The 72,089-nt window shown below is 34.3% G+C and overlaps 4 protein-coding genes across 4 annotated transcripts; 1 reads left to right on the top strand and 3 right to left on the bottom strand.

Annotated features, from left to right (window-relative positions):
* The first annotated feature begins 4,894 nt into the window (after window positions 1-4,894).
* LOTGIDRAFT_232799 (hypothetical protein) lies at window positions 4,895-11,689 on the top strand. Its single transcript, XM_009057991.1, has 9 exons — window positions 4,895-5,040; window positions 6,689-6,883; window positions 7,192-7,401; window positions 7,549-7,725; window positions 8,458-8,693; window positions 8,996-9,208; window positions 9,896-10,007; window positions 10,836-10,918; window positions 11,476-11,689. The coding sequence occupies exons 1-9, from the start codon at window positions 4,923-4,925 to the stop codon at window positions 11,503-11,505; spliced, it is 1,374 nt and encodes a 457-aa protein (XP_009056239.1). The 5' UTR covers window positions 4,895-4,922; the 3' UTR covers window positions 11,506-11,689.
* Window positions 11,690-38,259: 26,570 nt separating this feature from the next.
* Window positions 38,260-38,562, bottom strand: LOTGIDRAFT_119892 (hypothetical protein; the record flags this gene model as incomplete). The annotated part of the gene is made up of 1 exon (XM_009057990.1): window positions 38,260-38,562. The coding sequence occupies one exon, from the start codon at window positions 38,560-38,562 to the stop codon at window positions 38,260-38,262; it is 303 nt and encodes a 100-aa protein (XP_009056238.1).
* A 396-nt stretch (window positions 38,563-38,958) lies between these two features.
* LOTGIDRAFT_119766 (hypothetical protein) lies at window positions 38,959-39,528 on the bottom strand (the record flags this gene model as incomplete). Its single annotated transcript, XM_009057989.1, has 2 exons — window positions 38,959-39,105; window positions 39,235-39,528. 2 exons carry the CDS (start codon window positions 39,526-39,528, stop codon window positions 38,959-38,961), a joined length of 441 nt encoding a protein of 146 aa, XP_009056237.1.
* A 22,091-nt stretch (window positions 39,529-61,619) lies between these two features.
* On the bottom strand, window positions 61,620-62,441 carry LOTGIDRAFT_162050 (hypothetical protein; the record flags this gene model as incomplete). Its single annotated transcript, XM_009057988.1, has 2 exons — window positions 61,620-61,714; window positions 62,126-62,441. 2 exons carry the CDS (start codon window positions 62,439-62,441, stop codon window positions 61,620-61,622), a joined length of 411 nt encoding a protein of 136 aa, XP_009056236.1.
* Between the last annotated feature and the right edge of the window lie 9,648 nt (window positions 62,442-72,089).

Below are 72,089 nucleotides of genomic sequence, written 5' to 3'. Positions count from 1 at the left end.
AATGTTCTAATTAAACTTGGCATGTTGACTTTAATTAACTTTACAACCCCTACTTACAACAATATAGCTGTGCCATACGAGTCTCGAAGACTATTTAACAAGAAAGAATGTTTTACTAAAAGAGCGTTGTCTAACCATTATATTTTTTGTGCTCAAGAAACAAGTTCTTTTTCGCAGTTTTAGTTTTTTAAACTTTTTTATTTGCCAAGCACCAAATCAGTACAAACCCCAAATGGTATTAGGTGCACAATATTGGAACTAAAGTCACTCGCCAACTATTTAAGCTATTCCGCTGGATTCAATGAAATTGGGCACCAACCAGTATGCTGAGTATCAGCGAGAGACTAAATGGTCATCCCACGTAATATATAGTTAACAAATTGACATCCTTAATTGCATACTTATTATCTACAAAACTATGTTTCTCTTGATCTATCCACTGAAAATTAATCTCAGTTACGCTAGTGGTATAGCAAACGACAAGATCCAAAATAAGGCGTAATCATATTCGCTACTAGTATAGAAAGCACGAATCTTAAAGAATTCAATGGAAAATGAAGATTAGAATGAACTTGACACTATTTAATAACAAATATAAGACTATACGTCTCACTAAAATATTGTGTTATTTCTTGATGAAAGAGATTTAGTGTCTATCCGCCCTCAAATCAAATGTTGACTGACTTGACGACTAATTCAGTACGTCATCAGGTTGCAACATTCTTACCTATTTCATTTTGTGTTCAAAATAAATCGTACAAAGTCTTGTAATATCAATGCAAATTTAAATCTTAAATAAGTGTCATCTGTAATAATTTTACGGGTCTGTGCATTTGGGAGAAGACAATCTAACAGTATGCAGATACACAACAATCTAACCATAGCTAGTACGACTCTCAAACTAAAACATCTTACAACTAAAAGGTTACCTTAAAACCATAGTCTAATGCGATTCTTATAGAAACATCTTGGGATTCAAAATTCAATCTTTCTCAACTCAAACTCGACTCCTGATTCAGCATAAATGTAACTCGTTTCACTTTAAACAAAAGCCTTTTTCCAAAGGCAAATTTGTACAGAAATTGTTTCCATGATCAATACAATTCTTGTATTCTAGATAAAGCAAATTATCTGCGAAACCTGATTTTCGCGAGAGACATTTATACAATTTTCGAAACTTCTTTTGGAATACTGCAAATAAATGGTTTATAACAAGATCCCTTAACTTCGCCCGATTCTATCGGACTGTGATAATGAGTCATATGCAGTATCAGAACACATTGACCACTTCTTATTACCACTAGCTATTTTGTCAATAGATTATAAAAGATAGCTTGTCAGGTAAGGTAAAATACGCCCATTGGCATTATAGTAACTATCACCAGTATGAAATATTCAACCTTCAGTCATACACTTCTGATACTGAATAATATTACCAGGTTTCATCTGGTAGGAATCGTGCCTTTTATTGTTTACGAGCTAAAAATTGAAAGCGTGATCAAGGACAAGGGCAATGATTTAATATATTTCGATTCTTCTGATTTTCAATAGGGTTTAACCTTCGGGTGATAACAAAGACTCACACCAAGTTTCGTGAAAATTCGTCAAGTGCTTACGAGCAATTGCGGATGAGCCGAAAGATGACATGGGTGTCGCCAAAATACGCCCCCAATTCATGTAGGCATTTAAAAAAACCTCCAGTTTTGTCTAAAGCTATCCTTATGTACATCGATGTGTCGTTACATGCATATTGATATCCATGTATATTAATATCCATATTACCTGTGTCTTAATGGCAGTCTGTAAAACATTTGATTCAGATAGGAACCAAGATATGATCCATCCGACAACACAATTCTACATATCTTACTGAACTGAGAATGAGCGTCGGTAATCTAAACAATTTTTTAAAAACATTTTCCACATTATCGGAGATAGCAGCCAAGAACTGACTTTATAACACAACAGCAGGTTCATAAATGGCGTTTGGACAACGATAATGAAGTCGTAACACAGACTAAAAACAATGCGAGAATATGCTCATTATGTAGGCTATGTAATCTACATGAAACCCTTCAAGTTGGTCACTCAGTCAAAATAAGGTCGAGCGCTTGACACCAAAACTGTCCCAAATAACATAACTTTGATTAAAAGTTTTAATTTATTGATCACATGAAAGCTGTTTGCCGCGACCGTTGTTGTTACGCGAATGGACACTTTACAGAAAGCAAAAAGAGGCTAACATTGAAATGAATACAATGACTTCCAAGCGATCCGTTTGTTGATATTCGTTGCTGGAATTGCGAATGCTTGGGAAATGTTAAATCCAGCAACTCGTGGCATAATATCATATCACATATGCACTTGTTATACTATAGATCCCATATTTATCCCCGCTTAATGTTTGTGAAGTAGATGCAAAATACGACCTTTCAAATCAGAAAGAAGCGCATGTAAGTGCGAATATAAGAAATTTTTCGAAAAACCGGAATTTACATTACATCTTATTAGCAAATTAAAACCTATTAATTCATACTGAATTAATCTCGCGCCAATTTTTAAAGTATTATATAAAGATTGAGAAAGGCTTGGTAGGCTCTATTGTGTATGCTGCCATTTCAATGATGCACCTTATCATTAGTATTCTTTACACCTACATACTGACCTTGATCTTTTCACACCGGATATCACTTTATTTGTTTTGTGGTGCGGTCACAAGATGCCTTTGACACTGTTTTCCGTTACAGTATGTGTGTTTTCACAAGCTAAAATCCTTTCATGTTATAATCGTTTAATATCAATTTACATTCAATTTTCGTTTATATAACCATTGCCCAATATGGTGGTAGGTGAGCTTTACCATTTTTTTCCGAAAATACCAAATGTTCAGTAGGTGTTTTTATACTGACGTCACGATGCACGTTTTATGGAGACAAAAGTATTTCTCCCCATTAAACAGGCCAAGAGTTGACAAACACTTGAAATTGGAAGATCTCTTATCTCGGGTAGTTAGGATTTGTCGAAAACATTTCTCTGCTAATCTCTTTCATTGTCACGGACCATCTTAGTGGTGTTAAATGTAACAATACGCGTTGCTTCGCCTGTATAACGACACATATGTGTCCATATCGTTCTGATTTTCTTTTTAAATCATGAGATTTCGAGAGATTTCGTTGTCATTTCTCTTGGCAAAATCTTTTCTATGACCTCAATTCGGTTTTGGAAAGGAAGGGTTTGACATCGTATTTGAATCTGTTGACTTTCCTGGATTTGATATCTGATCTGTAAGCCGATCAAAGAATGCGGAGAGTATTGTATTTTGAGGTATTTCTTTCATTAAATCAAATAAATTCTACTTTCATTCTCACACATTGTATGCTTTTGTATTGGGTTCATTTTTACCGAATAATGAACGGAAAAAGTGAGTTTGTGATAGGAAGGGGAATGCAATGCATCTTTTTAATAGCAGTAAGGTGCACTCCTTACGCTTGTAGGCATACACGCATCAAGTCTGCCCTGAGTTGCTGTCTTCATAATGTGGGTTTTATTTTTTTGGTTATAGTACACTCTTGTCGGTTCGCAAATCTTGCTTTAAAGCCTTGAACTTTAATATCAATATCCTAGAGAAGGTAAGGTGAAATGTGCTCTTGAAGATGAGCTGATACCCCTTCATCGAAAAACGCTTTCGTATGCAGTTTAGTTGTATCCTCTATGATGTATGACTGACGTTTTGGATGGGTGATGATTATTGAGGATTTCAGAGAATTCACAAAATTGGTCATGAATGAAGAAGCTGATGAAACAGTATACGATGTAAAACCTCATATACATCATATACCAATATGCAATACTATCAATAACATCATGTGGATTAAAACACTGATATAGATAATTCGTTATGATTTTTTTTACCATACGAAATACTTCTTTAATTCGTGTTCTGTCAAATTTTTCCCAAAATCGTCATTCCTTGTCACATGCAAACAATACCAACATTGATCAAATTGGACTGAAGAGTGGACAGTGTTGTTCTTAACGATGAATATATCTTCAATCTTTAATCTAAAAGTGTATTAGGAACTCGTCATATATATCATTTTTATTTTAAATATTAGAATAATTTACCTATAATTCATTCCAGCTATCCATAAATATTTCAGAATGTAAATCTGACGTATTAATTTAAATAAATTGTAGTCATTTTCAGAGCGTTTATCGTGTTCATTTGTATACAATGACGTGAGAAAGACACTAACTCGTTATACCAGTCTAAAAGACAGGAGCCTTGGAGCTGGGGGTCTGTGGCTGGTAAGAGACTCCTAGGCGCCAACGGATTTGAGATGGCCGGAGTTGAATTTTTAGCTTCGGAATAAGGCTTTTCACTGGCATAATGGCCAACCCTTCGTGTTTGCGTGGTACGCTTCTCTGAATTACGGGGACACCGAAAGTCCGAATATCTGAAATCGAGATCTATCGACTATGAATTAATTTTTGAATATTTTTGGTTTTTAAGAGTTCTATTGTTTTTTGCTTCTCACTTTGACATAAGAGTCAAAATAGTAGAAAAATACAATATAATTTTAATCTAGTTCTATGTTCACCCGTGAATAATGTTTCATAACCTAGGCACTTGATATCATCTGTTATGCGTGCATTATTCAAAAATATGTCAATGATAATACATCGTGTGTAGAGTGGTTGAAGATTTGAAATGGAGTAGGATGGGTATTAGAAGACAGTCGGCGGTTTTGATTTAGCAAATATACTCAAAGTAAATAAGTGTAAATTGAATTTTAGTCTGATTGGCCAGTTGGATGGGAGAAGATGTTGACTTGCCACTTCAGTTGAGTATAAATTACTGCCTTCTCCAAAAGTATCATTCTCCATGTTTTAATTGCGCTGTAGAATCATACAAAAACATCATGAAGTCGTTGTTAGTTGTTTTATTAGCAGCTTTAGCTGTTTATCAATGCTCTGGTATGGAAATGACATTAAGAACTAAGAAATATGCCGAACACTTACCACCAACAAATTACACAGGTCAGTTGTTTTTCTCATTGTTTTAAATAATTCACCGTGGTGTCTCGCATCTGAGTCTTCGAATAAAATATTAATCAAAGTTACCGCTATCTTAGTGATAACGTAAAATTTTATGGTGCACTGACACTTTCTTTTTCTAAAACCGGACTTCTGATGTCGGTATGGGGATGGGTTTCTAACAACTCTATAAAATATTTCCCCTGTCCCGTCACTGTAAAAAACCGCCATATTGAATATCAGTCTCTTGCCAGCCAACTTCCAATAACTGAGCAATTATTATATTCCATTCATGGCTTTTACAAATTTTCGTTTTATACGCCACATTGAAATGCCTGCCTATCGGTCCCTCAACATTTCTTGTGAACGCAATAAAGACTACAGTTTTCAACTGATTTTAATGAAATTTGTTGTGATCATTTATATTGATTAGATCCTGGTCAAGTTCGAATCTTTCGAATTATTGCCCTTGACTTATGAAAAAAGCGTCAAAATTTGTCTGTGAACACATGCATGTTCACTTGATTAGTTCCTAATAATTTCAATACCATGATTATAGAACAGTTAAATCTGTCAATGGAATAAAATTTTCTTCAGATCTTTCTCTTTGTTTTTAGAAAAGTTCAAACGCTGGTAATAAATAATATTTTTGTCTTTATTCCTATAATCTAGTACGAGTTCTTGCAATGTTTTTTTTTTAATGTTGTCAAAGTTGCCTGCCATCTTGAATCTCATACAAATAGTATCAAAGCGCTGTGTGCCACGGATTGGTCGATTTTGATAAGTGCTTTGGCAAATCGCTCAAATAAATGTGTATTGTAGGCAAATCGTTGTAGACGCTTCGCTTATATAAATGCACACTTTGGTTTGTGTCGAAAGAATTTGCTTAATAAAGACGCCTAAGAACTATAATAAGACATCTGTCATATTTGTATTTTTAGTACTTTGAGATTTATTTAATAATTCCGCCCTATCATATTTATCATATCAAGATTTACATTTACAATGTAATTATTTAGGCTAATTTCACTTGATCTTGTAATCAAGATGATGTGCATACTAAGAGGATATATTCATCATATGACATGGTGTGATAACTAGAAAACAGAATCCATGTATAAAATTACCTGTAGGTATATCACACCATTTAAGTCCACGGATAAAAAAAACTCATTTTTGGTCAAGTTTAAAAGTTTGATTATCATCTTAGAGGTGGTATTCATTCAGGTTTGTGAAGTAACATTTCATAACAATATAACCAGTTTAGCAAAAATTAAAACATAATCCAATAGAAGATTGGAGAGCGACCGTCAGAAGCACCCAACGTAATGCCCCAACTCACTGCATTGGGGAAAAAGGCCGTCTTCCAAAGAATTGACAGTCACGTCTGTCAAAAATGCAGCTGCTGATCAATCTGATTTATATCTAGATGGTGCATTTTTTGTGGCTTACTACACATGGCATATCCTCTTTTCTGCAAAATTGTGATCCACGAGTAACGGCACGATCTAATTGCAAGAATTCTTACATTATAAAGAATTTAAAACTTTGAACCATTTATTAAATTCTCTGGTCTTTTGTTTTAATTTTTTAAATTGCCACCAGTTCCTGCACGAATTAGTAAATCTGATGTGATATGTTTACATTTCAGAATTATGTGAACTGTGTGGGTTTACCCGAACTCCACATAAATATAACTGTCACCTGAGTGTGGTCTGCGATTGGGCAGGTAAAGAAGTTCACATACAACCATGCGTAGATGAAAAACAGATGTGGGGAGCAGGTTGCTCTTTCTGTACCAACTATAGAGGAGCACCTTATACCACACTTTGTAAATTTGACGAATGTAAGTACACTTAGAGCCAGGATTGAGCGCTAAACTTAATTAGATTCCGCTTTTCTACTGTGTTTTGTCGTTTTCGACATTTTTTTTTACAATTTGTCATCGTAGCATTTGGAAGCCACGAGATATTTTTTCCCATGCATCCCATGTCATCTTCATATCTCTTCACCATGAATGTCGTGTCTTAATAACGAATATCTGTGGACGTTATTTCCACGTCCAAGTGTGTCTGGATAAAGAACGGTTGTCTACCTGTTCGCCAAATAATTAATCTACGTTTTAACAGTCTATTTTACCTTACGTTATTACAGTGAACAACCCCTGTTATGGAAATGACAAGCGACCGGTTCCAGATGGATTAACATGCAATGGCTTTCACCAATGTTCTGCAAATGGCAACCACATTGAACATGCAACTTGTGCTGATGGCCAGAAGTTTGATTTTGAACAGAGAGCTTGTGTTGCAGACATCGAAGGACTCTGTAGTGGAACAGTTACTGCTAAACCAAGACGAAAGCAATGTAAGAAAAATTCTGTAGACATGATTTGAATTGTTTAGTCTTATTCAATTGTAAGTACGTAGTCTAAAAGAGATTATACTAAGTGACGTCAAATGGAATATTCAATCTTGAGCGACTTCATTAATTGAATTTATCTATTCCTTACAGATAATGCTACCTGTGATGAAGTTCCCGGCGATATCCACAGTCAATCAATAACAGAGTTTTATGAAGATACCATGGAATACCGTACAACTAATGTCTCATGCCCAGCTTCCATGGTATTTGATAAAAGTTTAATAGGGACACCGTTTTGTTGCAATGAAATGGATAAAGTAGAATACAGTATGTATTTTTGTGAAATGTTTGCCACTTTCTATAACAATATGAATATGGGGTCAATAACAAGTGTATTAGTTTTAAGAAAATGGTCCAAATGTATATGCCTGGAATTTTGAAAAAGTGATGTCCCCGACTTACTGGGATGCTTTATTCCATAATATTCGTTGGTTTCGTTGAATATGAAATATTTACTGTTGACTCTTCGCTGTGAATTAGGTTCTAATGTTCATTGTTTACTTGGTGGAATTTATGTCCCAATGCTTGCGCGATTCGAGTTCTGTGGAATGGGTCAATGTCTATATCTGCATTATAGTGAAAAGTTATATCGGTCATGTTCTATTCAGTGACCAATTCCAGTGCACTTCTTGGCTTAGCGCAGATTCGTAATTCAGAATAACTCACAAATGGACCTACTTTCCTTTGATTTTCAGCGTATGTCAGAGTTTTGGATTAATCCGAAACATCTGCCCCTATTCTAGCCACTGATAGATATTTTGACATATATCAGCTAGAGTAGACCAACTTTCAAAATAGATATCAAAGGCTGGAATAGAGGAAGATGTTTTGGTCTATGTTTTGTATTTGACTGCAGTGCGCTGTGTAATACGATATCACGATTCTTTACTTTGCACAATCGATATGTCCTGGAATAATCAGGAAAAGGTCTGTTTTCATAGACATTTTAGGGTTTAGTAAAATGTGATTAAGATTATAATATTTACAAAATATTTCCAGCTGAATGTGAACCCAACAATTTAGTTCGAGCCTCTTCTAGAGATGAGCCCAGCTCATGGAAACAATCTCTATCTGGACATTTGACCCCATTCAGTAAAATTGAAGGTGACGCCATGATAGTCAACGATCCATCAAACCCATTCAATGGTTGGGCCTATTTTGATGGATCCACCTCATTTGATGCCAAGAAGATGTCGAACAACGAATTGAGATTCTTTTGGAATATGACCTTCGACGTAAGTGAATCAGAAGTCAAAACATTGGAAAATTTAGCTTCCCTTTTATCTCATCCCATCTTTGCAAGTCGAAAAAGTATACAAAATATTATATTATATTAGAAGAAATAGAACCCCATCTTTCACAACCTCGGACTTGAGGAGGGAATTGAATGACTTCTTAATCCAATTTATTAATTGTTGGAGCCGGATAAGGTAGGCGAGTTTGTCTACTCTGTTACCCTTCCAGACAGTTCACAAAACTGTACATTGTAATTTTAGCTGGGACATATCTTATAAAGAAACGAAATGTACAATTTCAGTTCCAATGTGGTAATATGGATGCATCCGGCAGAGTTAATGTTGGAATGCAGAGAAATGGTGTCAATGGTAATCCTAACCCACGGGTAGCTTTAATTGATAATAGTGCTTGTGATATCTACGCCACTTATGGTTGTCATCTTATTTTGGATTCTTTAAGCAGTGGTGCTGTCGAATGTTTCGCCAATAACCACACTGTTAGCACACAGAATTTAGTAAGTATTTTACATTACTTTTTGACCTTAAATGTGCTCACTAAATTGAAATGAAATGAAGTTTTGATCCTACGCTAAAGTGATATCTATCTGGAAATATCAAACTTCCATATCTTCTGCAAATACACAAAATGAGCTTCATAAGTTGAAACATTTTTTATTAGCAGTATTCTGTATCAAAAAGTGCAATTTATTAACGTCTTTAATTGTAAAAACTTCAATGTTGCCACCGTTTTCAACTATAAGGCCTTTTCCATGACAAAAAAATAATTATTGTTCTTCGTTTTTGAGGACAGCTGATCCTCTGGACTGCATTCGAGAGATCGAATACTCCAAATTTCTAATGCGGAAACCGTTTTGTCTAGAATAAAAGCCGTAAATTGCGGACTCAAGTTTTTTTTGTCAATTGCTAGTGGAATGACAATGATAACTCTCCGCATTAATATCTTTCCCAAAGAATATTAAAACTGCTGGTATTTCAACGTCCAACCTGTAGCTGTATTCTGGTTCAATGATGTCTTGTAAATGAAATCAAAATAAAATGGTCTTAGTTTCGGATTTTCAAAACTAATCCCGAAAAATGTTTTCACTATCGACAGGATAATTATATAGGCAACATTTCTTAAAATAATGTAATAAATTGCATCAATTTCACAAATTCTAATGCCAACTGTTCATAATTTGCAGGATTTAAATATCCAATACTCTGTTGATTTCAAACGAGTTGGAAGTGAAGGAATAATGGAAGTTAAGCCAGCAAATGGTGCTGTTATCAGACGACAATTTGTATTCAATGATGGTATGTAAAAGAATGGATGAAAACAACGGACCGAAAAAACCTACGATTACATGTGTACGCAGACTCAAACGCAAACTCAATAAAAAACGGATCAGAGCAAATGCTATCCAAATACAAACTCAACACCTCCGTAAGCGCAACGGATGGCTCAGTAAGCGATTTTTTGCGACTGCGAGAAGAGAATTACCTGTATGACATCATTACTTGCATTTCTCCTTTGTACGTTAATGGTTCTGCGGAATCATCGTATAAGGATGCATGTAATCACGTTTTGAGTATGAGCTTTAATCTACGATTACATGTGTACATGTACTCAAACAAAATCGGGCCACAGCAAATAATATTCAAAACACAAACATAACATCTCCTCCTTTGTTTCCTAGTCCAATACCACACATATAATATTTTAAGTTTGAGCTCGAAGCTACGGCATTTTCAAAATTCCGTAGTAGGGTAGTAGCTCTGTTGCAATTTTCAAAATCAGTTTAGAAAAGTCTCCTTCTTTTCAAACTGCACAAATTCCAATATGACCATTGGTTTCTAATTGACGCATTGACAGGAGGTGGAAAGGCTAATGTCACTGTCCCTGCAAACTAAATGATGTTACCCTTCCCTTTAGGTCCGATTTCATTTCACATTATTACAAGGTTCTGGAGTAAATGTAAACGAATAGACGGACATGGATGTTAACATACGTTTGAGTGTTTATGTTCAATCTGTTTATATATTGAATTTATATTAGAATAGTGAAGTACATCGATCGATCGATCGAGCGAGAGATATCGAGAGAGATGAAAATTGATGATATTTAAATGTTCTATGTTGTAGATGAGATCATTGAAGGACGAGATTGTGATATGACTATTGGTAAAGGAGTTGGTCAAAGAAACTTTATTGGATTCATTGACAATGTAAGAAAAAAAAATGCGTTCTGCTTAAGCTACCCCCCTTTCGTCCACTTTCTTATTCCTTATCATCCTTCGTAAGGAAAAAATTACCTGCAGTGCCTGCGCCAGCCAACCGAGTACAAATATGAGACAGACTGACGCGATTGGGGACAACTGTCAAAACTTAATTCAAAATGCGGCGCAATCCCTCAGAATTTTCGAAATAAGAAATCGGGTTGGCCTATCCTGACAAACATTTTGGGGCAAAAACGTATAAATATAATATTTTTAAATTTGAGAAGAACATAGTAGGCATGCAAATGCACCCCAACTGTCGCCTCCTTGTATTTTCTGTCGAACCCCACCCCCGCCCCCCTTAACATTTTATGGTCCCCACTCGGACTCTTTACCTAATGCCTCATTGATACGTCACTGGTTGTCATAACTTGTAGCCCTGCTGAATAATATTGTATTGGTTATTTGAATTCTTTACATTTTTAATTTTTTATAATATATATTATCAGTCGTTAAAATTAGCTTTCTTAAAGTTAAAGTTTCAATTATATATATGTTTTTTGCAGGTGATGTTCTATAAAAACTGTGAATACTAAAGGAAAAAAAGCATATTTCAAACACTCGATTGTCTCCAACTTCTACCAAATCGATGTGATCATTTATTTTTTATATTTCTTTTTCATTAATTGGCCAAAATAAACAATTTAATACATTTTTGTGTTTTGAATAATGTATTTTATATGTAATAATGAACTTCGATTAATAACAGATGTTAATTCTCTGTCAAGGCCTTAGATTTGTTATCCAGATGCACAGATATATTCATGTTTTCGGTTGTGACATAGACATAAATACCGACGTTGGATAGACCAGTCATCCAATAAGCAAAACCCATACGTCCAGGCTTACACAAGGGCAACGGGACAGAGAATGCGATAGCCAGAACCTTCACCTATATTACCATCAACAAGTTTATAATCTGCTACTAACAGATAGGTCAGACTCGAGATCGGGAAGCCCGGGAGTGACAACATCGACCAACAACTGCTACTTCTTACCAAATTCACCTAAGAGAAAATGGCGGCAATATTTGAGCTACCATCACCAGATAAGCAGTCTTTTCGCGTCCTAACACGACTTATTTACAAGCCTACCGAACTTCCTTTGAATGACATTGACCCTTCTACGTTGTCAACGTAGTTCGCAAAAGAACGGACCGTAAGTCAGTGACTGGGAGAGTGCTGTTTACAGATGTTGAGGAACAATGGCCGAGTTGCAAGGTTTTCTACCAAACACCAGCCACATATCTCATCTGTCGCGTTTAGTCACATTTAACATAATTTCAGTGTACCAACTCCGATATCCTTTGTCGAAACTGTAGCCTGTCGCGTTCAAAAGCTAATTGTAAAAAGTGCAGACGGGACGAAAAACGAAATGAGACATCAATTACAGAATCGACGTCCATTTTTTTAATAGGAATTATGCATTGAGCGCCAAAGCTCAAAAAATCAGTTGGTTTCACTACAGGATAATATGATATAATAACTGGATAAGTCAGTCTTAAAGTTGAGAATCATGCTTTTTGCATGCTTATGATGATTGTCACCCCCAATACTTCGGAAATGATATGATGATTATTTCGAAATTCTCCATATTTTTTTATTGTTGTTTAAAAATGTTATGAAGCCTTAAGGATTCTTTGTCATCATCGTCTGGCTCTATCAATTTAGGACTCCAAGAAACCCATTATCTTATTATATTCGAGAATCAGAAAAAAAAGAACTGGTTAACCAATTCAATTGAAATTTCCAGGTTGTAGACTTAATCGGTCTTACATTCCTTAACCACTATTCTATACAGCTTAAAAAGCCCCCTCTATAATTTATACTAAGTACAAGATTCGGGTTTCTGGGGCTATTAGCTAACACTCACAAATGCTTCTACACTTAAATTACCACAAACCAAACGTCATATCGCTCAATGCCTGTTGATGCCTGGAGATATCTAAATCCTGGTCCCCTACACCCATCTTTAATTCATTTAAATACTCGTTGCATCCGGAACAAAATGGACAAAATCATAGCCGAATTTTACAATTATGATCTTCTCACATACTAACTACATAAGTAAAGGAAATTGTTATAAGCCACTGAAGTGTTTCTGAAGAAAGCAATTAGCCGAAACGTTAACCAACAGGACAATAGTATATACTTTTTATTGTTTTCCCCTTTTATGGGAATTTGTGATATAATTTACACTTCTCTAGTATAAAAATAGCTTTAGCTTATTTTTCTTCCTCATTAATTCCTCAAAAAGCTCATAAATAATATTAAAATACAGTTCTTATTTGGTACAATATATTCTGCAAATTTTCACAAATTTATATATTCTTTGTATAATAGGCCGATTATTTGTATATATTATGTAAATATTAAGAACGTATCTAGAATAAGGTATTTCATGAAATTTCTAAAACAAAAAATAAATTCTTTTTAACCAGTTTCAAAATTCATTTACATATCGTGTAGATTAAAGATGCGTTCTTTTCAATTTGTTGAGAGTTGAACGCGTTTTCAATAACAAGGTTTCACGACAAGTTTCGTCAAAATCTGTCAATAATTGAACCTTTTAAAGCGATTACGAGCTGAAGATTGAACGCGTTTTCAAGACCAAGGGCGATAACTCATACTAAATATTGATATTAATTTTGATAGTAATCATAATTACTAACACTCATACCAAGTTTCATCTAAATCCGTCAAGAATTGCGCCTTCTAGAGTGTTTACGAGAATGTCAAGAACGAGGGCAGTAACTCATACTAAATATTTTTCTGATTTTCAATAGGGTTTATCTTTGGGTGATTACAAACAATCATACCAAGTTTCGTCGAAATCAATCAAGAATCGTGCCTTCTAGAGTGTTTACGAGCAATTGTGGACAGACGGGCGGATGTGGGCGTATAAAAACAACTCCTAAGATTAAGATTGTTTCCAGTATATTTAGATAGTTATACATTACTTAAATATTTGAGTAATGAATATTAACATTGTTTTATGAAATGGATATTTAGATAGTAATACATGACACAACAGAAGAACGCCCTACAATTATTGTCATTAAGCAACTTGCCCAAGATCTCGATAATATATACTTGCACGCCAGGTTTCATAAGATTTAGATGCAAACTGTTACAGTAGCCTCTTTCGTGTCTTGCAGCCACAGTTGAGACCTTTGCTAAGTCAGGACCACGCCAAAACTACTCATCTAGTACCAAATTAATACTAGACCGGTATCTTATCACCAGCACCAAATAGCGTCACAATATTATGTAAAGTCCCATAAGCCCTCTTTACCCCTTTCGACTATCCATCTCAGGAAAGAAGAAAATTGACGCAAGGATGCCAACGCCCAAACCAACTGAATTACTGTCTGCCCAGTCAAGGGATTTAACTTTAGCCTAGGCGTACATACAATAGGTAAAAATATATTGCAGATTACAACACGGTAGCAGAAGGCCATAACTAATAACGAATGAAGTAGGTAAACAACGAAAAATATGGCTAACAAATAACTTTAAAACATGAATTTCTGCACTATTTATTGAGTAAATTTATGCAGAATAAGCACCGGACGAATTCCAAATATAATTAATTAACCATTCCATTTCATGAAATCTAGCAATCTCCTGAAATGACAAAAAAGACATCGATTAAGCATGACAAAAACTTAAAATGAAACAAATGCGATTTCCTAATTAGTTTGAAAGGGAAAATAAAATATTGCACTGATATTCGGACACTGAGGTGTAAGAGCTGTGCGTCCGATCGATAGCGAACAAGTACCGTGAGGTAAAGTTGAAAAGAAGTTTGAAATAGGAATGTGTTCTGTATGTTTTCTGCACATTGTTTTCGTGAACATACTGATTGACTGGCAGTAATGTTATTTTGTGTACAAATTTTGAAATAGTGCTTGATAATCACCAAAAACATATATATACTTGCAGATTTGAATATACTGTGAGTTGAATAGATAACTTTTACAACATAGTAAATATCGTTAAAACAATAATATAAATTTATTTGCAAGATTTAGTTTAGGTGACACATTTTCCCATATGACTAACATTTATCTATAAATAAGATTGCATACACCCACATTAAATTCTGTTAAAATAACTTGCAATCTAAGCGATAATTTCAATATAACAATTGTCGAGATCGAAAAGACACACAGTAATGTATCAACTTCCTGAAAAGGTCATGCTCCCATGGATATGTCACATAATAACAATAACCTGAACGCTAGATAATCAATTTACAATAGTTAATTGCAGATTATCTGAGAGTAAATCAAATGTTAACCATTCAGCTTGAACATTCTATTTACAATTCTTTATCTGACGTAATTGAAGGCAAGGAAAGCGTGACAACCGTGATAGGTCAAAGACGCCGGATGCAGCGTAGTGAGTGCGATAATGGACTGAGAGTAGATTCGGAAATACAAATTGAGTTCAACTGAATGGCTCTGCTATGCTTATACAAATATTCTGATATTTGCTTTAATTTCCAATAATTTAGTTTCTCTGGATTAATTTTAATCAAAGCAAGTGATCTGCTATATATTGCATTAAGTTTTTCAAGGCATAGCTAGGCTCTCAGAGAATCACTTAAAATATGACGATACTTGTTTTGCAATCGTATATTATGGAAATTTATCAAAATATACCCCAAAAAGTGTAAAAAAAAAAAAGCCGAAAGCTCACAGAGGTGTATCCGGTGAAAAATTGATAGTATACCTGTATCACTGTGTGTGAATATTTCACTTAGTGTATTACTGACCCGCAATGCTTACCTCTATTGTGTTTCCTTTTTATTGTTCTCCTTGTTATTATCTCCCCTTTGTAATTACCCTACGAATGCAGTCCAGGCTATTTTTAGAAATCTTCTTTCTCTCTCCCTTTTGGAGTTTTTGCATGCCTATTTTGAGTAATTTTTGTTCTAGATTTGGAATTTGATGTCTTTATCTTGAAGATTTGGTGAGATGATGAGAGACCTAAAGGCGAAAGACTAAAAATAGTCGTTTTGTGAACTGCCAAACTCTAGTGGATGAGTATAACCGGTAGTAGTCACTTTCAATTTTAGTAGCTCAAAATTTTCATGGTCATCATATATTGAATTTTTTAGGAGACATTGAGAATTGGTCAGGCTTTCATTCGACATATTGGAATGCTTTCAACGAGATTTCTGGAAAAAGTTGTAGAAGGTTGAATTTCGTGTTTTAACATGGGAAGAGATGCCAAATGAATTAGTGGAGTGAGTCTTAGTAAATTTTAATAGTACACATATCTGTAAATAAATAAATTACTAATATTCTAACAAAATGCATGTTTGCACCTTAAATGTAAGTAGACGTTTTACACACAAATTCTCGTACAGTTTCGAACTTAACGTACAGTTTAAACGTTATAAAATTAACGTCTGGATGTTTTTAGTTAAAACTTTCAGATACGTTACAGGACATATTCTCTAGATTTTAGTGTGTAGCTTTTCTTCTACACAAACGTACGACAGAAACGTTTAATTTTAATCTAGGTATCTAGTGTTTTCTTATAATTACGAAGTAGCTTGGAACTTCGTCATGTCATGAATGAAATTTCTGCTTCCGTTCACCAACGGGATCAAGGAACGTTAATTTGGTGCTGGGTGTTCACGTCCGACAAGACTCGGATAAGACAAACTAAGAGGTCAAATCAATAAAAAAAAACATATTGAATGCTTTTATTTTATCACCAGTAATCTATTCCTTTGAATACCATAATAAATAAAGGACAATTATTCAATAAACCTATAATAAAGAATTGCATTGTGTTGCCCAGGTGCCCGTCTTGTTCTGCTTTACGATATGTAATTTAATTTTTAGTATTTGACTGAGATTACATAAATTTGTTTTTGGTTGCTTTTTATACGCCCACATGGAAATGTGGACGTATATTGCCGTTGCCCCTGTCCGACGATCTGTCGTTATGTCCTCTTTTCTTGCAAGCGCAATAGAGACTATAGTTTTCATTCGATTTGAATGGAATTTAATGTGATGATTTATATTCAAGAGATCTTGGTCAAGTTCGAATTTTACGATTTTTCGATGAACGGTTTTTGAATTATTGCCCTTGACTTAGTAAAAACGCGTCAAATTATTTCGTAAGCCCAATAGAGACTACAGTTTTCATTCGATTTGAATGGAATTTAATGTGATGATTTATATTCAAGAGATCTTGGTCAAGTTCGAATTTTACGATTTTTCGATGAACGGTTTTTGAATTATTGAAAAATTGGTGAGATCATTTTAATTGATGAGAAGTTAGTGAAGTTCTAATACAATGCTTTTTCAAAGAATGGCTTTTGGGATAATGCTATTGATTTTTAAAAAAAAATGGAAAAATATAATTAATCAATGTATTATGAAGATCTTTAGAATAATAAAATTCATATTTAAGTAACTTAAGACTGTTCTCATTTCTGACAGCTTGTAGTGAGCGTATGTTACCTTTCCTGTCAAGCTATCTTTTCTACTTATTCTTTTCTACGTTATTCGAAATAGTTCATTAATGGCAAATAAACGCTATCTCTTCATATCAGGTAAACGTAGTAAAATGTTTCAATTTAGTCGCGATTAGAAGATGTTAGAGTTTCGTTGACTATTTTCTACCCTAGACAATGTTTTTTCTAATTATTTTGTTCTGTGGAAGCAGGTAACTGTCTGTAGACATTGCATAGCACACAAGAATCGTTGAATTAAGACAATGAAATGCCTGTCATCAAAAATTTATATATCACACTAGCTAAATATAGTTTCATTATTTTAATTATCACAAAACAATAGGTATCAATTACGTCTGTTATGTTCTCAATATGATTGCTAAAACAAACCAAAGCTTATCGCGGTTCAAAAATTCTTTCATTGTCATGGAACCATTCTTTTATTACTTCTATTTATAGTTCTGTAGCTCTTAGATCTGTAACATTGACATTTAAATATAAAGTTACGTCACGTTTTGCAAAGTATTTAAATAAAGATATATTTTACACCCTCTAAATATTTGTTTTCTGTTAGCGCTCAATATAATTTGAGAATGCTGTCCCCATAAATATAGAACTTGAAGTTGATGAAAAAGCCCCTATTGTTTCAAATTCTTTTAAACATATCTGAAGTGTCCAAGTTTTACACTTCAATCCGTTTAGAAATGAAATCCTCAGATGTATAACTAACTAAGTGGCGCAGTTGTTGGTCGACTCTGATGGAGACGCTTACCACATGCCATACCACCATTGCCTGTCATTTCCCGTCACCAAATGTTATGGGACCATAAGCCAAAGACTAAACAATTGTGACCAGTCAGCAAATTCCCCATTCAACCAAACTCAGGAACTAATCTCTCAGCCAAACAGACCTTCAATACCTCTAATATTATATTATCTGTGTACCTGTCTCCAACATCATAATAAAGTAAGCCAAACCTAAGAAACAGAATCTTCAATCGTCTTCTGATGGGGTTTCCTATACCACCGAAACCCATCTCTCAAAGCAATATATTCGATGTCAGAGTATCAGCTGAATGATACTTAGCATCTTTTAGAAAAAAAAACAATTTGATACGATCAACAATATTCTTCGCAATTTACCTTTAATCAAAACATAGCAACTACATATTTGCCAGACCTGATTGTCGAGAGAGAAAGGGGTCTACACTTCGTCTAAGAGTCCTCATAATCAGCCGTTAAAACAGAACGGGCTTCCTGATTATATCGGACTATGGAAGTTAGTCATATTTCTTGGTTGTTAAAAAAAAAACCATAACACTTTTAATTTCAGGATTATTCATAAAATATAAAAAAAACTATGGCCATAACTTTTTAACCTCATAATTATAGATACATCAGACATCTTTCCTTCAAATTCCAGCTTTATAGGTTTAACCACTTTGAAGAATTAGTTTGTTTTTTTAAATACGTACCTGGTAAAAAAAAATAATGTCAAGTGTTGTCTTGGTATGCTCAACTCTTTAATTGAAAATATGCTCAACTCTTTAATTGAATATATGCTCAACTCTTTAATTGAATATATGCTCAACTCTTTAATTGAATATATGCTCAATGTGGTCAACATTTTCAGGAAAAGACGTCCAAATACATTTATCCATTACAAATAATTGCCTTTACGGTATAGTTTGAGGTATTTGATTTTAATTGGTTTTTTTTCAATTGCTTATGCTATCTCCAGAAAAAAAAAACAGCAATTAAGTTCCCATTCATCTTTTGTATAAAATATTCAACATTTTATAATACAGGGGCCACGTTAGGCATTTTTATCAATTGCAGTAATTACTTTCAGCATTTTATATTTTGACAAGGTATTTTAAAAGGAGTGGCGATTCATAGTGTTATAAGCTAAATTTTTGGTACTTTATAAAAAAAAAATCCCAATAAAATAAGTGTTATCATTTTTACTGGCCCACCCGAAATACAGTGCACGATCACGTTGATCATTTTTTTGCTAACATGAAAGGTCAATACCGATTCTACCTTGAAAATACGACCGAAATTAGCCAACGAAGTACGAACATTAAAAGTCCCATGTATGTCACCCTGATCTGTGTAAACCAACATTTTCTACCAATATAATACTTTATATTTGAGAATTACGTTTACCACTTACAACGAAGATTACAAAATACATAAACGTACCTTTGTTTAAGATTATATCTTATCGTATTTAAAACCTTCAGAGATTTTTCCTTTCTGTCATCGTTGAAATAACCATTTCGATGATTATTTAAAAGTGCGCTTAATATAATATTATTCCCAAGGAGAATGTGAAGCCGCTTTGACGTCAGCAGCCTTTTACTCAAAAATTCCTTTTCACCAGGAAAATTTTGGTTGAAAATGACATTGTTCACTTGTGAAATGTATTGTATCCCTTGCTCTGAACGAACGCTTCTTTTAAAACAATCTCCAAAACAGTACATATCAATGAAACAACACGAAACATCGTGTCGTTGAACTTCATTCCGACACAAAGAAAGTTTCAAAGAAGTAAATACAAGTGTTAAAATAATGAGAGACCTCAATGAAAAATCCATCGTTCATCCTACAGTGACAGTTACAAACTTACTGAAGTTCGTTTCACCACTATATCACCAAACTATAATTATTTTGTTACATATTGTAAAAGTAAACAAGTATAAATACGGATAGTGACGAGTATGTATTCGATGAAACGCTTAAAGCTACCATGCCACCATTTTTTTTATAACTATTCGCAATACTTGAGGAAATAGATTTCAGAGTTTTTATACGCCCACACATTAATGTGGGCGTATATAGCCGTCACCCCCGTTTGTCTGTCTGTCTGTCTGTCCACAATTGTTGGATTAAATGACATGTTAAATCACGGACGGACGGATGGACATGGGTGACGGCAACATACGACCCCCATTTCATGTGGGCGTAAAAAATCATTTTCATATGTTACAGGTAATACACTTTTAGTATATTTGGCAAGAAAGACAATGTGTAATAAATTCAACATTCATTGTTAATTTCTCTTTACTTTTTTCAACAAATTCTGCTCATCCATTTTCACAAACTGCATTCCATGCATGTTGTTCATGTAAAAACTGGTAACTTCAATGCTATATAGTCATATATATGTATTTCAAAATCATATGAATCATAAGCTTATTAATGATAATATTGGCCTTAACTTGAAAAATATGTTGAAATATTATGTTACATTTGTTGTATCAATATAGCCTGTATTAGAATGGTGTTGTTCATTTTATAAAATTATTTTTAACTTGCTTGTTTTTAATTAATGAATATGCTTGAAAAACAATGTTTTGTAATTTTCATACAGAAGTATGTAGGCCTAGATTATAGATAGACTAAGCCTATAACCATTTTTTAGTCTTTTGTCTCTTTATAATTATGGCATGGGACATGCGATTTTTTTTAGATACTAGGCTAGGCTGCGTTTATCCCTTTCCTTTATGCTTCTTTGAAGATAACCTCCGATATGAGGAAATTACGCTGGATTTTTCAACTATATAAAGTTACAACTGCATATTAATGTTTATTTGAACACAAGAGAGCAATTTCATATCCATAATTAATGTAAAATCGCCAAACTTTCCGCTCAAAACAAAAATTGAAACAAGCAACTTATTGACTTTTATGTGACGCCGTGACCTAATTATGCGCAACCATGACGAGGGCCCATATTCCGACGCCTCTCATTGGTTGAACTACAAATATCTCGACGTATTTTCCAAGAAAACCTTATCACCACGAGAAAATAGTGGCCATACACCGCAATCAAAGAGTTTGGTACTTTGATGCTGAGAACTTTTTAAAGCTATGAAAAATTTGTGGGAACTTTTAACTGCGAAACAATAAGTGGGCACTGAATCGGGGCTATTGTATCACAAAAAGCACAATGGGTTTGCTATGCAGCAGGACTATTATTAAATACAGTAACGAGTTTCTGATGTAAAGGAGTACGTCTTGCATCTATTTCCTTTTGGGAAATCCTCGTTGTATTTCGACATTAAGTTGGTTGCTATCTCCGTCAAGTTTAAATATTTTAAGTTTCGTAAATATCGTTAAGAGTACCCTCGCTCGATCTTGTGCAAATATGATGAAATCGTACAGTCTCAATTATACCAGAAAAAGGATGATTTGGGTGAAATGAGCTTTTAGTTGAGTTCAGGATTAAGAAATAAATAATGTGATTAATAAGTAAATGAATAATGTTATAAATGTTCATAATGAAAATGATAGAATTGAGGAAATAATGTTGATATGAATAAGCCTATTATTGTCCTGAATAACAGAGCTCCTTGTGTTTATTTGGAAATGACGGTACCTCCGTTAGAAAAGATGAAATTTTATTGGTTCGAAGAGGTCGTATACAATTGGATATCTAGCTCGGATGCCGGAAGTACGCCAAAGAAATATGAAGGGTTGAATTTTCTTCAGAATGAGGAGGAATGGCCGTCCGATGTTATTGCCTTGTCCGAGTCATAATCTGTGTAACTACTCGGACACGTACTAGGCAGATTGTCAAACCCAGACAGGTATACTTGCCATCTGTAATGTGATAGGTAAAAGTAATTAATAACAAAGAAAAGTTAAATGGATTAATTTTTGGGCCTTTGGGTTTTTTAAATTCTTAGTTTTTTATCTTTTCATTTTTATATTATCATTAATTGTCACGTCTTCTTCCATTTGTATTAGGCATGGTACTGAAAATCTGAGATAATTGACTTGACCAATCTTATTAGCGACCCCTTTCCTGAGCATGGTATGATGTGTAAGGTAGTGGGTTTTCCGGACGGCAGCCACTGTAAAAACCTTCAAGCTTTTATAGAACATTTATACTATGTCATATTCTACCTATCAGTGTAACAAATGTCGATATAAACGTTGCCATTTGACAAAATTAAAAAGGCATATTAGAACCTTTCATAAGAATGAGGACGTCAAAACTAAGGTTATCATTGTGCAAAATAAAAAAAATGTTGATCAAGGTGAGATCCTTTCACCAGCACTCAATACCAAAGTAGAAGCAGCAGCCAGAAGAAGGAGATTGCCCATGAATCCTGACTTGGCATTTTCGAGAAATCCAGAGATACAGAGTTAAAATTAAATGTCTCTTCGGAAGGTTCCCGATTTTGCGTGCACCTATAAATGAAATAGACATGTATGAGTTGTAGTATGGGCGCTGTCACCAGTACCACTACCTCCTAGTTTGGTTTCTTTATTTCTATCTTTATTTGTTATTAAGGTAGAATTACTTTTTTGTTTTACATTGTTTGTTATGCTACATAAATCAGGCCTCATCAAAGTGACTAGGTGAATCATTTCCATTTTGGGATTCGCGCTTTTTACGTTTTTTCGCTGAAGAACCGCTAAAATTGAGAAAGGGGAATGTTGCAGAATCTGCTTCATTATTGCTCAACTGAAACCATTGATTTCTGTTTTATTACCGAAACGTGGATTAAAAAAACGTTGATCAGATTATCACAACTTAATCAACATGGTTTTAAAATTTAGAAACGTAGAAAAGAAACACTGTCTAGGAATACTTTTTACTAATTACATCAAAATTATCACAATGACAATGGTGAGCATAATTTGACTTAGATATTGGGATATCGAGACTTTCCGTTTTTATACGCCCACACGTAAGATGGGCGTATATTGTAATCACCCCGTCGGTCCGTCCGTCCGTTCACATTTGGCTCGTGCTCACTCTACAGGCTACAGTTCTTTATGGATTCTTTTGATTTTTATTTTGTATGTCAATGTTGTTATGAAGATGATCCCTATTGATTTTCGTGATGATCGGATAATTTTTCACCGAAATATCGTGTCTGATTTGACGTTTTTCTCTATTAGCTATATTGTGCAACTCGTGCTCACTCTACAGGCTACAATTTTTTACAGATTCTTTTGATTTTTATTTTGTGTGCCAATGTCATTATGAAGATGATCCCTATTGATTTTCGTGATGATCGGATAATTTTTTACCGAAATATCGTGTCTGACTTGGCGTTTTACTCTATTAGCTATATTGTGCAACTCGTGCTCACTCTACAGGCTACAATTTTTTACAGATTCTTTTGATTTTTATTTTGTGTGTCAATGTCATTATGAAGATGATCCCTATTGATTTTCGTGATGATCGGATAATTTTTCACCGAAATATCGTGTCTGATTTGACGTTTCACTCTATTAGCTATATTGTGCAACCCTGTAGTCACTAAAGACTATTTAATCATTTCTGACAGCTGCCAGTGGGCGTATGTTACCTTGCCTGGCAAGCTATCTTTGTCATTTACCATAATCTGAAAAACATTCAGTAACTACCTCGTTTTCGTTTCCTCGTTTTATGTCGTCCCGATGGTTCACACTCAATTTGGTAACACCAAGAAGCCATATCAATGGGCGAATATAAATATAATGTCCCCTGCAATGTTTGTAAGCAATCTGGAACATTTGGCAAAAGAAATATTCAACGGTCTACAATCGATACATCATCGAAACGAACCGTCTTTTTTACTAAAACAGGTGCACTGGAAAATAGAAAAAAACCAAGATGGCGGATTGAAAGGAGGTGTGTGCAAGAGCTCTACAATATTTTCGAGTTTTATGAAGAACCTGCCGAATATAAGTGAAATGTTTTTTTGGATAAATTACTTCTAGGATGGATAAGATTGCTGGAATGGAAATTTAAATGAATTATGTCTGTATATTACCTATAAAAAGGTAGTCTTTTAATTGCATCGGATCGTGAACATTAATTAACATTTTGTGAGTACGTTTTCTCTTTATCACAACTCAATCGGTCAAAACAACACTAAGTGAAAAGGTGAGGAAGATATTCTTTCGTACTTTTATAATAAATCAAACGATAAAATGCCAAATCCAAGAGCTTCAAAAAGTACCCAACAAACATTGAAGAAGGGTTCAGGCGGAGTAGCATTGAGTTGCGATGATTCGGTTTCATTGAACTTAAGTGATCTACAAGATAGCATTGAAAATATTAAAACTAAAATAGATACGATGATCACAAAGGAAGACTTGAAAGAGCTTTTTGATGAAATGTTTAAAAAACATGTCGGACAGGATTCGAAAGGATGTTCATAACTAAATGGAAGCAGTAAACAATGCAATGGTTGATCTCTCTGAAAAGTACGAGCATGTGGTTAAAACAGTCGACGATTTAAAGAAGGAAAATATTGACTTGCGTCCGATCTGGCATTGAGTGATTCGCGGAGTATGGAAGCAATGTGTATCAGTAACTATAACGAGCAATATTCCCGAAAAAATAATGTGAAAGTATTAGGAGTACCAGAAGAAAGTGGTGAGGTCCTTTTAGGAAAAATCACTGATATGATTAACAACATTTGCAATATAATATGTCTAAAAACTGACATTGTTGCGGTCCATAGACTACCAAGCAAATTTAGAGACAAACCAAGACCGATTATAATAAAATTTAAAAATAGTAAAATAAAGAGATCAGTACTATTGTACGGTTTATTGTCATACAAAGTAGCTTAAATTTTGAATTTTGTATCATGAAAATGACCACTTAAAAAATAAATGTATGTTAAAAGACTTCACAGTGTATTTAACGACGGAATAAATACACGTTTATATATTATTCAGTATATAACATTACATGTATAATGTTGAAAAAAAGGGCAGATATATTAATTACAGCTCAGAGCACCAGTATATATTTGATAACCAATCATTACCGGTTTGTACAACTGTGTAATTAGTAGTCAGGGCTATAAAATTAACATTGTGTTCATACAGTCTATTACGAATTCTCATAATTATTATTTATTGAAATATGTATACTATGAAATGTATCAGTATATATTATCATGTTACGAACAAATTTTAAACAAAAAAAAAATATATCCCTCTAATATTGCCTATAAAAACGCTAATAAAATCATTGAAGGATGGCTACTAAAATATGTATATCTATTTGTAGATATTTTGAAATTATGGTATTTGTATCTGTTTGATTATTATAATAAGCATGGAATGATTTACTTGAATGTTATTAGTGACGTTGATAAATTGGATAAAATAGATGTTGTAAAGATATACAAAAAACTCGCAAAATGTCAAAATGGCAATCAAAATTATGTCTTGTAATATAAGGGTTTGCGTAACAGTAAAAAACTTGAAAACGTTTTCCACTGGCTTCAAGAATTAAAATACGACATCTATTTTCTCCAAGAAACACATACAATTGAATCAGATTTAAAGGTATGGTTAGAAAAATGGAATATTGTTGAACTGTCACATTCTAGAAATAACTCGGCAGGAACAGCTCATCTTAGCAATGTTAGCAATAACCTTAATATAATTGAGTCTTTTAATGATAAAGGGGGTTATTTTATCATTCTTATAGTAGAAATTAACGATAAAAAATATCTCTTATTTAACATATATAGTCCAGTATTAGACAAAGAACAAAAAGGTTATTATGAACGTATAAAGAAACTCTGGCAGAAATCTGTGAAAGATATGAGGATATATGCATAATTTGGGGGGAGACTTTAATAATGTACTAGACAAAACTAAGGATAGAAAGGGAGGTAACTATAAAATAAAAACACATGGAAAATCTGCCATTACTGATATAATGAAATATTTCAATCTATCAGATATATATAGGTGTAAATATCATGAAAAACAAGAATATACGTGGAGACAAAAACATCCTCGTATACAAAGTAGAATTGATTTTTGGCTTTTTTCAGAAACTAACCAGGATTTTGTTAATAAGGTTAAAATAATTGCATGTCCTTTCAGCGACTACTCGGCTATTTATTTAGAAATTTTAACCGAAAAGAGTAAGAGAGGACCAGGTCTATGGATATTCAATGCGTCATTAGCTAATTTAATAAAAAGCTCTATAAATCATTGGAAACACGAATTTCACGACAAAACTGATATGAATGGAATCTGGGACTTTTTAAAATTTAAAATTAAAAACCTTACTATACAATATTGTAAGAAAAAACAAAGGGTAAAAAGTAAACTCAAAGACGAATTAGGTATGAAATTGAATAAACTAGAAAAGAAACTTAATATTAACGATACTGATAAAAACGAAATATATGATGAATATATTTACATTAAAAACAAAATAGTAGATTTGACAACAGAAATAACACAGGGAGAAATTATCAGATCTAAAGTAAGATGGTATGAAGAGGGTGAGAAAAATACTAAATATTTCTTGAACCTTGAAAAATGCAACAATAAGATAACCACACTTAATAGGTTGATTCTAAAGAATGGAAACAATACAACAGATCCTAAAATAATTCAAAACGAAATATACAAATTTTATAAACAATTGTACTCTAAATCTACTCAAGACAGTGATATTGACAAATTTGAAAAAAATTTCACGGATTGCACCTTAAATAAACTTGACGATCTTGATAATGACCTGTTAGAATACAAAATCGATTACTATGAATGCGTGAGTGCTATTAAAAGTTTTAAAAAAAGTAAATCGCCGGGAAATGACGGATTGACAATCGAATTCTATGATAAATTTTGGCCCGATATTTACCCATTTGTTTTGAATTCGATAAATTATAGTTTTGAAAATTGCATACTGTCAACTAGTCAACGACAATCACTTATTAAAATAATTCCAAAAATGAATAAAGACAGATATGACTTATCTAATTGGAGACCAATAACCTTAATAAATGTTGACGTGAAAATAATAAGTAAAATTTTGACGAGCCGTCTCAAACCATTATTAATTAAAATTATAGGTCCAAATCAAACAGCTTTTGTCCCAGATAGACACATTCAGGAAAACATAAGAATAATTGATGACTGTATACAATTAGCTAGGAAAAAACGTATTGTAGGTTTCTTGATGGCTTTGGATTTTTCTAAAGCATACGACAGTTTAAGTCATAAATTTATGATCCACATTTTGAAAATATTTGGGTTTAGAAAAAAATTTCATCAGATGGATTAAAACCTTATACTCAGATATAACATGTACTGTATTTCATAACGGGCTTACCACACCCAGTTTTCAAATAGAAAAGGGTGTAAGTCAGGGTGATCCTATGTCGGGAAATTTATTTACTCTAGTTATTGAAATTCTTATAAATGCGATAAAATCAGATTAAAAAAATCGAAGGGATAAATTTTGGTACCGAAATGATCAAGATAATTGCGTTTGCGGATGATATCTCAATTTTAACTAGAAATTTTAAATCCGCAAGACACCTGTTTGAAGTTTTGAAACTCTTTAGACTTATATCAGGTTTGGAAATAAATATGTCAAAATCTGAAGTATGGAACCTAAATAGTGATGAAGAGGATTTAGAAATTAAATTGAAAACTCTTGGTTTAAGAATATGTAGTAGGTCAATAAAATATGCGGTATAAATTTTGCAAAAGACGAAAATATAGTAAATGAACTTAACTTTGAAAATAGAATCACTGAAATATTTAATATTATTGGGAACTGGAATCATAGAAATTTAAGCCTTGGTGGAAAAATTCTAATTATAAAAACTTTTGTTATACCTAAATTGTTATACCCGTCCTTAAGTTTGAAATTACCAAATGAAATTATGAACTCTCTTAACTCTATTTATAATTTTCTATGAAACGGAACAGACAAAATAAAAAGAACTAACTTATGTCAAAAATATGTCCTAGGGGGAATGGGCATGATAGATATTATAGAAATGAATAAATGTAGAACGATATTCTGGATTAAAGAAATAGTCAAGTCACACAATTCACCCTGGAACATTATCTATAACTTTGCATTGAAAGATTTTAACGGTAGTTTACTCCCTTTTTGTAATTTTGTAAAAATAAACACATCAAGCATATTCTATAATGAATTATTCAGCAATTGGCACGATATGTATACAAAATTTATTGACGTTAATATTCAAATTCAAAACCAAATAATCTGGAATAATATTCATATAATTATAAACAACTCTCCGGTTTTTAATTGGGAACTTTATAACAAGGGATTAATGTTCGTAAGCAATGCAGGTAAATATATTTCCGACCAAAAAAATTTTATACTTTTAAACAATTTAAAATCAATAGCAAAATCTTTAACTTCCAAGACATATTTGCATGTAGAACAAGTTGTAAATAATAGGATAAGCAATTTAAATCAACTTAATATAATTTTGAAGAGTATTTATTCCAAAGATATAGCTGCTATAAAACCAAGGGACATTTATAATATACAGATAGAATCAAAATATATCAAATCAAAAGTTTTTAAGAAATGGGAGAATTACCTCGAGTGTCATATTGATGACGAAGATATTAAAAATATATTCAAACTTTTAAAGATGTCTATTAACAATATCAGATATCAATGTTAAGGAAAGCTCCTTATGTACGTTCTGCTCCTCTCATGTTGAAAGCCTTAATCATCTATTTATATTTTGTTTTTACACCCAAAGAATTTGGAGTTTGGCTATATCCCATCTTAAAACTTTGAACATTGATTTTAACCCTAAAAACGCGGATATTCATCTAGGAGTATATAAAGACATTTTTAAAAATGAAAATAATGTGATAAATTTGACAATAATATTAACAAAATATTTTCTATATAAATGTAAACTAAGAGAGACACAACCCAATTGTAACGAATATATTAATTCTTTTAAACATAGTATTGAATGTTAAATAAATAAATTTAAGTTTATATAAAAGTATGTATTTCCTCACATATATTTATAAATATTGAATATTAGAAACATATTTCGTTTTAAAAAATATATTACTACTGATTACTTAGTATGCATATGTACACTTTTATTATTACTACTATTATTATTTGTTTACAACTTATTATGTAATATTGTATGTGCTTATGTTGTAGATTTCATGAAAAAAAAAAAAAAAAAAAAAAAGAAAAAAAAAGAAAGAAAAAAAAAAAAGAAAATAGGGATGAGGATAGCTGAATAATGTCTTCCTCGAGTATTTTTTTTTTGCAGATGTTCCAGATCTGGGAAATAACCAGGTATTCTGTGTATTTTCTGTTAATTAGGAGTTTGCTTCCGGTTTCAATTGTATGAGTCCAAAGTCTAAATCATGATAAGAAAACGTATCTTTGGCACTGATGCGGTTTCGCCCCTCCCCTTCCCGTTGAGCTATCGATGTGAAACTTGGCAGAAAGATACCTACAGTAAGTCCTTGAACCACTTCACATATATAAAATACACAAATATCTCTTCGACAACTACTGTTTTTTATTCCGGGCAAGATGGCGGACTGTCAAAGGGGCACAGCGACCGAAAATGAACGATGTCGACGGAAAATGGCTCATAAATCTTCCGAGTGTGGACGAATTGAGATTAGAAAGAAGATAATCAAGGTTGACTACTCTTTACATCTGAACCATGGTTCAGTTCTATTGGTTGGGCATAGGAAATTATAGGTATAGGTTAAGGATTTTGCTCAAAATTTTACATGGCTGAAAGGTCTCAATTTTTCCTAATTTTGAAATTCTTAGACAAGAAAAAAGGGGGCCAAGTTTGGCTATTTCTTTAACTGAACCATGGTGAAATTTTGTCGTCTTCGCAGTCTGAACCTGTTCTGTACTAGATCCTTCTCAGTGGGGGGAAGCACCAGTTCGGAAACATATTCGAAAAGTGATCTCAGTTGTATCCGGCTGATACGTGATTTTATGGAAAATGAAACTGAACAACATCGTGCATAGGATGTAGAATTAATAGATATGGACAGTAGCCTTATCATTCGAAGCGGTTATTTCCCTTACATTAAACAGAAGTTTTTCCAAAACGACTACCTTAAATGGATTAAATTTAGGGAAAGGGGGGGGGGGGGGATTTTCCAAAAGGCGTAGAAAGGAACAAATACATCATTGAAAAAATGAAGCTGTGCGACACTTTTCTTCTGTTTTGATCTTAAATTAAATAGATTAATAATTGGGCCAAAGGAAGAGAGATTGGTTCGTTATACTATGATATAACAACATAGCTACTATTAGTTAACTATGTAAATGTTTGTCATTTAAGTTTTTATACGCCCACATGAAATGGAGGGCGCATATTGACGTCACCCATGTCTGTCGGCCCGTCCACAATTGCTCGTAAACACTCTAGAAGGCACAATTCTTGACTGATGAGACTTGGTAAGAGTGTTTGTAATCACCAAAGGATGAACCCTATGCCCTTGTTCTTGAACACGTTTCCAATATTTAGCTCGTTAATACCAAAAGGCACGATTGTTGCCAGATTTTAACAAATACTGTTTATTGTTTTCTGTCCTACCAAATATTTTTTATTAAAAATCAAAGCTGCCAGTGGGCGTATATTACCTTGCCAGGTAAACAATCGTTTGAATATGCAACAATCATTTTTGTAATCATGGGAGAATTTCTCTTGTAGACTCTAGTAATTGGCAAGGGATATCTTACTTGCTCGATTGATGGTGGTATTGGACGGGACAACAAAGGGTGCTATGCTTGCATTATGGTGAATATTCAAGATAAAAAAACAAGAGCCGTGTGTTGAAGCAAATTTATGATTGTCAGTGAACCTTCACCCACCAATATCAAAGTCAAAAACGTAATATGGTTATATGATATTGCTACATGTACACTACGTGGCCAATAAAATATAAGATCAATCTAGGTTTTGTTTATAAGTATTATTGCCTTGGATAAATTACATTTGTGTTGGGTGTGGTGAAGATAGATATGCATAAAAAAAGAAATAATAATCTTAATCTATACGTTCATCTTCACTATAACCCCAACTCTTTGCGGACATAGTTAGTGGGTTTAAGCTGCGATTACATGTGAACTCAAACTCAAACGCAAACACATTAAAAAAAAGATAGCTTGCCAGGCAAGGTAATATACCCCCACTGTCAGCTTTTATTTTGAATAAAAATATTTGGCAGTACAGTAACAATCACCAGCATGAAATATTCAACCTTCAGTCATACACTTCTTTTGAACTCTTTGGGGGCGATACTGAATAATATTGAGTATGATTTATTGCCCTTGTTCTTGAAAACGTTCAATTTTTAGCTCGTGAAAACTCTGCATGGCGTTGGTCGTCTTCATTAGCTCACTCGGTGCGGAAAGGTGGTACATAAAACTCCTTTCATTTCTTGTCGTTTTGAGTTTGAGATGTGGGTCTAATCCGTTCTGCCATTAATATATTTATAACCATGTACATGTGAAACGATCAATGATAAAATTTAATTACTTCACATATAGTAAAAATATTTCAATATGACACAATTATGTCTGAAGCTACAGTTTCACTATTTCATTTCATTATTTAAAATTCAGAACTATTCATTTCATTATTTAAAATTCAGAACTTCATACAAACTTACGACTCGTCTAGTTTACCTACATCAACGTTAATACGACAACAGTGATACTCTTTCAGTATAGATATCTTCTTAATTCAAGATTAAATATCGTTAAAACCCGCCTTTGTTTAGGGCATAAGCGGCACGCGTAACAAAAGTAATGGTTCATTTCTTTTAGGGCCAAATGCGTGTTCTATTTTATGGTAATGACTGCTTCAATAATGATAGTTAAGTCTTCGTTTGTTGTCCATTTTGAATTATTTCGTGTGAATATTAATAACGACTGACATCTGAACCCAAACGCGAGTTTTATTCAACAATTACATAGCATAAACCACACTTATTCTTTTCTAGAGCCATCAAATGTACTTTAAAATAAATTAATTTTCAGGATTTTGGCTTTGAATGAACATTATATGCATAACCACAAATGTTTTGCGATTTTAAAGGTGTAGATAAGGCATTCAAAAAGTCCATATTGCAATTATATTTATGGTACAATAGATTTAAAGGGGCTCGTTTGTCAGCTTGATCAAGTTCTGTCTAAACAATGGCCAATAATTATGAATTACTAATTGTTGTGTGAATTTTTGTTTATATACTAATGTCAATAAATGAGTAATTCCTTTCTTCTGTACTTAAGTTGTTATTTTTTGCATTTGAAAAGTCCGATTCACGAATTGTTTTCAGTACAGCACACTGTTTATTCTTGTGACTGAAATATAGAGAAATAAACCAGCACCTATTCCCATCGAGGAGAATAACGAAATTGTCTCTGCTTATGGGGCAGGTAACGGGGGTAAATTCAACGAAAATATACCGACTAATATTGGACTATATTATTAAGCATGTTAAAGATGTATCAGGCTATAAATCATACATATAACAACATAGGATATACATGACCACTAATCCCCTGGCTTCTACCTATTAATATGGACTCTTCCACACAGATCATTAACTGTGTTTATTTTTTTTAAGTTTGAGGGAGCACCAGGATTATTACTATGAATGGTTGTGATGATTGTAAGAAAACAAATAAAAATTGTAAAGCAGTATAAATAAAATGGTTTGTTCAAAATAATATAACATAACGACAATAAATAAACTTTTCACATTGAGCAAGTATTTCATAATGAAAAGTGGTAGCAGGTGTCTAGAAATGTAAGCATACACAACAAACTCTACAAATAGGAGCGTGCCAACATTCAATGACTATCCAAGCTTCAACTGGTGACTTGCAGCATCAAGGACCTGGGTTGGACTTTTAGTCTTTGGAGTTTTCAATATCACGGTAGACCCGCTTTCTACTTGGTTCAGGTTGATCTGTGCCAATTTCACCTTGTCAGTTTTCTCAATCTTTCGGAAAACTTCTATCTGGTGGTATATGTTGTGGTGCTGGTAAAGATGACTTCTTTTCAGGTTGTTGTGGAAACCTTCCAGGTTGTTGTTGGTCCTCGACCAGTAGGAGAATGGGGTCGAGACGGGATAGATTCTGCTAGGGTTAAGTTCCTTCAGGGCAGGACTAAGCCAGTAGAATAGAAGTTCCCTTGGCCGCCCAAACTATTTGTTGGAGATCAAAACAGTCCAGTTTTATCATGACGTCACAGACATTTAGTCCACCTTGATTATATGGTAATTTCATGGTGTCTCTGGTGATGGCCTCGTATTTGCCATCCCAGAGAAAATTATGTATAACGGAATTTAGGTCATTTACTGTAGTTTTATTAATTTGCCCACATACCACATTTGAGAGAGTATGAATGTATTTAGGATGTGGAGTTTCTCTTTACAGACTAGACTGCGGTTTTTCATTTTATGAGAGTTCTCCTGATATGGTTTAAGATAGGATTCCAGTTTGTTTTAAGATTGTTGAGGCCGAAATATATTCCCAGGAGTTTAATCTGGGGTTTTTTGTATTGGATGAGCAGGTTCGGTATGTTCGATTTTTTTGTTCATGGTGTTTTGTAACAACTTGATTTCAGAAGCACCAAAATTCTGTTATTTGCATAATGTGCTCGTCAAGTATCGTGGTATTTAACTTCCACTTGCCTTTGTCCCACCGGCTTGACCCTGGCCCCAACTCTACAGTTAGAGATTTATGATCGGAGTATCGGGTATTAGTATGTATAATTTTTTCATGGAATTTAGATAATGTTTGGAAAGATAAAGACGGTCGATACGATATAGAGACAAATTGCCGATATCAACCCACGTTATTATTGTTTGAAATATGCCTTCCAAAATTGGCCAGTTTTTCACCTACAACTTTCAGTTTTACAAGTAAAAAAAAAACAAAAATATCGAAACTTAGGAGGCCTTAACGTGATGTGGACAGTGCGGTGGCTAACAGTAAAGTGAGTCAGGATCTATAGCTGCTCATCTGTGAACACTTTAACAGTTTCTCATCTCAAATATCTCCAAGTCTTCTTTGATAGGCTTATATGAATTACATAATTATGTCAATATCACAACAACCCAACTTTATGAATTTAACATTGATGTTACAATTAAGACTCATAGTGTTGGGTCATCCCAATATATCTAAAGGTGAGTGCTTTTACCCCCTACTCAACTGTATGACTATTGGCAATAATAACGTGTATGACTTATGACATGTTAAGACCATGGACTGTCAGCACTTAACGTTTCACTTTTTCAAATTTTAAGGGGATTAAAAAATTTCAAGCTAAGTGTGTTGATTTTGCAATGATAAAGTCAAGAATCCATGTTCCCAAGTTGGAATTCTGTCAGATTGCTTGTATCAGGTGCCGAAAATATGGAACTAAAATATTCGCGCCTCTTGCCGAGAGTGTGACCTGTTTCTAAATATTAGACCGATATCAAACCAATCAAATGACGTTATTCTTATATATAACTCCGTTAACCTTTTCTAGTTCGGCTAGGTCAACTTTCTGTAAACAATCTGACCGACAAAATGAATCGAAAGACCATGCAAAAGATATTCTTTCTTCAGAAACTTGTTGCACAAGAGCCGTATCTTTTGTAAAGAATACATTTATCTGGGGCGCTGGGAAAAGTGAAATTCAGAAAGTTGTATTTACAGGTAAGAAAATGAAAGTGGATTTTTCCATTGGTTTGTTGACATTTTTGTTTTGGTAGCTCGTTAGGAATATTTACTAGAAAAACTGGAACACTTTGAGCTTTTGATTATCTGTAAAATTAATGTGCAGTTTTAAAATCTAATGTTATTTTAAAATATAGATATATAGCCAAAAGTAAGGTTGAGTCAACTTGATATCGTCGTAGAAGGCTTAATCAAAATTTTTGTGTCTGCGTTATGCCAACTTTGTTTTTTCGTAGGGACCGTGATTGCATTATTTTGATGATTTTTTTTTTATATGGTTTTTAAATACATGTGGGGTATAGATAAACTTCTACCTGTTATGGAAATAACAATTCTTGTAAAGAATTGTTTTATCAATAATATATAGGCAACCACTCTCAACTTTGAGTTTGATTGTAAATTCTTAAATCATTAGGCCTACATAAATATCAGGGTATGTGCATCATTATAGAGTTGTTGTAAATTTATTGAAAAATAATACATATGCATTTACAACTGTCAATTACAAGCAATTTTGTCCCATAGAACAGGTTGTAATATGAATATAAAAAAATAATTATAGAGTAGAGTTTTATTGTAGAGTATTATGTATATCTAAATTTTTTGATTATTGCTTAAACTTTATTTATTACCCATTTTCTTCAGGTTTGATTCAAAACCGTATTTATATGAGAAAACATTAACGATTGATGAAAACAAATGGTTACTGGTAAAGAACAATATATCTTTGTTAAAATCATTAACAGATGTTAAATACATAGATGGAAGTTCTGTACACATTGGCTGGACTACAAATTACAGGTATTTTATAAAATACGTATATCTAAGATATGTATATCTAACTTCAATTCTTTAGTTCAAGTGGTATCTAGTCATTAAGTAATCATAATGGTGCAAGTTTGTTTGTTAGGGCTGTTGCTATGAAGTCGTTGTTCGTGAATGCGCTCATCCTTGTTGACTACATCCCCTGTGGACAGCCCTTTGCCATTTAGAAAACCTGAGATTTCCACCTCCTTATTTTCTCCCTCTGAAATTAGACTATGTCTAATCACATTCTTTTAAATATTATCAAGAGGTGCATTTTTCTCTAAATAACGCCCCTCCCCTTTTTTCAACTCCAATGGAAAATGTCTTTATTTTATTTTAGTACATTTGCTTGGAATAGATTAAAAGTGAAATGTTAATGAAGCATATAAGAAAATGTTTAGTTTAAGTACAGCCAGTGAGAATATTTAATCACCTACATAGTGTTATGGTCAACAACATTTTGAAGCAGAGTCTCGTGGACTGTAGTGAATGATAATTGATTCATTATTTGGATAGAAATGGATCTTGCCAATTCAAGTTTATGTGATTGTAATGTTTATTGTAAATGTAATAAAAGTTGAGAAAAGAAAAGGTTCTTCGGATTTTTTCTTTCACTGATTACTTTGGTCGTGTGAACGGCTCAAATTGGAAACTGAGAGATTCAGAAGAGGATCGGTGTATGTTTGATGTATTAATACTATTTTTTAACTATTCTTCTCATCTGTAAGGATCAAAGAGACAACAGTGTTTATCCATTTTGATGATATTTTAAATAAATATGTATGATGATGATACCATGGTAATGTATGAATTTGATGATAAACTGTTTTTGAGATATTGCCTTGATATCTTAAGATTACGAGAAAAACCATTTTCAAGACACCAAAGACTTTATCATTGCTGACATTCCATCAAACAGGGCCTAGACTCTGCTCCAACCGACAAATTAGCAGGGGGTGTGCACATGAGATGTCAGTGTGCGCCACAGTCTGCACTCTTCAAAGATTCTCAACAGCAGAAATCTAAAATGAGTTTGCGAGATGTTGCAGGTCTTCATTACCTCATTCGGGTGTAGAAAAGTAGGACGTAAAACTTCGAATTACATTTAAATTATTATGTAATTTTTAAACTTTGAAAATATATTCTGATCTGCCAAAAAGTTTATAAGCTTGTATTTGGAATTTATGATCTTCGACCCGGCTTTTTGTTCGATTTTAAATTAAGTTTTAAGATCCCATCAGATTACTGTATTTCTTTAAATCTGGATTTAATCTCAATTAAGTTTTGGAGAAAAAGATCCCTGGTTCACAAATAAAACGTTCTAAGTTTGAAATCAAAATTTAAAACCTCTTTTATTAATCGTGCCCACAACTTTGAACAAAACTTAATTTAAGTGAGTCGATTAGAGAGAGAGTGTTGCCACCGTTCTTCATCATTCCAGCTATAAATGGATACGGATAATATAGAAAAGTTTTATTTTTGATCAAGGAACAGAAGTTTGTACTCTTGTAAAATATGGTTGTTCTGCATTTCATAAGACGAGTGCTTTTTCATCTTATACACGATAATTAAACTTGAGGTGTTAATTAGGAAGAAAATCAATAGATTTGGTAAATCAAAACCTCTCTTTTCTGTCATCAAATCCTTAAGTCATACGACTATTTTATATATAACCAAAAATTAACATTAGTTCTATTGATTTATTTAATAATAATACGGCAGCACATATAAATTGAGAACTATTTCCCCTTAGTACCCTTAGTTGGTCTTTCTGTCAGCTTCCTAAAGATTACCATCAACTTTGGTGTTGTTAAAATACAAATTAGTTGACCAACGTTCCGAAAATAGGAATATAAACATAAATGAAAAGGTTCAAATGTCAGAGATGTAAGAAAAAAAGCAATTAAGAGTGGGAATTTCGGTTTTCTGTAGATTCCATGTTAATATTTACTTCCACTATAAATAAGAAAGATGATTACAATTAACTAATATATTATTTGGGGATGGATGGATCGAGAGTCAGAAAGTTTTTCTGCAAGGCGATTAAGACTTATAGATTAGTTGCATCCAGTCTTAGGTAAACAATTTAATGTCTCTCAATCCATATTGAAATATTTGCATCTAATCAAATTCACTTAGTTAAAGAGCTGCAAGTCGTTGCAGCTTTTATTTTGAATAGATCTATTGGATGTAAATGTCATCCCTTGTCTATGGCATTACGTGTGAGCATTCTCAAAGCTAGATCTTTCTACCAAAGCCATAAATCAGTCTGATTATTTATCATACTGATTGATTTTTATTTGAGAATCATAAGCCAGCTATGGTTGCGAAATACCGGTTAGTAAATCATATAATCAGACTACTCTATTTCTTTGTTATGAAAACACCCCCGCAGTTTGCAAACTACAAGTCATTTGTATTGGCTATTAACGAAGTTATGTTGTATATAGAGTATATTGCTGGTCAAACTAGAAGATAAAATAATGAATGATATTTACCTGCAGCAGAATCTGACCTTATAATCTTCGCATTTTCCATCTAACTGGTTTTCATTCTTGCAAGAAAATCCATAACGTGGGCCGATAACTACAACTTCACCACTTGTAGAATAATCCTTGCCATTCAAAAGTCTAGCATCAATACCAATAGGCTCTCGACAGACTCTTCGACCATATTCCTTTCTGATTTTAAACAAAGTCTCCAGGTCAAAATCGTCGGATGGAGTATCTCGGTTGAAAAATTCTGTCCAGTAACCTTTACAGGGTGGCCCGTTATATTCTGTAGAGAAAAAAGCCATTGCAAAATTTTGTTTGTTTCTGAAAGATTAATTCAAATGATACAAAATAATTGACTCGTGAGCGTTTGTGAAACTAATTTTCATGTCGGCTGTCTTTTCTAATTTAAAATATAACCTTTATGTCACTAAAGGGTCAGTTTTGAAATATGGAAAGTTTTGAAAAGCTAAATAAAATGCTGCGTTGCCTATACTTATTTAGGACAACCCTTCTATAGCATTTACCGATATTATACTTAGTAATTTACAGAAAAATAAAATTTGGAACCACTCTGCAACAATATTACACTTACTGACTACAAATCTGGGGATCTAAGAACTGGCTACAACCTGGGGATCTAAGAATTGACTAAACATCTGCGGATCTAAGAACTGACTACAAACCTGGGGATCTAAGAATTAACTAAACATCTGCGGATCTAAGAACTGACTACAAACCTGGGGATCTAAGAATTGACTAAACATCTGCGGATCTAAGAACTGGCTACAAATCTGTGGATCTAAGAACTGACTAAACATCTGCGGATCTAAGAACTGGCTACAAATCTTGGATCTAATAACTGACTACAAATCTGCGGATCTAAGAACTGACTAAACATCTGCGGATCTAAGAACTGGCTACAATCTGTGGATCTAAGAACTGACTAAACATCTGCGGATCTGAGAACTGACTACAAATCTTGGATCTAATAACTGACTACAAATCTGCGGATCTAAGAACTGACTACAAATCATGGGATCTAAGAACTGACTAAAAATCTGCGGATCTAAGAACTGGCTACAAATCTGTGGATCAAAGAACTGGCTACAAATCTGTGGATCAAATAACTGACTACAAATCTGGGGATCTAAAAACTGACTACAAATCATGGGATCTAAGAACTGACTAAAAATCTGCGGATCTAAGAACTGACTACAAATCTGCGGAAAAAGATTATTTACTCTTTCTATGGACACCTTTTCATTCATCTTGTAATATCCAAGATGGCATTTCATAACTACCACAATTATATAGATTGCAGGTTAGATCAATTTTGTACAATGATGAAAGAATACAAAAATTTCACCTTTCTGACAGCAAAATCTAACTTCATAATCTTCGCATTCGTTGTCTGGTTGGTCTTCATTCTTACAAGTTAATCCATACGATGGACCGATTGCCAGTATATCTCCACTAGTAGAATGATCCATGCCATTCGATATCAATCTAGCGTCAATATCAGTAGGACAAGAGCAGATATCATTAGGGTTCTTCTTTTGTATTTTTAACAAACGTTCGTCGTCATATTCTCCGCTTGGATTGTCGATGTTAAAGAATCGGGTCCAATAACCAACACATGGTGGGTCTTCAAATTGCGTCGAAAAAAGGACATGCAAAGGAAGTAAAAAAATAACGCAGTATGTTATTAAATGATGTGGATAGGTGTTCGATGAATTCAGCCAACAGATTGTTTCCTTACATGTATATGGCACATGAAGATCTCATCATTACAGGTTCGGGCACACGAGCGGTCTTGGTCGGAGATTTTAGTCTCCGACTCGAATCTTGAGTAAAATCTAACGTGTGTCCATGCTTCCACGACAAGATTATCGTGTCGCCGACAGAATTTATAATATCAAGCAAGTTTGATAATTGTCCCCGATAGTTTTATCTTCTGCAAGACAGACCGTCATCATCCAATCAGATTCCTTTTCTTTTCAATTGCATGATCCACACGTGATTATCGACAAGGTGGAAAACAACCGACTAGAGATTTCTGTCTCCTCGTGTGCCACTCGTTGAAACTCAAGCCAAGAATCTAATCGGCGACAAAAGTCTCCAACCGAGACCCTCTTGTGCCCGCTCCTTAATATACTGACGATTGAGAATTAATTATGAATTATCCTATTATCCTCAATTTATTCTTTAGTTTATCTTTTATTTTAGCATTCAAACACCAATTATGAAGTGGAAAATAGCAAATAAAACATTTCACTGCAATTACATTGACAAAGTCTGGCAAGAATTAGACTTTGGATAATAAAGGCGGTCAACGCCAGGCAGTGCGCAATACGAAAAAAATGGTCAGTACGGTGATTTAGCCTCTTTTTTCTAATTTCAACTGTGAATCAGATATTTTAAGTGCATAGTTTGCATAATTTTAAAAAAAAAATAATGCACAATCTGACAACATATTAGATTTTTGCAATGAAATCGTTTACCTTCTCTACAGCAGAATCTGATTTTATAATCGTCACATTTGTTGCCTCCAATTTGATTTTCATCTTTACAGGTAATTCCGAACTTTTCGACAGTAACTAAATCATCGCTAGTGGAATAATCTTTGCCATTTTTCAATCTGGCATCCATACTTATAGGATACTGACAAACTTGATTAGGATTCTCATTTAGGATGCCGTCCAAATTTTCCGCTTCTATACCGTCATTTGGATCATCGATATCAAAGAATTGTGTCCAGTGCCCAGCACAATATGGTTCTTTAGGTTCTAAACAAAGAAGCAGAAACGTGAACAAATATAAAACTTGCTTATTGATTTTTCTTTTTGTGGAATTAAGACGTTTCATATCAATTTTGAGATTAAAAATCCTTCCAACTTTTTGAGAACATGATTGGCTTATATTTCAATTAACTGTTTTATCTTCCAATATCAAAAGCAACGTATACACTATAGCAGCTTAAAATTTTGGACATGTAGTGTGGTTTTATAATAAAATATTGTACATATTTTAAAACATAATGTATTTAATTTACCTTCCTTGCAGCAGAATCTGACTTTATAGTCTTCACATTGATGATCAGCCTGTTCTGAATTTGAACAGGTTAGTCCATACATTTTCCCAACAGTTACTTTATCACCGCTAGTAGAATAATCTCTGCCATTCAGTAATCTTGCATCAATACCGGTAGGAGACTGACAGATTTCATCAGGGTATTGATCTTGGATTGCAGATAACGTTTCGTTCTGGTGTTCATTGGATGGATCACCCAGGTTAAAGTAAGAAGTCCAACATCCATCACATGGTGGATCTTCATGTTCTAAATACGATATTGAAAACGACCAAAAGATATATTGAAAAAAGATTCGGTAGATTAAGAAATGAACATTAATCTCTTTCAGACATTTATTTCCATTACAATGTATCCAATTGAAAATTTTGTGCTAATGTCTTACACCAGGATTGTATATTTTATGTACATGTATATTACCTGTCTGACAGCAGAATCTGACTTCATAATCTTCGCATGTGCCATCTGGCTGGTCTGAATTCACACAGATTAGTCCAAACAAAGGCCCCATTTTCAAAACATCACCACTCGTTTTAAAATCTTCGCCATCCTTCAATTTAGCATCAATACCGATTGGATAAGAGCAGACATCATGAGGGTACATCTCTTGAATTTCAGACAACATTTCTCGGTCGGATTCAACGTGTGGATCATCAATATTATAGAATGGCGTCCATTTTCCAGCACAAGGTTTATCTTGACATAAAAAAGGAAAATGATAAATATGCCAGAAACAGTGTATTATGGAAGGAGATTCGAAATTATGGAAAATTCGAAAGAGAAGAGCATCTGTCATATTTTAAAATTTAGATTGAAATTTTAATAGGCAATTAGTCACAAAAAAATACTGATTAAAATCTTTTGTTCATTTAATTAAAATTACGTAGCAATTCAGACTGTGTTAGATTATTAAGGTAACACAGACAGCCGAAAGTTGCCATATTCTTCTAAATTTGACTGAAAATTCTAACGAAAAATATACTATTTTATTCTTCGGGGCTTACATTTTGTTAACATCAAAAGGATAGGTCATGTGATTTATAACTCATTTTCGAATGGATAAAAATCATATCTCGGCAACAATAATGAAATGAAGAATTAATGAAACTAATTCCGGCAACATGTGGCCGAATGTTTCCATTCCGTACCGACTAACCTTTTAGACAACGTGGCATCTAACGAACACGTTGCCCAAAATACTGTCAGTGTGTACAGTACTGTGTGTAGAAGTGTGTTTATTGTCAAGTGACAAATGTATAGATACACCAAATACGAATATTATCTTCGCAGTTAACCCTCTTGGTACCGGGATATTTTTTTAAATATGTCATTACGGGCCCGGGTTAATTATTACTAATTAGTGAAATTCTGTAGTACACTTTTGATGAATTGTACACAATTTACCGTCAAAGATATCACCTGAGTCTTGTTATATCAATTTTAGCTGAATTCTTGATAAACTCATTTTATAGGTATTTTTTTGGTAAATGAGCACTATTTTTGGGTGAAATCGGTGTTTTTTATTCAAAATCTGTCGAATTCTGTAAAATCAAATAAAACTTAATTTGAATTCAGATTTATATCAATTTATTGAAAGTTTTAAGAAATTCAATTTTTAGGTAAGATTTAATGAGAAAAATGAAGAGCATAATATTGTTATTTTGAGGTGAAAATGGATATTTTGGGGATAAAAACAGATATTTTGTTCAGAAAACAGTGATTTTTATTTTCATTTGTGTTTTCTCAACTGGTCCCTGTGTAAAAAAATTTGGGGTGAAAAACACCTTTTTTGATCAAAAAACAGGGAAATTGCACCTATTAGTGATTGGTAGTTTTTAACTTCTCCAGTCACAGAGAAACCTATTCATTCAGGAGGATGCGGTGTAAAAACACAATTTAGCAGGTAAAACAGATATTTTGGACGAAAAACCCATTTTTGGGTCAACAAAAGGGAAATTGTACTTAATAGTGATGGATATTTCTTAACTTCTCCAGTAACAGGAAAACATGTTCAAGGCGTGTATACCGTGTGTGAAGACGACATTCAAGATATGGCCCATAACCGCCATTTTTTTGGTAATCAAGCAAATGAGGTCATGTAAAGAACCAGCGATTTATCCGACTACTAACTACTCTTGCATGTAATTGTAAAAGTTTATATTAATGTCATATTTTTTTTTTAAATTTATGCCAATACCCAACAAATTTATACCTTTCAGTATTGGTCTAGGTTACAATTTGTGTTAAAACAGTGCAAAAACAAAATGTTAATTATGAAGAGTAATTTCTTTCTAGTAGTATTTCTATATGGTGAAATTGCTAAAAATATACAAATCAACCCTTTTCTTATCTGTCATAAAATGTCTAACAATGTACTGGCTATTGCTGAGATTTCTGTTTCTACTATAAGTCTCTTAGAGTAAAAAGTTGATCCATCATATAACCTTAGCTACTTTGTTTTTGGCTATGTTAATAAATAGAAGTCTATATCCATAAAAAAAAAACTGTTTTTTCTTAATGTGTTGTGATACTTCTAAATGTCTTACAAGGATTAGGTTTATTATTAATGTCAATAGTATGCCAAGATCGTATTTTAATACGAGATATAAGTTACTCAATTTGTTTCTTTAGCACAATTGAAAGCGACTACGCCTAATGGATTTGACTGTAAACCCTGTGGTAGGTCTTGCGAACCTATTTTCTCATTTCTTTGAAACAATAAAAACTTTTCCTATGATCGAACAACCTACAAGCGGAGACCATCATATTAAATATTTACCTAATTTCATATAAAAACAACTTCGTTACTGACTATTCAATGGCTATCTTTACGATATAGTACATGGCAAAAATAGTTTATTCAAAATACTTAAGTATACTTGTATTGTATTGTTTTATTTAGCAAAGCAAACACTTGCCATAGCCTAAAATATGTCAAACAAAGAACCAGAACAAAAAAGCAACCTATTTGCAATCAAAGTCTAATAATTTGAATGAATAATGATAATAAAATAGACAGAAAGAATAGAAATAAAAATTAAAAGATAACTGATCATTCCAACGCAGAACCTCTAAGCTTGGAGGCATCAAAATGAATCTACCTAAGCTTAGAAGTTCAGAGTGGGATCGAGGATTCATCTTCTACGCAAATAGAATTGTAGCATAAAGATAATTTTTTATCTCTAGGAATTTATTATATCTACCATAACTGAGTGTATAGGTCCTCTGTGCGTTTTCTAAATTCACATACGTTTAGGCAGTGTGGATCGTCTTCTAAAACCATTCCATTAAAGACCTGTTTATTATGCCAATAAAAAACATAGCCTTAAACAAAGAATCTAAGGTTATATGATGGATCAACTTCTTAATGAAAGAGACTTATAGTAGAAACAGAAATCTCAGCAATAGCCAGTACATTGTTAGACATTTTATGACAGATCAGAAAAGGGTTGATTTGTATATTTTTAGCAATTTCACCATATAGAAATACTACTAGAAAGAAATTACTCTTCATAATTAACATTTTGTTTTTGCACTGTTTTAACACAAATTGTAACCTAGACCAATACTGAAAGGTATAAATTTGTTGGGTATTGGCATAAATTTAAAAAAAAACTGTGACATTAATACAAACTTTTACAATTGATAAGGATAACAGACATTAAACATGACAAGAGTAGTTAGTATCTAGTAGTAGTCAGATAAATCGCTGGTTCTTTACATGACCTCATTTGCTTGATGACCAAAAATGGCGGTTGTGGGTTCTAATCTTGATCGGCGAGGGAAAGTGCGATGATCTTGAATGTCGTCTTCACTCAATTTTCTAATATGAAATAAATGGGTACAATGTCAAGAGGTTTGGCCAAGGTGAAAGCCTCAGATGTTATTCTTGCAGTTTATTTTTAAGCTAGACTATACGCTTTAATATAGCATATCGATGCTGTAACATCTTGGTGTAGTCACATTATGATTTAAGTTTCGCGAGGTACCTATTCACATTACATTACAGTGCATACATGTATCCCTCGTCATTTTTTAATAAATAGAAGTCTATATCCATAAAAACTGTTGTTTCTGAATAATGGACCTTTTTCTGTATAATTGGATTCACGATTGATTTAGTCTCAAAAAGAATGCCATCACTATTCATACTATATATGCAATGATATGGGACAAAGAATCGATCTAAGATCATATTTTGGGAAAGGTCAACTGGTTACAATTAAAATATTATTGCAAATGTCGATCCTAACCTACATCAGAGCCTATGCATTTGGAAGAATCGAACTGTCCTAACACCGAAATTTAAATTTATTTAAGGCAAAACGAAATAATTGTAATAGCACGGTCAATACTGTCTTCCCTATCACTAATTGCTAATAAAATTCAGCAATGCAAATGGATGAAAATCACAAATCGATACTGTAGAAGTAAATGGCATGAATCTTGTAATTATGAGTGTAATTCGAATAAAATACTTCAATTAAGGAAAAGGGAAAAAAAACCTGTTAACTTAAATATTCAAATTGTAAACCATGAATCACAGTCCAAATGCCGACAAAATCAAAAAATATATACGAAATGAAATGAGTACAATATCCATCTTTTACCATGAAATGATCGCAACAAATAAAAAAGGTAATTTGTAACATTAATTGCATTTTTCCTTTGATGTTTGTAAGATGTTTTTAAAATGTGTATTCGAGAAAAACATGTTCTAGCAGTTTGTTGTACGATACTTGAATAAATTGACATTGAGCCAAATCAAACCTTATTTTAACGCATTATCCTAACGCATACGTATGTTATATATGCTGTAAGAACCGTTGTTATACTATTTAACTCGAAGAGGTATATTTTTGATTAATCCTTTTTAATTAGTCGATGAAATCCATATATTCTACCTAATGTTTACCGTTAATTTTACGGACAGATGGTTCAATTTCTCAAAATATATCCAAAAGTTTTTCTGATAACTCATTCTAAAAAACATCATCGAGACATCGTCCATAACAAAATGGATTGAAAGGTAAAAATAAAGATCCCATTCTGCCATGAATATATTTATACATGCCGCGAGAGTTTTGGGTATGCCGAAGCAAGATTTGTATCGTATACAGAACCTGGTAGACGCTACTTAGTTCCGTGCTCATCTTATCAATCGGTACTTTTACATCCCGAGGTCTCTATTACTCCTTACCTGCATATCCAAATGTGTACAGCACAGTTAAACCAAGAAATACCAACACATAGCGCAGCATATTGAAACAAAGTTTTCAAGTAGCTTCAACTAATATGTTAATTCGAATTCGACACTGTAATGCTTTTATATATTTTAAATGCCAATTAAAATGGATTCGTATCATACATCAGTAGACAATAAATTTACATAGATATAGATGTTTAGTCAAGCTAGAGTTATAGATAGTGAATTAATTATATTACTAGGCATCAGACGAAAACTTTTGGAAAAGCTGCCCACTTACCTTCAAGCTTCATAAAGAAGAAAATAAAATATAAATAATACAAATGTCAGTTGTTCGTTGATCAATGGATCCATGAAATCAAGAAACTCAATGGTTTCATGAAATTGAGAAACTCAATCAAAATCGAAATATTACCAAATAGTCGTCTTCAAGTAATTAGGTTACCAATTTTTTTAAACTTGACGAGAAAGTGGAAAATGTTAAAGAAAGGCCTATATAAATACTAAAAATATAAACATCACCAAAGCAAAAAAAAAAAACAGTTCTTGAATTTAAAGACATTTTGCTAGCCATGATATACAAATAGATATGCCTGGTCAAAAAATGTACCAAACATAAAAAATACGCATCGATTTCTTTCTGATTTATATGTAAATCAGACAAACAAAATCTTATCACGCCAGGTGACCGTGATCAGTAAGGAAAAATAGTTGAATTTGCTTTAGCACAGGGTATTAGACATGTAGATATTAGCTTTATAATGATCAAAATCTATCCAAACATTAGAAATTTATCGTCTTTGGAAGCCAACCACTTGCATATCTGAGTATAATACATTAAAGTCAACTGACATAAAGTAAAGCCCGAATTCTGAATCCGAATGAAAAGATAAAGATGATGACAGAGCCCCGAAACTGCTGATTTCAGGATCCAACATGGCTCAACAATAAAAACCAGTGTTAAAATTAGAAACGAACCCTCCTTCCCCCTAAAGCTAATTGTCTCGAGTATTTTAATTATTCACGACCATAGGATCAAATATTTGTGGTAAAAATCAGTTGTGTTTTCTTTAGTCCGTAACTATCATAATATGTGCATAAGATAATAGTCATAAAGAGTGAGGTTTGCATTCTGACAGAATCCCAAAATAGTAATCAAGGTCGCCATCAAGAGCAGATTTTACACTTAAATTAAGATTTTTTAATCTGTCAATTTACCCTTACACGGTGCGTATACCATTTTTACTGACCCTTTCAATTCCAGTCAGATGTTGTTTTGAGCCATCACAACATAAGGAAAGCAAAATGAATAATATAATACACTGAAAAATACAATATACCTTAATATACATAACACTGTGCTAATGAGAAAAATATGTTTTCCAGATTTATTTATCTGATAACTATATACATTATGCATGAAGATATATACTCCTGCTCATTATGGTGTCTGGCACATATACATTCAGCATATTTTATATTCATTTGCCTAGAGTATTGTGTGCATACTGTCATAGTTGTTATTTTTAACTGTAAACCACTTCTTTTGCAAGGCATAACTTCCGAAGAAATTGAGATCAGACTGTTAAATATCGGGGTTGATATACTCTAAATTAACTACCTTAAACAACTACATAATCCCTAACAGAGCCAACGAATTAACATCTTCACCAATACTCAGATGAAAATTAAAAACTCCTATATAGGAAGACCAAATTAACCAAACGGCACAACTTAAGAAAGCAAAATATAGCAAACTATTTGGACAAGTAAATAGCCAACGACTTCGCTGAAGCAACACTGTGCAATAAAGAACACATCAGTTAAGCACAACAGATCTCTCTTAGTAGTCTTAGAAAGATCGACCTATTTAGCTTTCAAAGGAGAGTTTGATTCATCCAACTGACAGGTATGTGAATAATACTTAATCGAGAAAGTCATTAATCTGTCGAAGGGGCAGTATGTAAAATGTTCACTTTCAAAAACGTAAATTATATCTGAAAATATATTTTAAATAATATGCTATCTACAATAATAAAATATTTTCACTGTTAAAATTTTGCTCAATACATCAATTGTAGTGCAATATAGAAATACTAAAATATTATTTGTAGAAGATGTTGTCGATTTAAACACAAAATTTGATAAAATTCTGACACAAACTGTCACCTCTATCACGTTCACAACCAACATTTAACATAAAATGTTTTAGTAAAATTAGATGAAATCTCTCTAGTATTCATGACGTATTTTGACTCTTTTTTACCAAGTCAAACTTAACTCAAATTCCGTTTAACGAAAAAAACCAAATTCGAACTTCGAACCAAGATCTCAATGTAATAGATGATCACACCAAATTTCATTAAAATCAGGTGAAAACTGTAGTCTCTATTGTGTTCACATACAAATTTTGATACGTTTTTACTATGTCAATAACTCAAGAAGCCGCTCCATCAAAGAATTTAAATTCAAACCTGACAAGATCTCATCAATATAAATGATAACACCAATGTGTCATTAAAATCAGATGAGAACTATCGTGTTCATGAGCTTAGCTAAGCCGGGCGGACATGTAAAATAAAACAAATAAAGCTGGAATCGTATTAAAATATGAACTCGTTTTAATGCTCATAGGTCGGACAACAAATTACAAGACAAGCCTGTTTCTAATCATTTCAATCTCGAAGACCATTCAATAGACGATCTCACCCTAATCCCAATTGAGCACATAGAAATTGACTTGCCCGAAGATGAACCTATCAGTACATAACAGATACTATACTTCCCATCGGGCGAGTTATTTTTTCTAATTTCAGATCAGAATAAGAACAGAAGAAAACCCAATATCAAGACCCTTAATCCTAATTTCTAAATAAAGTGTCTGCTCCACCCTGGGCCTGTACATATGGGAGAATCAAACCCTCCCTTCCCCGAAAACCAAAATGTCATAAAAATCAGATAAGAACTGTCGTGTTCATGAGCCAAGCTAAGCCGGGCGGACATGTAAAATAAAACAAATAAAGCTGGAATCGTATTAAAGTATGGTGCAACCTGGAAACAATTAATTTCATTTCCATAAAGGTCGTGAATGACTGTGTGATGGAGAGAGCAAGGGCAATACTGAAAGTGGAAGAATAAGGCATTGGTCTATTCCCTTTCTCTTCCCCCGAATTCCGACTGAATATGAAGCTTCAGAGGAAACGCCATCACCCAGCTCTGCCTCGTCAGTCTTGGTTATTGTTTCTGGAGATTCTTGAATGGATATAATCGGCTCACTGAGAAAAGTGTTCCCATGAACGATATGCTGTATGAGGGAACCCCAGGTGACCATGATCTCCTGTTCCAATCTACTTCTCTGTTGCTGTCCTGTACCACTTTCTTTTCCCTTTTCATTACCTTGCCTACTCTGGTTATCATATTCGCCGAAGTGCTTGTCATTGTACAAACGAAATTCGTGGAAGTTTGTGACGTTAAGCAAGGAGTGCCATTGTAATTTTTCCTGGTATATACAAAAAATATATTTGTGTCTACTAGTAGTTATACCTAATTTTGTTATATGTCCATGTCCTCTTATTAAGCTACACGCAAGTCCATGTCCAAGTTTAACGCGTCACCGCATGGTAAAGAAAACCGCCATTGTGATTTTCTATGTTAGGCGTTCTGTTTTTGGACATTTCTTTTCAACATTAAACCTAGAATAATAACTCGTTTATTATATTTATAGGTAAGTTGTTAACTTGTATGTGTAGAATAGGTTCATAGTCAAATTCAAGCTTGTCATCGTATATTTATTTTGTAATACTCTTTTCTTCATCATTGGTGTTTCCCCCCTCCCTCCATTCGCATAGACCCCATTGTAGGCCTATTTCGTGCTTATTACTGAAAATGGTTAAACTATTGCTTATTATGTTTTGAATTATTTACGAATGTATTTTCATTCATTCTTATCATGCATTCACAAATGTTGTTTACAATGTTCATGCCTGTATAGTGTTGCAATATTTAAAGGCATAAATTGGTCTATTGTCCTCAATATGTAAATGAGACATTGAAGCCCCCTTTATTTGCAATTTGCACAATTTAGATTGTCAGATATTCATCATATTAGAACCTAGTTAAGTGTAATTAGATTATGTTGTTCACACCCAAAATGTTGGAACAAATGCGCACATTATTAAATGCTTAGACTTAGGTTATTTCAAATCCATGGTACATTTCATTATCCCTGTTGGCTTATTCAGTAAAAGTGTTTTATATAGTTTTATTAGATGATATTTGTACAAATATATATTGTAAACACACACTGAATGCATCCAGAACTCCATAGTAGTTCCGTTCTGTTTTTGGACATTTCTTTTCAACATTAAACCTAGAATAATAACTCGTGTTTATTATATTTATAGGTTTAATCATCTGAAGCTCCTGGCTATCCCATTAAACTTGACCATTGTTCCTCTATCACCCCCTAGAGACAACAGCTAAAAACACATATTTAGAGGCACAAGGTTACACCATCAAGTGTTCGACCAATGTTTTAGTCGTGAATTGCGTACACAGTGCGTCACACATGCGTGTTCAGCACTCTGCTCCGATGCCACGTCCAATGCACGGCAAATTCGTTCAAGAGTCAGTAGGTCTTCGTCTATTGAATGGTTGTCCAAATTAAGATTTGGATCGGATTATTTCCCTGTCTCCCCCTTTTTTCTTTCTCAACTTGCTATGTTTCATAATAACCGTCTTCTTAAGACCCTTGTGCCCTTGCTTTCGTAACTTTGTCATTAATACAAAGTACCATCCTTTACTCCCTAGAGGCCTTTTAGTATGAAGTCTTAGCTGCTATCCCTGCTAAAGTGGAATTTATATTTAATACGAAAAATCTGTATGAGACGTGATCGATCAACTCTCCAGTGGGACGAGCGGCGAATTCATTCACCGTTGAGACATAGACAATTATGTGCCATTCATGAACGAACCTCCACGATACAATGGTTTAAGTCTAGTAGATACTGTTAAACCAAATTTTCACAAATACTAAATGGATATCCCTGTGAAGAAGCGTCATAATCAAGCAGTTTGTAATTAGTGGTCGCCGACCAGAAATGCCAGAGGATATAGGCCGCCTATTGGGTGATATCGTAACTGGTCTTGGTCTCAGGGATAGGGCAACATTTGATAATGGCATTATTTACAGAAACATTTGATCACCAAACGTTAACAAATGATTGGCCCAGCTTAAAACGGATGCATGATCCAAGTCCGCCAGGATCATCCCTTCCTTAGAAAGATGCGTAATTTACGATGAGTCGGTTATGCCGAAAAAAAAAATAAATGGAAGAAATTGGTCAGGTGGAAAAGATACCATCTACTCAACCACTTATCCACTTGCATTTCGAGTACTGCTGTAGGTAATGTTTTGTACCTAAGAAAGATCAATGTTCAATATTATGCAGCAAGTGATGATGAAAGTCAGATGAATGAAAATAAAGCAAGAGAAGCTATCTTGAACCAAATTCAATACATGCTACAATAGAGAAAGTAAACATCAACGTTTATTAACTCCAAGAGGGGGGTTTGTCTTGATCGCTGCATTTTTTATATTAAGGAATTATGTGCTAGAGCCATAAGGAACAGGAAATACATCATGTGAATCGTTGAAGATACAATGGTTTAGAATTGATGAGACACAGCCAAACATGGTATAATATAAATACTAATCAACCAATGAGCACGTATCACTCTGTGATAACATCAATTATGCCTACTGAGCTTAAGGCCTACATTAAACAACTTCAGGTTTCCTGTCAACAAGAAAGCTGACCTTCTCAGTCCATTTCATCGGGAGTGATTCCCAAGGAATATTTACATTTTTATCAAAATCTACTATCATCTTCCCGAACAAAACATGATAGCACCACCTCAAAAATGACACCGAAAATTGATAGTTTCCAGATTTATTAGTTTGTCGTAATTTTAAATTGTGTGCGAAATAAATTAAAAAATAAAACCCGTGAATATTAATGTTAAATACCAAAAGACAAATAAAAATCGGTGCAAGTTTAAGATCAGTCCATTCATACTTATTATTTCTACTTTATATACCCCAATAAAAAAAAAATAAACTAAACCACTCTAATCTCTCATCTGATGCGTTAAACAAAAATGCTAAATTATATTGCAGTTATTTTTCAATTATTATTATATTTTACTTTTTTATATTTTAGTTTGTAAATCAAGTTATTTTTTTATTTGTTGCATTACACTTTGGTGCACATTTCGAAGTGACTATGTTGAAATGAACAGCACAGATTGTGTCTTGTTATTTCTATTAATAGTCAACACATATATCCATTCAACTTCCATGCTTTGAACATATACGAGTACATTTTGTTTTATATACACATGGAATTCTGTTTTCATAACTATATTTTGAAGATTCAAAAATAAAGTAACTAATTATTGAGTTAATATTACGAATGAAAATAAAGCCAATGATATAAAATGAACTATTTACACAGATATCTTTCTGGATCAAAAATTGTAGAGGAGACAGATAAAATATCTCTTACTAGACCTATATAAAATGTTTTTTTTTTTAGTTTGACAAAGTTTGACAAATGTGAAAATATGTGTGTGTTTAACTTGCATGTGGTCACTTTTTGAGGTGTAGAGTGCTTACCTAAATTATACACTATACCATGTGAACGCAAAGTTTCATGAAAAAGGAATTTTTATAAGACAACCACCAAGCAGTAATTGAGGCTAACTGGAAATGTCATTATTTTAAAGATTTTTTCTTATATAGTAATAAAATTTGCATTATGGTTGTCTTTTTTTTAAGAAGGATTTATACTTTTTTAATTGCGAATTTTTGTTCTATGTCCCTCAATACTTTTCATTATTATATGTTACGCAGACTATTATTGATTGTTTAATAAACGTAGTATTCGTTTATATAAATTATCAATACACACAAAGAAAAAGGTATTTCAACACCCCTTTTTGATTATATGTGAGGACTATATTACCAATTATGTCTCAGTTTTCTTTGTAGAGCAAAAATTGAACAACAAGACAACGATGGAATAAAATTCTCTACAAATTTCATAATTTGAAAAAAATTTATTTTGATTTTACAAAAACTGATAAAAAAGGAAAATATTTATTGCTATTGATGTAACATGTCTATCTGAATTGGTAAGTCAATTTCCATTCATTTCATCCTTCGAAAGTTCATCGAGTTGACAAAACAGTGAAAGTATCTGCATCTTGTTATCTTCCTGATGTAGTGCCTGTTACAATTCATCAACATTCTGAACTGGGGGCTCCTTCTGACGGATTTTACCTTCCAAATGTCAGATATGTTCGATGGGATTGAGGTCTGGGCTTCTGACTGGCTAAGGTAGGCTAGTGACAGCTTCTTGACGCAAAAAATCCACAACAGCACGTGCACAATCTGGTCGCACATTATTGTCTATACAGACTGGCCTTATGTTTAGAGCACGACACGTGCTCGAGCTGCCTTGTTTTCTCGCGAAAGCAGAGTTCTTATCAGGTCTTCTGGTAACAACTCCCTATTTATAACCGTGCTTAGCGAGAAAGGAAAGCGCCCTACAATACTCTTAAGAAATACAGCATCCTCTCTTGCTGATGTGCACCGTCTACCAGGACGATGATGCTTTCGTACCTATCGAGGTTGAAGGATGGTGACGAAGCTGTCGTGCAATCTCCTTCATTTGTCATGCCAATAACATTCCATCTTTTGTAAACAATAAATTGTGAACGATACCCATTATTTGATTTATGCGGTAGATCGGGGACGTGCGCGACATGAATCTCATCTTGACTGTTATGGAGGACATGATAATTATATCGGGTGTCTCAAAACAAAAAACGTCCCAAAGTTTAACAGGTAGTATCTCAGCTGTTGGTAGACTGATCTCTTTCAAAATTCAAAAATCAGAATTTCAAAATCAGAATGACGTGCCGCCCCAGTCCCCGGAATGTACTCCAATGGATTATGCCATTTGGGATTCTCTGAAGGAAAAGGTGTACCGGGAACTGACAGGCAGGATAGTCACTTCTTGTGAGCAGTTATCTTTAGATGATATCCGTAACAGCATCTCGAGATGGAAAAATAAAAATGTTTATTGTATTGTTACTATGCCTTGAAAATATGGAATTGAAACATGTTGACAGTAAAAATTTAACGCTGTTATTGATCTTCATTGATCTACTTTTAACTATATTCTACTTTAGTAAGACCTTTTGTCAGAATTTTATGTGTGTGAGTGAGGGTGTGTGTGTATATATATCTCATGGTCATTTGACATCTTACATCTGGGTGTTGCGATCCCTTTCTTTGCCTCTACATTAATTATTGGCATGGTCATACTTATTGGCATTTTATACGTTTGATTACGACGGAAAGTTAGATAACGTAATTACAAAATAATGTAGAACAGCAAATGCGGAAAAGAGCAAAGATAAGTTATAATTAAGTCCCGCTATACATCAAATATTATAAAACATCCCTTTAAACATAAAAACCCCATACCCTTAACCACAGACAGGACAAGTACGTTGTTAATCGTATGAAATATGAAGCATCATTATTTTTATGAAGTATAATTAGTCGTTACTAATACCCGATTAACACTGCTCATTTATCATGCACTTAACCACATCAACACGTCATCCAACAATCAGTGGCGGAGCCAGGTTTACGTCCCAGGGGGGCGAGATATCTGAGGTTGCCCGAATTTCTAACTTAGTTATGAGAGTTTTGCAAACTCTTCGAGAGAAACACTATTGTTATTGGCAATGAGATCCACAAGTATTCAGTTTAATTTACGATGTACTGTTTTCACCCGATTTTGTGTGAGATTTTCGGCTAATGGATATGTTATGTTTATATGGATTTTATTATTTCGACTTTCTTTATAATCGGAATCAAGTTCCTTGCCGCATGTATCGCATGCAACCCGTTGTCGATTCAATCGTTTGCATGTAGAAGACATTGTTTTGATTTCTGTGTCAATTTGCTAAAGTGCAAGTTATAACCAGGCCAAACAATTCTGGACAAAAGACAAAAATATTTTTGAAAAATGTTTAAGTGCGTGTTTATCGATGATCGAACAGGTGTTATTCTAACGAAAGTTCACTCTGAAAAGATCTCAGCTAGACGACACGCAATGTTATGTGATTATAATGATAATCTTTTTTCCAAGGGAAGTAAGCCAGGGAACTCGTGTGTTGTTAGTTGAAACCTTATCAAACTTATTTATTTTACGTTTTTTTTATTGGTTGAATTAGAGTTTATAACTTTTTCTTACACAAAAAAACAATGTGATTATTAAATGATCTATTTTCCAAGGGAAGTAAGCCAAGGAATTTGTTAACTATCTTAATTAAAGACAATTCGGGAACAGATTTCATTTTTTTTTGTCATACAAATTTATTGAAAAAAATTGAAACCTGTGCCCGAATTGCCTTTTTTTGGTTGTGTAAAAAAAAATTCTAAACTCTACTTTCGGGCTGCGATTTCAATTTTTGAAATATGTAAAATATAATCATACGAATGACATTCGGGCAGTGATTTCGATCCTTAAATAATATGAATTATGAAATATTATTATAGGAGAATACAATCGGGCTATCAATTTAAAAAAATACAGTTATAGTATAGGATATTCGGGCAAAGATATGATTTCATTTTTAAATTCCAAAAAAAACGGGCCGTTCAAAAAAAATTTTTTTTTTAATGCCTTGCCCGAAAAACTAGCCTTCGGGGCTGTGAGGGGGGCGGCTGCTACCTCTAGGATTAAGGAGGGACATTGTCACTCAAATAGATGCAAACTTGTCCCTTAACGTAAGACACTCAATACTTCACGAGTAATTCTACTAAGAAACGGTTCTTGATCAAAGAGCATCGTACATGTGAAAATTTAATTTACTTAATTTCATGCAGGGAATGTCCCAAACAATATGTAGGAGAAACTAAATATAAATTTATGCACTCGTTTTACTGCTCACAGATCTGACTTTGCACATGTTTAACCTATTTAAACCATGTTTGTACGATTGTTTTCTCGAAACTAAAAGAGCGGGGTTACCCTAAACGATTTTAGAAATTTCACCTTAGCGGAAGTAGCAGCTAAGAACAGACATTATGTCGAATTACATCCAGGATGAAGGCGTGCCCATTGTCAGTCAAATTGATGCAAAACGTGTCCCTTTATATCAGAAATTCATTTTTTCATGAGTAATTCCATTAAGAAAAAGTATCCTATTCAAGAGCATCTAACATGTGAAAACGCACCTTGTTTACGGCCCATAGATCAATAAAGAAAGGCTAGCCTGTTTGTAATCATTTTAACTTGGACGACCATTCATCAGACGAGCTGCCAGAAGATGAACCTACGGAATTTCGTCAAGCTAGGAAAGGCCATTTGATTGAGGCGCTAAAACAAGACCGATAGGATTGAAATTCATCATAATGCAGACATAGCACCCTTTGTCGTCTCGTTTAATACCATTAGCAATCGAGTAAGTAAGATAGTCCATAGCCATTATGAGAGCCTGCAAGAGAAATTTTCTATAATCAAAAGAGAGTTGTTCTATATTCAAATAATCAGAACTTCAATGACAACCTTGTTTATAGCAAACTGACGCCCATTATTATATAACAATCTAACCTCTCGCCCATTAGACGGGTTATATTTCATCTAATTTCACATCAGAACAGAGGAACATCCTCAGCATTTCCTGAAATATTTATTCCGTTTTTTCGCTTGTACATTTTGGAGAATTAAACCCTCACCACCCCGAAATCTAATCATGTCAACCTGGACGACCAATCATTAGATGATCTTATCCCCACCCCCATTCTGTCAGGGAAGTTTCGAATACAGCTAGACCGATAGGACTAAATATTCACCATAATGCAGGCATAGCACCTTTTGTACATTTTGGAGAGTCAAACCCTCTTTTTCCCGAAACCAAAGTACTGGTTAGATTCAATTGCTAAAATGTTATTAGGTGATATTGATGTGTCAAATGGAAACAACTCTAATTGGAATAAGTTACTGTATTTATATACTATGAAACAAGTTATAAAACTTCCTACTAAAAATATTACTTAAAAAATTCCACTATCATTAATGATGTATCGTTTCTAATGAAAATAATATAATTGAAGTCAATGTTCCGACATATGGTTTATCTAATGAAAGTGTGAAACTTGTTGATGTAGGTTTATTAACCAATCTTGTCATAGTCCCTTTTGTTTAGATATGTGCCTATTCTGATCCTAATATTTCCTTAGAAACTTGGTATAATATTATCCAGTCGAAAATTTATAGCCATGCTCCATATACGTTAAAACGTGTCAAGACTGAAATAATTTCACAATTTATAAAGGCAAACCTATAGATATTAACTCGATTGATGAACCTAAAAAACAATATTACATAAAACTCGTTTCAGATCAGAAAATCTAAAAATATATTTGGACTAAGGCTAAGAAAATCGTCTTATTCGGTAGAACCCGAAGTATTAAATGAACATTTTTATACGCCCCCATTTTGTATGTTGGTTTGTCCTCCACAATTGCTCGTGTGCACAAGTTGTACAATATAGCTAATGGAGTGTATTTGCTAAGTTCAAACATCTGCATACATAATGACATTGACCCACAAATTGAAAATGAACACAAATCCATCAAGAGAGCCTTAAGAGTGAGCACAAGCCAAGTGTGAACCGTCGACTATATACTTCCACACTACGTGTGGGCATATAAAAAATCCAAAGAATCCATAAAGAATTGTTGTCTGAAGACTGAGCAAAAGTTGCTCTATATAGCTAATACGCTAAGTGAAAAATTATGAGATCATCACGAAAATCGAAAGGGATCATCTTTATTATGACATTGGCCCACAAAAAAGCAAATGATTTCATTAAGAATTGTTGCCTGTAGAGTGAGCACGAGTTGCACAATATAGCTAATGGAGTAAAAACAATTTTTAACTCCTTGATCCTCTATAAGGCAGACTTACTGACGGATTTTGACGCAACTTGGTGTGAGTGTGAAGCAGACTTACTGACGGATTTTGACGCAACTTGGTGTGAGTGTGAAAGGATGAACACTATTGAGTATGGAGTGTTCTATGGGCCTTTGGTCAAAATACTTTACCGTAATAAAATGTTATTATTATTATGAACACTATTGAAAATCAAAAAATATCTAATGAGTTATTGCCCTTGTTATTGTAATCATTTTCGGAGGCACAATTTTCTACGGATTTGTGACGAAACTTTTATGAGTTATTGACCATAAGCTTAAAATTGCAGTACTTCAAGGCTGGGTTTTTTGCCGGATTTAGAATTAGGTGATAACAATCATTCACAACAAATTTTGTCGATATCCATCAAGAAACCAGCTCACTGTCGTGCCCAGAATAGTTGCGGATAGACAGACAGAGTGGGCGTATAAAAACCTGAACTCAAATGACATCCTCGTTCATATCAAACTAAAGCTCATAAGAGACAGACAGGGCCGACGACTATATACGCCCACATTACTCAAAAATACATTGGATTGGTAGGGCTTATCAAAGCAGTATAACTTAAGTCAGCTACGAAATTTTACTTGACATCCTCGATGACATAAAAAAAACTTGCGCTGGAATCGTAAAAGAAATCTGTAAAAGATTCAACATGTTTTTTTTTTATCAAAACCGTCGCTAATTTTGTCGTTAATTTCCGACATCTTTAAAAGTCGTTTTTGAATTTGAAACTGTCTATCAACGAAGCGGATTATTAGGGAAGTTTGATCAACGTGACTAACATCTAACGTTGTATCAGTCATTACAACGTAAACACGAGCTGAATATCTTTGTTCTATTTAATTTTTGAGAGTTTCATGGCCTAAGACGGAAATAAAATCCCACTTAACTAATAGGTCACAATCTGTCATTGTTAATAAATCATCGGCCAAAAAATGTATACTGTACGGTGTACCACAGGGATCCGTTTTGGGCCCAATTTTATTTAGCATATACACCACTCCACTCTTTAAGATAGACATGGTCTTTACTTCTATCTATATGCAGATGATACCCAGTTATATCTGTCTTTTAAACCCTCTGTAGATAATAGTTTTAATTGTTGTAAATCCAAGATTGAATGTTGCATAGAAGATATCCGATCTTGGATGAATAATAATTTCCTTAAACTGAACGATGATAAAACAGAATATATTCTTCTTGGCTCAAACAATCTTGTATCAAAAGTGAACCAAAATGTATCTCTATCTGTGGGTACTAATGTTATATCCCCAGTCCCATCTGCCAGAAATATTGGAGTTATATTGGATCAACATTTATCATTGGAACCTCATGTAAATAATGTGTGTAAATTGTGTTATTTTAATCTCCGTAACATTAACACCTTATTTATCTGCACGAATAGCAATATACACGCCAAATCGAACTCTTAGTTCTTCTTCGGACAATTATTTACTCGTTATCAAATCATCCATCATTTTAACTTTTGGTGAGCGTTCTTTTACCGTCCAGACTCCCGAATTGTGGAATATTCTACCTTTTGATTTAAGATGCTGTACTTCTTTAGCAATTTTTAAATCTCTTCTTAGGACATTTTTGTTTAAGAAAGCTTTTTTTATAGATTCTTTTTTATCATTTTATATATTTTACATGTCCATTTTATCATAAATATTTTAATGGTTTTATCAATCTTATTGTACAGCGCAGTGATAAGTTTCATCATATTGTTATGACATTTTTTTTTATCAAAATAACAGGCCAACGAAATTATAATCCAAATTTGTAGTGGAAGAAATTTTTTTAAAGATTGTTACGTACCTCCATCTTGAGACAAATTCTCATTCATCATTTAGTAATTGAATGTATTTTATTTTATTTAAAAACATCTACGTCATAATTTCTTTTATTAATCGCTCATTTCGGTCAAATGATTACAACATGACTACACTTCCGTGCTGTTAAATTTAGTTTAGTTAATTCTATTTAAATAAAGAAAAAGTGCTTAAAATCTTGTGGTACCGACACATCACGATCATCTGAGAGCAAACCTATATATATATATATTTAAAATTAAACACAGCTGAAAAGACGCAGTTATTTTATCATTTAAGTATAACGTCTTGCCGAAGCCTTCGATTAAGCTTTGGTGAAAACAGTTCGTTCAAATTTTAAGATCGTAAAGCCCCATTCATATTCAAATACCTTCTGGAAATTAGTTGCTTCCTTTTTTTCTCATTATCAGTTCTTGAGGAAAAGTCGGTCCAATGAGCTTGTACTTTACTACAACTTTTGCCGTGACACGACTATCATTCCTATCTCACTGCTCCCTGAGCCGATCCCTCATCACCCATTTGAGAAAAATTTCTTATATAAATGTACACTTTTTATTGACTTATTTATTTTGTGTATTATAATGCACTACATGAATTATTTCACTATTTTTACAATTTTTGTTTTGTCTTACGAATCAGATTAAATTAAGCTTTGTGCTTCTTCCTGTATTGTTTTGTATAACTGTTCCTTACCACTCTATTTATATGAAATAAATATATTATTTATAAAAAAAAACCACTAGCTTGATACTATAGCGGAATTGCTACATGGTAGAGGAGTAACTACTCAACTCTGTTGTGGGTAAAGTATGGTTTTGGAAATGACAACAAGTAATAAGTTGAACTTTATGTACACAATCAGGTTACATAGAGAAACCGGTCGTACATTCAATGCAGCTCCTAAATCTTATGTGTCGATCTGTACGGTAGGTAGGTAGATGACAAGTTAACGTTCGCTTCCAGCGGATGCTGATATCGCAAACTAGGTAGTTGTTGGTAGTCGTAGTAGTTGGTAGTTGGATTGGATCAAATTGGATGATTCGGTGTTGTTGGTTTGGTTGTTGATTCTTCGTTAGATCTGGTCGGGTCGAATGACATGGCGGTGAAACTCGGCCCTGGATGGTGTGGCGTGAGTTACTCGGTCTCCTTCATTCTTCCAAACTCGTTCTGATCATGGTATTTCTTGTTGATTGGTAGTCAAATGGTAGTCGTTGGTTTGGTTTGGTTTGGTTAGATTATCTGTTATCTGTTGGAAAACTAGAAGACCTGAAAAAAAAAGAAAAAAAAGAAAGTGAGAAAAGAGGGAGGAAAGAGGGGGGGGGGGGAGCTTTCAACAAAAGGGGGAGAGATGTTCTCTAATGTTTCTGCAATGAAACTTGTTAAATTGATTGGATATAATTCAAAAGTGTTAAGAAACTTTGAGTATAAAAACTTAGCCTATCTGTTCAAGTCAGATTTGGTTATAAAATGGAAGACTAGTTCCATTATCGTATACCAGTGGTCCGTGGGTGGAGCCAAAACATTCTGTATGGTGAGTAAAATGCCGTTGGTTTCCAGGTACTCTTGCAGTGGCTTACGAGAGGGTTTCAGTTCAGTGCATTGAATGAGGACATGCGACCTTGTGGCAACGTGGCCGCAGCGACATTTAATGGCGTTGAACTGATGGTCTCGTAGTACGTTGTTGGTCCGGAGTCTGGTTGCCACTTTGCAGATGGCTACAGATGGATGGTTTGGTTTGGTTTGGTATCTTCGGATCAATCTGGTATCTTGCGGTGTCGAGGTTCCGTAACATGTCGGCCCATTTCTGGTTGATCCTAGAAGATACGATACTGCAGAACTCCGAATAGGAGTATTCTACAGGCTCGATATCCTCCAGACTCCAACTTTCCTTGGCACAACGGTCTGCTTGATCATTGCCAGGAATGGAGACGTGCGATGGAACCCATACTAATTCAATCTTCTGGTCGTTCTTGGTTTGGTAGTTGTGGATCATTCTTCTTATTTCGGAAATAACTTCTGACCTGCAATTAGAAGAGGTGAGAAAAATAGATTGGAGGCTGCTTAGCGAGTCTGATAGAATCGCGGCATGCTCCGTGTGATTGACGGACAGCCATGCTACCGGGTCCCTGATGGCAAGAAGTTCTGCTGTGAACACTGAACAGTGCGGGGGGATCCTTTTACTGATGCGGGTGCCTTTTGCTGGGATGCACAATCGTAACCTGTTGCCATCGATGTAGATCTTCAAATGGTCGGCGTACACGGAATCAATGAGATCAAGAGCGCGAGCTCTTGCTCCCACTGGGTTCTCGTGCTTGTTGGTACTCTGGATCTGCTGGGTGTTGACTGTCGGGTTGGTAACCTTCCAAAACGGAGTAGCCGATAGGCGTCGTTCAAGGATCGTTACTTGATCGAGCTGATGCTCTCTCTATAGATCAGTGACCGCTTGCCCGTAAGAAATACTCCGATTCTTCTGGTTATTTCCGACGCGAGTAAATCTTCTGATGCTGGAATACGTTGGACAGCTTTCGGACAAATACTGAAGTTTTCCCCAAAATTTGAGAGATAGTTCCTCCCTCCGAAGAGAGAGGGGTTTCTCTCCCACCTCCTGAAGTAGCGCCTCATTCTTCGTACCTACGGCTGCCCTGGTGGCAATACGTATAGCTTTCATGTGTAGAACGTCGAGTTTCTTCAGTTGAGTATCACTTGTTTTACCATAGTCAATACAACCATAATCAATAACTGAACGAACCTCGGCCGTTGATTGGTGGAGCGTGCACGTGCATTCATAACAAACTATTGCTCGCACTGGGTCTCATTCTGATTCTAATTTTCGTGAATCTACGGAGATTGCCGACGTTGACTCGGAAGCTGTTGTACAAGTAACTGGATAATGAAGACTTCAAACACGGGAGATAAATCCCGCAACACTCTTCTTCTTCTTATCTTTTGAAAGAAAAACTGAGTAATCTCGATATCGATAGCTTTATTCTTCTGGTTTATAATACAACAAAAGAAAGCTCTTCTTGAATTTTACATGGAAAGAGAATTATAAATCTACAAATTCGTCACATATTCTTGGTAAGACTTGGCGCAGATGGACGGGATGTATAGTGCATCAATGAGGACTCTGTATTTGGAGGTGTAAAGGAGAAATACTCCCTGGGTAGAGTTCTCTGAAATGCCCTGCGTTGGAGGAACACCAACCAACCCCTTTCCTCTGCCGAAAATTCTTTTTGGTGGGATTATTTATGTATCCGTAACTGGAAAGACATAAAGAAAGTGTTTGACATTTCAATTTCAAATGCGACACAGAGGGTAAATTAAATTCTGAGGCCCTCCAATAGTGATTTGCAACGTCTGGCCCATCCAATGGATTCGGTTGTGTTGGAGAAATTAGCAATACAGGCAAGTGCTGATTTGACACATGCCGCTTCATATGTCTGCATATGACAAACTTTGGCCATGGACGGCTACATGGACGCTTTTAGTAAGACTAGGAACCAAATAGCTATAATAAGTGGTTGTAAGGAGAAGGGCGCTGCTCAAAAAATCCATAGAAAAGAATCCAAAATCAGTTCAGGACGCTTTGAAACATATGAGACTATTTTTAGCCAACCAGAAAAGTTTATTTGGATCTTAAAACTTTTCACATATATAAGTGAATTGTAAGTCTGAATCAGATACAGAATCCGCTAGAAACACCAGTGAGATCAACCTTGATACCCTTCATGAAAAGATAGGTAAAAAGCTTGATTCTGTGCTTGGTACACGGCTTGATTCTATAGTCGACTCTTTGAAAGAGTGAACTAAAACGATAGCAAAGGTGACGTTCCCTCGAATAGAAACAAATACTGGGAGGCCAATAAGAGCTTCCCAAGATACTCCGAACGGGATGAATCTCGATACGATGGTCCGTGACCAGGAACAACCTAGACGATTCGATCGGTAAACAGACCGGGAACCATCTCGACGATATAACGACAGACGTTCCCGTAATTATGACCGAGACTACCTTATAAGACGTAGTGACAGGATAGAGTCGGAAACTGAACATTCTCAGTCTGACTCCGGACGCAATCGAAGACAAGAAAATAGAAAAATAACTTCTCCGATTCGTGATACGAGATCCGATTCCAAACATAGAAGTAGTTCAAGGTCTAATGACACTTCGCCAGATGTTAAAATACGATTGCTAAATTTAATTTTGCCCGTAATGATTAGTCACACTAATTAAACTCAGTTGTCGACACAGCTGTTATGCTTACTTTAGTTAATGAAAAATATTCAAAACTTTTAATGGACATATGATTTTTAAAGAAATAATTAAACTATCTGGATTAGGCGATCAACCTGTTTGCGCACAAAGCGTTTCAGGTATGACCATTAAAATAGGTAGTGAATATTTTGATTGGGATATGTATATTGTCACCATGACCGATGACATTATTTTGGGCTTAGACTTCTAGGCACATCATAAATGTATAATAAATATAGATCGTCCTTCGGTTCAAATTGGCAATGAAATCATTAACGCTGATGTACAATCATATAATAGCAAAGATCCGAAGTGTAAGTTAGTAAACGGGTAACGATTCCTCCAAATTCAGTAGGTTTATGTCAAGCAGAACTTTCGAGAAAAATCGAAGGTGAATTTGTGACTGAACCTGATCCTGGTAATAATAAGGTGTTGTTAGTTTCGTCAACTCTGGGGAAATCTGGATACACAATACTATAATAAATGACTGATTCGTTTAAGACATTAAAAAAAGGACATCATATTGGGAATGCCGAAAAGTTAGTCGGAGGGACGCTTAAGGAATCTGATTCGTTCTCTCAGACTCTAGTTTTCAAAGCCAAATAGATAGGCTTGATTCGATTCCGAAAGGCTCCAGCTTTTCAATTAACATGGTTGACGTAGAATCTACACCAATGACTGTCCCGACGCATTTGCAAGACTTATTTGACAAATTCGATGATGATTTGTCACCAACTGAAAAGGCCTAGTTAGCAGAATTATTAACTAATTATCAAGATACGTTCGCTAAACATGATTTAGACTTGGGACGATTTTCATATAATTGAAACCGAAAGCAATCCTCCTATTAAACAGAAAATGCGCAGAACACCTGTTCATTTCCAAGATCAGGAATATGAACATCTGCAAAAATTTCTCAAGGAAGGCATTATTCAGTCGTTCTCATCCCCATTTTCTTGCCCACATGACTGTGTTAGTAAGAAAGAAAGATGGTTCGTTGCGATGGTATATTGATTTTAGAGTATTGAATAATATAACGGTTAAAGATAGATTTCCTTTGCGGAATATTCAAGATTGCTTTCAAACGTAGCAGGGGACATCTTTATATTCGACCCTTGACATGGCTTCTGGGTATTACCAAATTGAGGTTGAACCGTCGGATCGACATAAAACCGCATTTATAACAAGATACGGGTTATACGAACATATCCGCATGGGTTTTGGCTTGTGCACTTGTGTAACTGTTACTATGCCGGATGCAATCTAGATGGCTTACCTTGTGGCGCATGTCCATATTGTACTAGAGCTCATAACCAATGGGAGCGTTCCTCTCGCATAGACTAAGGTCATGAGCGATGCACCAATTAGGCTAGCGAGATTAGACGACACAAATTGCAACGGCCTCCAAGCTGATGCTGTACAATTATCTCCAGTATCATAAAACTCTAACTGGCTGGAGAGTTGTACTACAGATTAACTTAAGGATTTGCAGTGCTCAGATAAATGCATTAAGTTAATTATTGATTGGTTAGAAAGTGATACTATTCCTAGAGATTCAGATTTGTATATGTGTAGTCCAAAGACAAAATATCTTTGGTTGAATCGAAATAGGTTAATTCTCGACAATGGCAAACTTTACATAACTAACTAAGACAAACCTCGTTCAAATTCGAACAGACTATTTACGCCCGATGTTTTGAAAACTTTGATCTTGCATCATTCTCATTCCTGCACGTCTGCAGGTCACTTGTCGAAACAAAACTTACGATCGAATTCGTGGTACGGAATGTCTAATGACTGCAAATTATACGTTAAGAATTGTTCATTATGTATTCAGAATAAAAAGGCATGTCGCAAGCCTAGGGAATCTTTAAGAAGTTACCATTCTTGATATCCCATGGAACGTTTACACATAGATATTCTTGGACATTTCATGATTAGTAATAAAGGAAATAAATATGTTCTAATAATCATAAATCAGTTTACAAAATGTTTGGAGATTATTCCCTTACCAGATCAGTCTGTGGAAAAAGTCGCAAAGAATTTGGTGATGAAGTTCATTTGCACATTTGGTTGTCCACTTCAGATTCACTCTGATCAAGGAGCTTACTTTGAGAGCAATCTCTTCAAGTTACTACAGACAGTGTAATATTTCAGTTGTTCGATTTCCAGTGTAGTAATAGGTTGGTATTTTAGAATCTGTTTCTGATAGACTGCGTTTAAGTGTAGCGATAGTTTCAGATAATTTGACTTTTTCCGATTGGCTATTCCATAATTCAACCGTTGAAGGTAGGAAGGAGGTCTGGTATTGAGTAGAATTGGTTACTATTGTTCTAAGGTTACCCTGATTACGAACAGGATATGGGTTTATAAGAGATATAGTTGGTGGGACAAGAATGGATAGATATTGGGGAACTAGTTTATTAATCATTTTGTAGAAAAGTGTTATTTTGTGACGTTTACGTCTTTCTGATAGAGGAGTATATCTAGATTTTCGGTATAACATGGCATGAGAAGTACCCCTTACAAGATCAGTGATCGTACAAATGGCAGCTGCAGCTGTTCTAGTTTATTGGTGTCTTGTTCGGAACAGTTATCCCTAATGACATCTGCATAGTCAAATAATGGTAAGATCAAATCAACCGTTTTGTTAACTTTAGAAACGATGCTGGAAATTTGTGTAGTCCATGTTCCAGAGCTATCGAAATGTAAACCAAGATGTTTATGACTGGTACTGTACTCGGTGACAGTTTTCTGCTGAAGGTCATGGAGATTGTTTTTGTAGGGTTAAAGACAACTTTCCAGTTTTCTGCCCATTGGGATAAAATTTCTAAATCACAGTTTAAAATTTCTCGGCATTGGGTAGGGTTATCAACTGTAATGTACAGAGAGGTGTCCGCATACAGGCGAATATTGGAATTGATTTGTTTTACAATGTCATTGATGTATATGAGGAAAAGGAGAGGACCTAGGACTGAGCCTTGTGGTACACCATTAGGAATAATCTGTGAATTAGATTGATGACTATTTAAGACGACCGGTTGTTTACGATTTTGTAAGTAGCTACTTAGTAGAGAACAGAAATTACCTCGTATCCCTGGTTGGTACATTTTGAACAGGAGACCCTTATGCCAGACACGATCGAAGGCTTTACCGATGTCACAGAAAATAGCTTTGATCTCATGGCCGTCATCGAGGCTTTTCAGAATGTAATCGCTAATGTAAATTAATTGGTAAATGGTTGAATCATTTGGCCGGAAACCTGATTGGAATAAGGTCAAGATGCTATTTTCAAGTAAAAAATTGTATATGTGATTGAACATGCATTTCTCGAAAACCTTACCAATAGTGCTTAGCAGTGAAATGGGCCTGTAGTTGGAACTTTGACATTGTTCACCATTCTTGTGGATTGGAACGACGATCGCTTTTCCACTCGTCGGGGTAGATTACTGCAGAATGAAGAATGTTGTATAGTCTGGAGAGCGGTGCAGATAGACATTCGGAGCAGAGTTTTAATATCCTGTTACTTATGTGATCAGGACCAGTAGCTTTGTTTTTATCAAGAGATTCTAAGATGTTTTAACTTCATGCACAGTGTATATAGGTTGTTCAATTTCGGAATCGTTTAGTGGTAAAGCTGAGGGAATGCTATCTGAATTATCAAGTTTAGATTGATTGATGAAGTAATTATTTAAGAGGTTGGCTTTTTCTGTATCTCCAAAAAAAGAGTTCATTATCCGATTCTAGAGGTGGAAGTGTAGAAGTGTTGTTGCCATGTTTCAGTGCATGAGATTTCAGGAATGCCCACCAATCCTTTTCTCTGAAAGAGTTACTGTTAATTCTTGAGTCAAGTTTTTCATCATGTTGAAATTTGCTTTTTCTGATCTCAGAAATAACATGTTTTCTAAAAGCTTTGAAATCTTGCTAATCTATTACAGATTTAGAAAGTTTATATTTTTTGTATTTTCGATTTGTCGTATAAGTGTACGTAAATGTCCATTGAAACACTGGGGGTCTCGTGGGCGCATTGTGACCTCTTTGTTAGGAACAAAAGTCTTTATACCTTCAATTATGACATTTGTGATTGCTCGAGATATAGTTTGAGGACTATGTGACAGAAATAAAGAGTTCCAATCCGTTTTTTGGTAGAAATCAATTATGTCAGGTATTCAATTTAGAACAGTTCCAGATGAGCCTCTTGTAAGCTATATTGATAGGTTGTTCAAACTGAATGATGATGTTGGTTGAGGCATGATCACTGATGCCATGGTCATTGACACTAACAGATTCAACGAAGTTTGGGCAGCTGACGATGATGAGATCAAGACAACTAGAAGAATGATCGGTTATTCGAGTAGGTTCGGTTATAAGTTGGCTTCAGTTGAAATGTTCTATGACGTCATGTAGTCTGCTGTTTTGGACTGAAAGGAAGTTAACGTTCAAGTCGCCAAGGATGATGATATGCTTGTTTAGGTCCATTGCTTTAGAGATACTGGATTCTGTTTTAGTCCAGTACTGAACTAGAGCATCTGGTTTACAGTAGAAGCAGCCTACAAGAAAGCTTTGGTGTCTATTTTTCAGTTCAACCCATGCAGCTTCTAAGCCAGGTAATTGGAGCTGTAGACAGTGCTTGTGGAAAAATCTCTTGTTGAGACCTATTGCACCTGATCGGTTTGTGGTAGTTTTTGAGCATAATGGGTTCTATTTCAGAATTATCAGTTAACCAAGTTTCTGGGAGGGTTAAAACATCTTTATAATGAAATGCTGCTTTGATCAAGTCAATTTTACCAGTTAACCTACGTACATTTTGGTGGCTAACAGAGATAAGATGATTACCTGGACCAGGATTTTGTTCAATGTCACCAGACTGTAAGTGAGAAATATAGTCTGAAAATATGTGAGAAAGACTCAAAGAGTATAAAGAATCTCCGATATATCCGATACAGAACTGCACAAGATGAGCCAGAGTGGTCATTTATTGCCAAATCCATGGCTTGATTCCAGTTTTAAAAGCGATCCAAAGGTACCCAAGAAAATAATAAGTAGACAGAAAGATAGTGGACAGATGCAGAGGGAGAGAATTGTAACATAAGATAATGTATAAAACAGCAAGATAGGTAAAATACGTCTGTGCAAAGTATAGCGAAAAACAATATATATATACTGTATATACATTTGGAAAATTTTGGGGAGCATAACTGTGGGCAGGGTAATGTGGGTTGTAAGATAAAGATAATGTCATACAAACTAACATTCACATGCGCGTGTTAGAAATGTGAATAATAAATATTATATTAAAGTGAAGCTTACCTCTAATTATTTGATATTAACATGCATTTGATATTAACACAATAATTAGAGGTAAGCTTCACTTTAATATAATATTTATGATTCACATTTCCAATAGAAATACAAACTAATATACTAACACTGTAGGAGGTGGTGTAGCAATCTACGTGAAAAATAATATATTTTCTAAAGAACGACACGACCATCGTCTTCCTCATTTAGAAGCAGTTTGGATTGAAGTAAATCATCATATAAAACGTTTATTGATAGGGTCCTTCTACGTTCCTCCTAGATCTTCTGATAACTATTGGGAACTTGTTCCGGAAAGCATTTCTAAAGCAAAAGACGAATGTAAACCTCAGTTCAATCTAGGTGACTTTAATGAAAATCAGCTTTGTGGTAGATCAAATAAAGTAACATGACAAACATTACTCAACACTTCGGATTCACACAAACTGTAGCTGAACCAACACATTGTATAGAGCACTCAGCAACTCTTCTAGATGTTGCATTGGCAACCGACACTAATCTAGTTTCGGAGACCATTGTACATAAAGCTGGTATTAGTGATCACTGTCCGATAGAACTTGTATTAAATCTTCCTTGACCAGGAAATACAGTTTCAAGCGTACCATATGGAATTATAATGAACCCGATGTAGATGCAATCAATAACTTCCTGTCTGCAAAACTCTTTGAAAGCCACCAAGATCCAAATGTACTTGCAAAACGATTCTCTGATAGGCTTCTAGAAGCAGTTGTCTTATTTGTTCCCCACGAGGATGTAGTAATCCGTGAGCGCGATACTGTGTGGATGAATGGCTACATCAGGCGGATAATTCGCAATAGGAACAGACTTCACAACAAAGCAAAGCAGACAGGTTCACCAAACCACTTGAAAAATTGTAAAATGCTATTGCTTCTCAAAGATTATCTCTCTGAAAGGGCACAATCTGTGGTTATAAGAGGCTCAACCTCAAGCTCGTCATCTGTTCAAAATGGAGTCCCACAAGGGTCGGTGCTTGGACCACTTTTATTCTTGATATATATAAATGATATCACCAGTGACATCAAATCTAACATCCGCCTGTTTGCAAATGACACGTCACTGTTCATGGCCATAAATGACCCGACAGAATGCCAAACCCTTCTAAACAATGACCTTAAAACCATCAGCAATTGGACAAGCTCTTGGAATGTTGTCTTTTGCCCAGAAAAAACGGTCAGTATGACTTTCTCTAGGAAACTATCTCCTTCTTCATTTTTACTCTCTTTCGACAATAACATATTAGAAGATTCTGAGCATCACAAGCACCTTGGTATTACATTCAGCCGGAATTGTAAATGGGATGAACACATTGTCAGCCTCATATGTAAAATCAGTAAGTCAGTAAATTGTTTTCGTTCTATGAAACATAGACTTTCCAGGAAATATCTTGAATATATTTACAAATCTTATGTCCTACCCCTGTTTGACTATGGTGATGTATTATATGATAACTGCACAGAAACAGACTCATGTCGACTAGAAAATCTTCATCTCGACTGCCTCAGATCAATAACCGGCTTAGTCCGTGGTACGTCACACTCGTTGCTTTATAGGGAATCGGGTTTCTGTTCACTTACGCAAAGACGGTATGAACTTATTTTCTTTTATAAGATGATCCATAACATGGTTCCTCAGTACCTTAGTACACTTGTCCCAGATCATATGGGATCCTACTATCACTACAGTACACGTCATGGCCACACGCTACGAACACTTTTTACTAGGTCTAAACTCTACTCTGATTCATTCTTACCATCCGCTATCCGTGATTGGAACGCATTACCCGAAAACATATCTTCATTATGTAGTATAAAAGAATTCAAACTACTGATAAAATCCATTGCGTCTCCACCATCGTATTATTTCCTTGGCGAAAGATCTGTCCAAATAGCGCACTGCAGACTCCGAAATAGAATGAGTGACCTCAACCTACACAAGCTCTTAAGACGCGTTGGTGACTTCGCACCCTGTACATGTGGACATCCTATTGAAGACCCGGGACATTTTTTTGCTCTTCTGTCCGAAATATCAGGCCCAGAGAAGAGATAC

The sequence above is a fragment of the Lottia gigantea genome (genome assembly GCF_000327385.1).
Source record: "Lottia gigantea unplaced genomic scaffold LOTGIsca_32, whole genome shotgun sequence".
Classification (NCBI taxonomy): Eukaryota; Metazoa; Mollusca; class Gastropoda; family Lottiidae; genus Lottia; species Lottia gigantea.
The sequence above is the reverse complement of the archived record's forward strand: the minus strand, read 5'-3'. Positions and strand labels throughout refer to the sequence as shown.

Coding starts and splice junctions, on each gene's coding strand:
- LOTGIDRAFT_232799 (XM_009057991.1), top strand. CDS start 4,923: ATGAAGTCGTTGTTAGTTGTTTTATTAGCAGCTTTAGCTGTTTATCAA. Junction 6,884..7,191: donor ACTTTGTAAATTTGACGAAT/GTAAGTACACTT, acceptor ACGTTATTACAG/TGAACAACCCCTGTTATGGA. Junction 7,726..8,457: donor AATGGATAAAGTAGAATACA/GTATGTATTTTT, acceptor AAATATTTCCAG/CTGAATGTGAACCCAACAAT.